This window comes from Vanellus vanellus (assembly GCF_965231255.1).
Source record: "Vanellus vanellus genome assembly, chromosome: 23".
Lineage (NCBI taxonomy): Eukaryota > Metazoa > Chordata > Aves > Charadriiformes > Charadriidae > Vanellus > Vanellus vanellus.
Genome location: NC_138928.1, coordinates 1,210,756 through 1,274,992, shown reverse-complemented (window position 1 = coordinate 1,274,992; position 64,237 = coordinate 1,210,756). Strand labels below are relative to the sequence as shown.

The 64,237-nt window shown below is 53.4% G+C and overlaps 3 protein-coding genes across 3 annotated transcripts; all 3 read right to left on the bottom strand.

The window, feature by feature from the left end:
• Positions 1–22,176: 22,176 nt before the first annotated feature.
• TNNT2 (troponin T2, cardiac type) lies at positions 22,177–29,544 on the bottom strand. The gene is made up of 12 exons (XM_082494427.1): positions 29,502–29,544; positions 28,892–28,924; positions 27,822–27,857; positions 27,510–27,531; positions 26,494–26,554; positions 26,239–26,355; positions 25,790–25,867; positions 25,527–25,637; positions 25,011–25,120; positions 24,447–24,537; positions 23,880–23,920; positions 22,177–22,506 (listed from the first exon to the last, which is right to left on the bottom strand). Exons 5-12 carry the CDS (start codon positions 26,545–26,547, stop codon positions 22,458–22,460), a joined length of 651 nt encoding a protein of 216 aa, XP_082350553.1. The 5' UTR covers positions 26,548–26,554; positions 27,510–27,531; positions 27,822–27,857; positions 28,892–28,924; positions 29,502–29,544; the 3' UTR covers positions 22,177–22,457.
• An 8,611-nt stretch (positions 29,545–38,155) lies between these two features.
• LAD1 (ladinin 1) lies at positions 38,156–47,891 on the bottom strand (the record flags this gene model as incomplete). The annotated part of the gene is made up of 9 exons (XM_082494582.1): positions 38,156–38,254; positions 39,423–39,512; positions 39,877–40,008; positions 40,380–40,452; positions 41,332–41,381; positions 42,104–42,247; positions 42,654–43,149; positions 44,519–44,659; positions 47,854–47,891. 9 exons carry the CDS (start codon positions 47,889–47,891, stop codon positions 38,156–38,158), a joined length of 1,263 nt encoding a protein of 420 aa, XP_082350708.1.
• A 9,207-nt stretch (positions 47,892–57,098) lies between these two features.
• Positions 57,099–59,914, bottom strand: TNNI1 (troponin I1, slow skeletal type). Its single transcript, XM_082494455.1, has 5 exons — positions 59,783–59,914; positions 59,606–59,695; positions 58,953–59,129; positions 57,447–57,557; positions 57,099–57,192 (listed from the first exon to the last, which is right to left on the bottom strand). The coding sequence occupies exons 1-4, from the start codon at positions 59,906–59,908 to the stop codon at positions 57,450–57,452; spliced, it is 501 nt and encodes a 166-aa protein (XP_082350581.1). The 5' UTR covers positions 59,909–59,914; the 3' UTR covers positions 57,099–57,192; positions 57,447–57,449.
• Positions 59,915–64,237: the final 4,323 nt, after the last annotated feature.

Genomic DNA, 64,237 nt, shown 5'->3' with positions numbered 1-64,237 from the left:
GCTAAAGAACTGTCCATGAAGTTCAGATCTGCTCTGACACAGCTCTAGAGCTAAGAAACGTGGTGGCACTCGTTCATCCCCCATTTAGACAGAGAGGGAGCACGTGTCCACAGAGGGAGACCACATTTTCTGGCTGGTTCTTCTCTTGGACTACAAAGGGTGGCTTAATCTTGTGCACTTTAATGAGCAGCAACTATTTGCTTGCCTTCACCCACGTTCAGAGCTTTCTGCGCGGAGCTCGCAGCCAAATGAGAGAGGAAAAAAAAGCACCTTTGAAGTGGAGAGCTAGAACCAGGAGAATCCGGTAGGACAGTTTCAGGATCATTTAAACAGCAGCAAAGGAGCCCCAGCCCGTGGGCATGCACTTGCCATACCTGCCAGCTCTTCCCTAGCTGGATGTATATTCTCAGGTGCACAAATGTTCTCGGCAGGACCTGAGACGATGGATGTCCAAAACGCCTGCAGTGTCCACAGGCAGGATTGTTACAATTTTGGTGTAAAAGTATGTTGCGTGCAATTTTGCATTCAGATTTGTTCCTGTAATTACATGTTTGACAGAAGTCCTGGGAGCTAATGTTTTTCTGTGTAAAATTAATTGGAGAAACCTAACTACAAAACGTAATGATGGAATATTGAGGAAATTCATTCTAATTGGCTGTTATTTAAGCTTTATTTTAAAACACTGCTGCTGCTTTCACCGGTAATGCAATTTTCTGAATCACTATACAAGGCACAAAGAACCGTAGCTGTATGATCGTCATCTCACAATTAAATTTACAAGTACTGGAGATTTCATTAGTAAGTATTAGACTCAAAGAGACAGATACATCATTCACATAAATTGTATTAAGTACAGCAAAGTTGTTTTTCCAGAGCTAATAAAATGATAAAAATAAAATCTGTCTCCATCCTCAGAGATCTTCAAAACATGACTGGGCACAGCCCTGAGCAATCTCATCTGGCTTTGACGTTATCCCTGCTTTGAGCTGGGCAGACCAGAGAGGTTCCTTCCAATTTGATTTTTTTTTTCTTTTTTTATGATGCTGTATGTTACTGCTTTCATACCTCAAAATATAGCTAACTCGAGAGAGCAGTGGGCTGTGTGAACTGTAACTGCTCTGCCATCCCAGGGCTATTCTGCAGCTATTTCTTGCCCAGGAAATTCTCTGATACTCAACTCTATTTTCCTCTCAGTCTCTCTTTTTAAAATCTGGACTCCAAACTCTACCCAAGTCGGTGAAGTGACACTAATGCTCAATTGTGAGAAGAGAAAGGAAAATCAGCCTTGTCGGAGTAACTGGTGTTGCTCACAACCAGCAGTTTCGGGAGCTTGGTGAGGTTCCCCCCATCATAAAGGGATGCTGTTTGAACCTCCAATACAAAATTTTTTCATTCTAGGGAGGCATTGCTTCTTAAAGGCATATTTTTACTGGTGACATCCTCTTCGATGAGCTGTTTTCCTGTTTCTTGCTTGTTTAAGAGCCGAGGTAGGGCGTACCACCAATGGCAGGGACAAGGGTAGGTCTACAGCACGTAGCACGTGCCCGGGGTGGTAGTGATGGAGAATTACTGAGGAGGGAAGGACCATAGCTGGCAGCATCGTTAGCTCTGCTGGCAGCAGAAATAAGAGCAGTTGGGGCCTGATTTGTGCACGGGACACACAACCATGTAAATAAATACCATACTTGTTTGTCCTGGGCTTAGCAGAGCTTTTTGGTCTATTTTCTCATAAATGCTTTGTTTGTTTTGTGTATGTACAATCCAACCCACCCCAGCATTTCAGAAGCCTCATGGACGAGTAGAAGGCAGTAGGCAGTTTTATTCCTCTCTGACCACACAGACCAGTTTGAGACCAACTTCGCCTACCAGTCCATAGCTATACAGTGTATTCTGTAAGATATAGGTATGTGAGAATAATGTATCAGAGTTTTGTTTTGGCTGTACTGTATGTATTTGCTTCATTGGAAAAGCTGAAATCAATAAAAATCGCTGGAATTTCTTCAAGCTTCCTGTTTCGGATGGTTTTATTTTGGTTGTCTTGCCACAGCGTTAGGAAAGAACAAAGCATCTGTTTGAAAGATTGGTAAACTCCTGTTACCCTGCAGCAGTGATCAGTCTGGGCTGCTCTGCCTTATGCCAATATGAGGAATAAAGCCGTAAATCACATTTCCTCCACCATTACATCCTCGGCAAGCCTCAGTGGGTTTCCGTCCCATGAGCTTTTACAGTCACCGCTTCAATCCATGAAAACTTTAATTATCAATAGCATCATTTGTGTCCCTGCTTTATGGATCCACAGCTTGTTGCGGGGAATAAACCCACACCTTTGTTTCTTCTGAACCTGGCTCTTATGAGCTGCGTTTGAAGCTCTGTAGGTCTTGTATTTAAAAAGTGTGATGATTCAATCCTCCCGCAGTTTCTCTTTGGTCCAGGCTGGAAAGTCCTAGCTCACACACCAGTTCCGCAGACAGAGCCATCAGCTCGTCACGTGCGGTGACCTTCTTTGAACTTTTCCCAACTAAACTATTTCCTTTCTGAGACAAGGAGACCAGAACGGCATAGAGTATGCAAAGGGTGAGTAAGCCATGGGTTTATGTAGGGACATCACAGCCACCTTTCTGTTCTCTTCACCTTCCCTAACGATTCCTAACGTACACCTTGGTTTCTGCAGCTCTGTTGTGCATTGATCTGTCACTGGGATGGGCTGTCCATCATGGAGTTCCCTCCAAGTGGTCATGGTCAAACCCAAGCCCATCATTTACACGTGAAGAAAAGATTATTTCACCCCAAGTGTACCACTTAATATTTCTCTATGCTGATGTTTGTCTGTCATTTATCACCCTTTCCTTATTGGTCTATAGTTCCCCAAAATTTTATATACAGACATGACCTTCAGTCCTCAGGTATGCAATGGTGTGGGTTTCCCTGTATCAGGTATAGGATGTTGCAGAATCCTCCCCATTTCCCACAGGCATCACAAATTAGAAAAAATAAATACATGGTCTTTCCTGCTCTTCTCCTGTCTGAGTACTCCTTTCACCCTTGGTATTTTTTGGCCCCCCAGTCTCTGTGGCAGGCCCTCATATATTTGAAGATGCTCTTACTATGTATGGATTATTCTTCTGACTTCAGCTAGTTGTTCCTTCAACTCCTTTTTGGCATATTTAGTAAGGTTTATGTTTAACCTGGCAGAGTTTATCAAGACTTCCCTATTTTTGTCTTCAGCTATTTGAAAGACAGTTTCTGATAACCTCCCTCTCCTGCTTCTTAACCAGGCCAGCTCCCTTCTGCCCATCCTCAAGGATTTCCTAACAGCTGGTGGGATGCACTGGGATTGTGCTTCACTATGATAAGCACATTCTGCTCTGCCTGTAAAGTTTAAGTCTCCATTTTCGCTTCCCCTTAACTAGGATCATCTTTTTAAGATCTCCTTCTGGAAGATGAACACACAATGGTGGATGTTTAGACTTTTGTTGGTCCAGATGTTGATGTTACGAGGCAGGTCTATAAATGTAAGATTTAAGGCCAGACGTCTCATGCAAATCAGGACGAAATTTAAGGCTGCCTCTGCTTGGGGACTTCCCAGACTGGTCCATGAAAATGCTGTCGACAGCATCTAAGAATTCGGTCTCCGCATCACAGTAACTTAAGCCCAGTCTACACGGGGGTAGCTGAAGTGCAGGATGCAGACAAGACTTTGTGCTGCCAGTACTGGGGAACACTGTAGCGTATAAACACCGGCGTCAGCCTTACAAAAGAAATAAGGAAGCAGTATCCTCTTGATCTCCTTCAGAAGATGGCTCTTCAAAGAAGAAACTTGGCAAAGGGGAATGTGATCTCAGCAACCAGGTGTGTTTTGTTCGTTTACTCAAGGCAAGGCTGAGGAATAATCCTTACCACTGACAAATGTCTTATGAAAAGAGGATTCACAGCCTATCGGACAGGCTTGGCACATCCTGTGAATCCGTGCATGGGAAAAGGGACAGGCGTCACCCCATGCCACGTTGCTCAGAGCTCCTTTCCAGGAGCACCCTCTGCTGCTCTGCTGAGATTTTTGAAGGGTGGGCAAGCATTAAAGGATTAAGCGCAAAGGCAAAGCACCCAAACCCAAACGTCTTAACAAGTTTTGGGTGGACCTTAACAGCAGCACTTCAAAACCTAAATTGCACTGGCAACTGTGATCGTTGCTTGCTTAAGCTGCTTTTAGTCCACAGTGCAGCAGGTATATTTGCAATTGGTTTTGAATGTAGTTCCTAATTGTCTTATAAAAGTTTCTTAAAGAACAGTGGATCCAGAAGTCCTTGATATCACATATTGTTATTGATATATGTCCAATATTGATATGGTGATGTCCATTCTGCACCTTCGTCAGGCACAAATCACATCTGAAGACACATCTAAGAAAGGTCATATAAATTATAAGCTAGAAGAGCAAGTTGTCTTCTACCGAGTCTAGCACGGATGCAGAGTGTCTAAAATTAATGCAGATGAGTCCTACCTCTATATTCTTCAGCAGGCTCTCTGGACACTGAGGGAGGGCAGGACATGTCATCGTAGCTCTCCGCACAATTCTCCAATTTAGAAATTAAGAGTTGCTCAGCAATGGAGCCAATACATGCTTGGGTGCTTGGATGTCTCTATATTCATTTGCAGCATTTAAAATGAACACCAAGACACTAGTATGTCTTTTTTTTTTTTTTTTGGAACCTGTATCCTTTGTAGGAAGCCATAATAAAAGCTATTTTTGGACAGGGCAGTCTGTAGACACACAAAGACCACAGGGCAACTTGCATGAAAAAGACAACTGAGGTGATCCTTGTGTGATTTAAATGCAATGAGACACACATCCCCTCTAGAGGCTGGGTCAGAGGCCAGAGATTTCAGGGGGGGCAGACAGTGATGGATGCACCGATTAGGCTCCAATGCATTGGTATTGCAGCAGGATTCAAGGGAAAGAAAATGGGTGCTACAGGGTACAGAGTACTCACAGAGCACTTCTCCAAAACAGAATGAGCACCAAGTCCTTGAAAAACTTACAGACCCTTCAGATCCATGGAATCTCAAATAGCATATGGGACTCCACCAGAAAAGCCTTATCCCACCAGCAAAGCAGCCCCCAGTATAGTCCCCTCTCCCATCCCACAGTGCAACTTTTGAGTCCTTTATCAGTCCCTCATGCCTTCAGAGCAGATCCCACCCTCTATTTTCAGGGCCATGAGATATCTTCCCCAAAGAGCCCAGGCATGCCCAGAAATACCTGACTCCCCCAAGCCACACACCAGAGCATCATCACTTCCCAGCCAAGAGCAGTTCCCGAGTTCATGGCACAGAGACCACATTGCACTGCGCAGGGCACCCCTAGGAAACACCAAGCCCCAGCCACACACCACAACAGCACCAGCGACCCCACAGTACCAACGTCTCCTGCTGGGACATACTCGCTCAACAAAGTTCCTCTATCTCGGTTTCCCACACGCTGGGTTAGATCAACCCAAGCAGAGCCACTGTCGTGGCATCCCGGCCCCACGGCCAGATGCCTTGGGAGTGCCACAGACCCACACGGCACACTGCTGGAGGACACGTGGCAGCACATACCAGAAAGCCCTGCCCCGTAAAAGCAAGGCGTATGCAGAAGAGCTTCAGCATATGCACGGCACCCGCAGCCCATAGCCCCCACAGCGCTCCTGCACCTGCACCCCAGGGCATCTCCACCACAGGAGCCGGGGGCCCGGGTCAGGAAAAAGCACGAGTCCCATGTGAGGCACAGTGACTCATTCCCAACTTGCCTTCCCCATAACATGCATGACTTTGTGTTCCTCTATCGTCTAACCCTCATTTGTATCTTTCCCACAGTTATGTGTCCTCGCAGATTTAATCTGGCTGAGCACGGAAGTTGTTACCTATCCAAGATAGTACGTGGCCCCTTTCTTGGTGTTTTCTAAGCTTGCCTTTGTCTCGGCATGAGGCACCCCGAACACAGGGATCCCTTTCTCTCATCTGACACCACGAGGTCTCTCCTTTGCGCTGCTGTGGTGCAGGAAAACCTTGCAGCTCTACCTAAGCCTGTACGCATCTTCTTCTCCATCAGGGCGGGTGGAGTAGTAACATCCAGAGCAACATTCCTCAAATATAGGAAACTCTTGTGTGCAGTTTTTTAGGATGTGGCAGCCACTCACGCTGAGCATCCTCCATCCGGCCGAGCCCCAGCGAGGCTTTTCCAGCTCCAGCTCCCGTTGCATCCCTCTGCAACTTGATAATCTCATGCAGGAAAGGCTTTGACAAGAGGGTAATTGCCTCCCTGCTACCACCCCCTGCACACTCGTTCTGTGCTGAATGGGACCCTTGGTGCTCCCAGGCTCCCCAGCCCAGCAGCTGGTGATGAGCAGGAGAGCGTTCCGGCACCAGGAAGAGCACTGCGGGAATCTTCGCAGGGCACTCCGGGGGAATGCATGGGGAAGGTGGAATCGCTTGCAGTAAGTTTATGTAGCACATCTGATCTCGATTTGGCCAATATTCCAGGTCTCAGATGAGATCTTTGATGTCCCAAAGCTGAGAGCTGGCCAGATCCGAGCACTGCTTCTGCAGCGACCCCAGAGCTTGGCACTGTCATACGCGCGCACAGAGCTTGCAGGAGACCTTCCTGAGCCCGGTTTCTCTCTTGACCCTCTGCCCGTGGAGTTGTCTGCATTTCTGCAAATGAGGAGCAAAGCAATTAAAACACCCCCAGCAAATCGCCCCTGTGTTGCACAGCTGAAATACCCTGAGATGTGCGGCAGCGAATAACCCCCTCCCTGCACAGGCGCTCCCGGCTTCCCAAGGAAAGACACTGGGGAAAAAAGCAGGTAGAAATTTTCAAAAGTGGCAACAGTATTGGAAGTTCCTGGCAGTACAAAACCCCAATACTTTCCCAGAGGACCGGAGTTCCTCCCTCCTTTCCTTGGCGCTCCTCTCCGCCAAAAGCCTTACAAGCGCGCTGCAGGATCTTACCTAACAGATTTGAGCTCAAGCAATAACTGTAACTACTCTTGGGTCTCAAGGCCAAGTTTCAGTTTGAGGGATGACCCAGACTGGGTGCTGCACAATGAAACATAGCAGAGATTTGCTTTGTGCATCTGATTGCTTTCTTCCTTATATTTTCTATTCTTTCCCCAGGAACCTTCTTTATCTCACAGTACAGGTAACTCCTGCTTCAATCAACACGGATCTCTCCTGGCAGAACAGGAAAATCAGTCTCTCATCAGCAGGGCTGAAAGAAACGCTCAAAAAATATAAAGGAAAAAAATTGGAGATTATCTGAGTGTCTTTGAGTTCCACCCTGAGCTTTTCTTTAGCTCGTTTTACCCATGATGGAAACCGATTCTTGTTCCCTTTCAGGGGAGGAGAAATAGCCAGGAGGGGAAAAGGCACTGCTTCAGTATCACAACGGGGCCGTTGGCAGCATCAGAGTGAGACTGCGGATTTCCCACGCAGCAGCACATCTCCCAAGTGGCTCCTGTCATTTTTGTCTGTGCAATGCGAAACTTGCTGTGCCTATCCCAAATACTTTTTTTTTTTTTTTTTTTTTCCAGGGGTAACTCAGAAGCAACGCAGAAATGATTCCCAGCAGGATGTGGAGAAGCAGAGGGTTAAAAAGCCAGGAGAAAGGGGAGAAGGAGGAGATGGCTGAGGCGAGTGTTTATGCTATTCGAAGCGATGACTCTTTGGTACATGGAGCAAAATCCACACCCATTGCCTTTCTGCCCCTGGAGCCTGCCCGCCGCAAGCTCCTGGGTGAAGCAGCAACATCACTGCAGGGCTCAGCCACCGTGGGAAAGTCAGCGGAGCCACGGCGAGCCCTGCCGCGCGGCGAGACCCAGATGCGGGTGAGTCAGAGCCCCACCTTGCTTTGAACAGGAGGAAGCAGAGCCAGCGGAGAGGCACCCAAAAAAAGGCAGAGCACGAGAGGGTGGTTCATATCCAGCGGGGGCCCCCGGGAACACATCCCCTCTCCCGGGCGCTGCAACCTGCAAAGCTGCAGTTACAAGAGGGATGAAACCGTGTGCCGAATTAGCCGGCGTGGCAGCCTGGTGGGATAACGAGAATGGATGGAGGAGTTTTTCCTCCAGCGATCGAAGCATAGCAGGGAGAGACTGACAGTGACTGGCAGGTCTCCAGCAGGCAAGAAGGGAATGGGATGAGCAGTCACCATTACTCATGGGCAGGTAGCTAATTGCTCAGCTTTGCCCTGGGAAGGGTCAAACTGTGCTGAAAGAACCGAGACCACAGTATGTGGGACTATCTTCTCAATGACTCTTCTCTAAGCTGTGTCCATGCCACCGCCCTCCTGCCATGGACCTCGTCCCCGCAGTGGGCAGTGCCGGCACGAATGGGCTGTGCAATCCCCAGAAACCAAGGCTGGGGCTTTGGTCCACACATCTCCTGGTGTTTGGCAGAGGGATGGACCGTTTTCACCTCCATCCTGAGGTGGGGAGACAGGAGTAAGCCATGGTGAGGGGACATCCACAGTGCCATGCAGCCCAATGGCTGTGCTGAGGACAGGGTTGTGAGCAGGATCCGGCAGCAGCAGAGCTGCAGGCAGCTTCCATAAACTATCCAAAGGGGAAGGCCGCCTTCCTGGGAGTGGTTCAAGGGCAGCATCTCCATGCCCTCCAGTGCAAAGTTGGACTGCTCACCACAGGAGCACCAGTGTGGCACAACCCAAGGCAGAACCCTGAGGAGGAGCCAGGCCAAAACAGTTGGTGTCTTCAGGTTTCATTTGGAAAGATGCTGCAGGGGCCATCACCATGTGAGAGCACTGTGGCTCTTCCTATCCATGCTTACGGATGTGCCACTGGGCTGCTCCTCCTTCCCCGAATGTCCAGGAACATGAGGATCCCCTACTCAGACTGCTGTCACCACCCTGTCATTCTCCTTTGGGACCACAGCAAGCAGAGGAGCTCGGTACAAGCAGAGACACCAGTGCTGGCACTGTGACAGTCTCTAAGGCTCCATCCTGGCTGGGATGTGTACTTCTTCACATTCTCCTTCAACATCTTAGGCTCAGCTAGGGGTGAGTTTATATCTCATTCACAGGTGCATATTTTGGCCCTTGGGTGTCTGTTCTTCTGTTTTCCAAGAGGGTCTGAGGCCGTTGACACGCGGTGCCTGCTTCGATGCTGAGCTGGCTTCACAAAACCCCGCAGGTGTGGCAGATCAAGAGCCCTGGGGAGCTCGCCGTGCCTCTTCATTCCCAGAAATCCTGGCTCAAAACTCCTCACGTAACCCCAGGCGCTTTGAGATACCCCCAGATACCCATTGGCTGCTCGAAGGACTCAGCACCCAGGATGCACATCACTGTTCAGGAATCTGCCTCCAGCACGGAGCTCGTGCTGTGTCCCTGGGAGAGAGCCCAAAATCTGAGCCTTCGTGTCTGAACCCAGACTCCTGCTTTCAGCATGCTGCGGAGCAACCAGGCTACTGGCTGCAGACAGACCTTGGCACCAACTAAAACCAGACTATACATTCAGGGCTTTAAATTTCACTCGCCCGGGAAGGGCTGTCCAAAGCCAGCGGTGATTTTGCATGGTCCTCTGTTCCAAGGTGCAAACCCGAAACGCTTTAACGGGAGTCTGGGATTTTCAAACGGGATGAGTGAATTCAGAGGGCTGAGATGCTTCCTTATTTCTAAAGTCCTGTTGGGGGGTCTCCCAAGCCTAATTTGTTCAGCTCAAATTTGTCAGCGGTGATATCAGTGATGGTGCTGCGAGGGGTACACTGAGCCGGACTGTCGGCAGTGTGGAGGGAGAGGATCTACCACCGCCTCCCCTCTCCTCCAGCTCTGGGCAGCTACCACTTGCCCACACCTACCCACCTTCTCAGAGACACGGCTTTGCAGGGCTTGCAGCGCAGATTGCTTGCATTTTTTTTTTTTTTTTAAGCTGCCAAACACCAGCTCTCCATAAACTGAGCTAAACAACCACATCTAAAAAACTTTCCCTACCACTCTGGCCTTTGTTGCTGATTCCCTGTTAGAAGAAATCTCTTAGGATCAATCCTCACCGGGGCAGCTTAAAATTAGATACTGAAGTGTGTGAGATAGTTGCTCTGGGTTCCCTTCAGAGCTAGTGGAGAGAAATAGTCTGCCCAGCATGTGGTTCACCCCATCATCAGACAGAGGTGGAAGGAGGGGCAAATTAATAATTTTCTATTTCCACTGCTGATTAAGGAAGCCCAGATTAAGATAAGCAATGCTTAGACATAGCGAGGTGGCCTGAACCTCACCCTTTACCCTTGTGGGTGCACATACACAAAAACACCCACTCTAATACTATATTGCAAAGTGACAATCTTCTTTCTAGGATGTCAGACTAGCTCTACCCTGGCAGGATGGGATGGTAAACAACACATTTCTTGAGTCTTTCTGACATGAGCATGAAACTAGTGTCAGACCAACGGGGTGAAACCAGGCAGAAGCGTTCCAATGCTGCTGCAACCTCATGGTGTGCCCATGGTGTGACAATTCTTGTCCTCCCATCACCATTTCTCTGAAAAACCCGCCTCCTGGAGTCATTAAGCTATCTAGGACGTTCACTTTCCTTTATTTCCAAGCAAAAGTCTGCAGAGAAAAGCTTGACATGCTCAGCACCGCCCTTGTGCTGGAGGGTAACGCATCTTTATGGTTAGGATTAAGAGGACTTCTCTGTAAATAGCTGAGCTCTGTGACTCATGTTCATAGCTTGGTTCATGTTGCTCATCCTTGGATGGAAACCCTTCTAACTGGATTTCCTTTGCGATTTGTGACTGCTTTCACCGTATCTGGTTTGCATAAAGCAACGCAAAGAAAGGCTGGGTGGCAAAGAAAGCTTCACCTGAGTGTCCAGCATGGCCTTTTCTGGTGGTGCTCCGACCCAACAGTGAAATGAGGGTTGGAAATTGTATAACTGGTGCCAGTAGCCTGCAAAGGCCATGAAAATGAGACGTCTTATTCCCCAAAGAGGGATATCATGAATTCATCATTTGTGTTCAGCAACACAAGGAAACAAGACGCGTATCACAGACTTTTGCAAAGGTGAGTGCTGGAAGTCTGGTTGCTCTGCAAGGGGAGATGCTATCAGGTGAAACCTGAAGTTAGGAAGTGAGCGCCCAGTGAAAGCAGTTAGGTATTTAATTTACATTTGTGTCATGGAAGATCTCTCCATGCGTGTGTGTGTGTGTGTGCGTGTGTGCAGGCACATGCATGTGCCCGAGGGATGAGGCTCATTGCTCAGCCTGGCCTTTTCCCACAGACTTGGAGATTGCGATATGGCTGGAGCACGTTCAGGTCAAGGGGGAGACTCAGGCTGGAGGTCTCCAGGGCGACCAGGGCAGCCCACGTGCGGTCTTTCCCTAAGAAACAGATGGATATTTATGCTCAGGGACGGTGTTGAATTCAGTAAGAGGCTCAGGTTTGCATGCGAAGCCATTGCAATGGGGCCACGGGGCCAAAAGAGTTCAAGCACCCAATTATGAAGGCACATTTCCTTGCAGCAGGCCACATCACTGCACACACCAGTTTCTGAAATGCCTCTGGCAAGATCCCCAAATTGCCAGATATGCAACTAGTGGCCAGCTATGAAGACGAAGCTGTTATATCCACTATACCCCACAGGGCACAGCAGCTGTCTGGCCAGCATGTCCTTCGCAGACACAAAAATAATACTTTTAATATTACTTCTCTTTGAACGTAACCAGACACATTTTGCGCAGACAGATGCTAAGTCATCTTATTCACAACCTTCTGGGCTATTTAATTTTGCAGCTCTCTATAAAGACTTCAGGTTCTCAGATGCTGAACTTTACCCTCAATACACCCATATCAGAGTATAAATTATAAAAAAATCCCTTTCACCTCTAAGTGGCAACTAGTAGGAAGAAGATTGAAATGAATGGTCCAACTTCCAAATGTTCGGGTATTCTGTCAGGGTAAGGCTAAACCTCAGAGTCACTGCCAATTACCTGTGTAGTGATGCTAAGCCACCCTGTTCTGCCCGGCTGGTGTTAAGGAACTTTAGTCTAAAGAGCCACTGAGCTTTGGCAAAGGGCTGTGCTGAAATAAGGACAGAACTGGGTGTGTGGACAATTCGGTTTTTAGTGCTGTTAAGCATCTTAGGCTGAGCCTGGACTTCATTGCTCTGTCACCAAAAAAAAAAAAAAAAAGAAAAAAGATTGCAGATAATGAGCTAATAACACTTCACTTTCCCAGCCTGCTTTGCATCTTCAAAGCGCTCCACAAGAACAAACTAATTAACTGTCCAGAGAAGAAGCTCATGACTAAGAGCTGAGAAACCATGTGAGTCAATCCGCTTGCAACAGCTCTTTGCAGATTTCAGTAAAAACTCATTTTGGAGGAAGGTCTGTTTACTGGCCCGACTGGTCACACCAATCCCCGGCCACATTCCAGGGGTGTGAGCGGCGCGGACGGACCCAGCCCGGGAGAAGCCCCACCGACTTCAAAAGAGCAACACCTCGACAGGAATGCCCCAAAACCAACCGTGTGGCTTCCTCCTTTTAATTTGCACGCGCGCTCGCCGCGAGTTGAAAGTGCTGAGCTAACAGTCCCTCTGCAAACCTCCACGAAATGAGGGCGCATCCCGCTCTGTTTGGGAAGACTTTATTTGCAAACAGCCTTTTTCCAAGACCATTAATTCAGAAAGAACACACCGTACCAGGGTCTGTTAGTTTTTCTTAATGTAACCTTGGGTGCTATCAACCTGGCCTTGGAACTGTCTCTCCAGCTTGAGGAGCTGCATTGAAGTCCCAGCTCTCTTATTCTTTGCTTTGGGCAAATTATTAAGGTGCCGCAAGAATGTGACTTCTCTTGCAGGTCCTTGGCTTTTGGGGAATGTGGGTCACATTTACTTGAGCAAAATAGAGATGAGAACATCAGTTTTTTATATGGGTAAATGAACGCGGAGACCCAGCCCTACAAAAGAATTTAGACATTTCAGGCCAAGAATCTTGTCTTGGAAACTTCTACCTAGCTGCATGTGTTTCCACCAGGAAACATCCGTGGTCTGCCTCTGAGGCAGAACCTCTAAATGATAGAACAAACTAAACCCAGTTTCCCCAGACCCTCAGCAAATTTCAGCCCAAAGGTAGTGGGGGACTGCTGGGGAGGAAATGTGGCTGTGGGGCTTGCTAAAGGAAGACACCAAATCCTAGGACATGCTTCGGGGATGCCATCCCCCATCTCACACCACCTCAGTCCCAGGGATGTTGGGATTTCAACGTATAACCTCCTTGTCATAGTTTAGACTTCCATCCCACCCAGTGTGCAGGCTGCTGAGGACCCCAGGGGTGGAGCACTCGCTACCCCTCTCTTTGGTCTATGGCATTGGAAAGCCCTATTTAAAACTTCAACTTCTACTAAAGCATTGAGGTGCCTTAAAGAAACCTTTCTGTAGCTGTAACCCTCATATCTGTGAGGAGGATGTTATGGGCCAAATGCTCTTCCATAGAGCACAGGGCCAGATTTCCAAAATCTCTGTCTCAGCACACTAGGGTCTGGAAAAAGATCCATGGAGGAGTTTTGTGCCCATGAGAGCCTGTGTCTTCATGATACATCCAGACTTGGATGCCATATGCCATATCGCATCCACATGGAGCCACTGTGGGACTTGTAGCAGACAGCAATTGCTCCCCCTCGGTTCCTCACCTGATTCACGAGCAGAGGCTTTGGGGACTTTTGCATCATCTTTCCTTCTTCCTGAAAGAAAAGTGCTTCCTTCTGAGTCGTTTATTGGTTTGCGTGCCGGTAGGTTGTCCTGCCCTTAGCCCAAGGGCCTGCAAGCTGCAATTGGGATTTTTCCGTAGCTGCCAAGAAATGCCAACAATTTCCAGAATCCTTTAGTTACTCTTCCTTCTCAATGACGATGTTTGGATGGCTGCAGTTAATCACAGGGCTCAGGAACTTATGGGATTAATTGCCCCATCGAGCAAATAACGAGGAGCTGGTTCCCATCCTGCCACAGTGTGCTCCTTCCAGCCAGGACCCTGTCCTCCTGGCTTTGCCCTGCCAGGTCACACAACATTGAATGATCCTCTGGAGATATTTGTCTCTGCCCACTGCCAGGAGAGATCTGGAATTGAATAAGTACATCTGCTAAGCGTTGCTGGGATGAATCTGGGTCTACAGTGCCTGATTTAATCTGTGCAGCTGGAGGAGCAGAAAGTTGACCCCTAGCTGGAGCTGATGGTCTCCAGGGATTCTACAGAGGGATCTGGAGCCCAGTGATGCTGAGATCTCCTCTACATTGTGGATGCTCCACCATGGAGCCCTTGGTATGGCCAACACAACTTGGCATCCATGGAGGATGTGCTCTGGGCAGCGAGGAGGGTGATGGGGAGATCCACGAGATGCTCAACCCAAGGGAGGAGACCTGTCCTCCTGATTGGGACCCTCTTCCAGCACCCAAAAATACTTCTTAGTCTTTGTCAGGATGATTCTGCTTGTAATTACTTCAAAGTGAAACACTGGCCTGGACAAAATCTTTGTTGTGCAAAGCCTCTCAAAGACAAATGTTCCCTTTCCCAAATGTGATGGTCCAAAAAATCAGCAGAATTTGAGAATTGCAGAACTCAGCTAAATTTCATATTCCGTCTAATTATTTTAAGGTGTGGCATGGTCACACAGCTGATACACTGACAGGTAATAGTATAGCGCTGCAACACCACCTTAAAAGTTACAATAATTGCTCTATTTTTACAGCTAATCAAAAGCATCTCGTACACAGTGAAAGATCAAAGAGTTTCCCCAGATCAAAGTGTTCTGTCTTTGTCTTGATATCAAAGTTAGATTTATTGCTCTGTGATGGTACAACTGTGTTTGTTTACAGGTGCAGATAAAAGGTATGAGCGGCTCACAACGCTTCCGAAACCAGGAGAGCACTGTCAATAGAGTAATTTCGGTATTGCACTGTGCCACAATCTAACACATCAGTTGTAGTGTGCGGCGCTGGGGTTATAAACCAGCGTCATATAAAGAGAGCACTGAATGCTGCAGCTCAGCTGGGGTTAAAAAATAGAGCTCAAAGCCATGCTCCGATCATAGAATCATAAAATCATAGAATGGTTTAGGTTGGAAAGGACCTTGAAGATCATCGAGTTCCAACCCCCCTACCCTGGGCAGGGACACCTCCCACCAGCCCAGGTTGCCCAAGGCCACGTCCACCCTGGCCTTGAACACTTCCAGGGAGGGGGCCTCAACAACCTCTCTGGGCAACCTGTTCCAGTGCCTCACCACCCTCAAGGTGAAAAACTTCTTCCTCATGTTTAATCTGAACCTGCCTTCTTCCAGTTTAAAGCCATTCCCCCTTGTCCTATCACTATGTGCCCGAGTAAAAAGTCACGGAGTTTCAGAATTGGAAGGGACCTCTCGAGATCATCTAGTCCAAGTCCTTCCCCAGCTCTCCTGTAGGCCCCCTTTAGGGACTGGAAGGCCGCAATAAGATCACCCTGGAGCCTTCTCTTCTCCAGGCTGAAAGATCAAACCAAGGGGAGGTAGGAACTTGAATCTTCCACCTCACCAGCAAGTGCAGTAACCTCTGAGCTGTTACATAAGGGATGCGTTGCCTTCCTCTGCTGCTCTTCGCTCTTCCTCTGTGTCTTTTGTTTAAGGCTCAGCCTCGGAGCCAAGCTGGGAAAAAATAACATCTTCTTTGTGCAGGTGCTGAGCTGCTCAGCAGCATCACGTTTCATCAGCACGAACCCCAGCAGCCACAACACGCGGGCTGGTAGCAAAGAGCAGGCAGGGATTAGGCAGGCGTGGTGGCATCTCAGGGTGGGTGTCAGGCACCCCCAGGCACTCCTGGGTCTGGCGGTGCGCTTGAATAATCTGCAGTGGACCAGCTTCTTGCATATTTATTTCACACAGGAAGACGTACAAAGAGAATTGCTGTGTAATGAGGATTTTCCCAAGCACGGGTCATGCCGGGTCTGAAGGCAAAGCCTGCGGGCCATGAAGATGATCCGAGGGCTGGAGCACCTTTCCTATGAGGACAGGCCGAGAGAGTTGGGGGTGTTCAGCCTGGAGGAGAAAAGGCTCTGGGGAGACCTTAGAGCCCCTTCCAGTATCTGAAAGGCGCCTACAAGAAAGCTGGGAGGGGACTTTTTACAAGGGCATGTAGTGACAGGACGAGGGGGAATGGCTTCAGACTGGAAGAGGGGAGATTTAGATGAGATAGTAGGAAGAAATTCTTTCCCGTGAGGGCAGTGAGCCCCTGGCGCAGGGTGCCCCGAGAAGCTGTGGCTGCCCCATCCCTGGAGGTGTTCAAGGCTGGGTTGGACGGGGCTTGGAGCAACCTGGGCTGGTGGGAGGTGTCCCTGCCCAGGACAGGGGGGTGGGAACTGGATGGTCTTTAAGGTCCCTTTCAACTCTAAAAGTTCGGTGATGCTGTGATTTTATAAATTCACATCCAGCAGACATTTCCAGCTCATTTGATTTCCAACAGGCCCAATTGGACCTTAGCTGGAACAGGGCACATACCCTGTGCTGGGTTCATGCGGTGAGTACAGGGTGCAGGACCTTGCTCTTGGCCACGGTGAAAGCGCTTGATGAACAAAATCACATCTCATTAAACGTTTTCATGACTGGGTCTTTGACCATCAGCAGACTTAGGACCTGAGTGCTGCCATCTGAGAGAATAAAACTAAAATTCAGCACTGTATACACATTGCCTTCGGGCCACCCCACCTGCTTCTCTGATGGGGCTCGACCAGTGCACTCAGGTTCCTCTGGTCCAGCTCCCCACTGCCAGCACCGCTGCCGAGACCTCTGCTTCCTCTGCCAGAGCACGGGCTGAGCCCGCTATAAATGGATGATACCCTAAAATGCATCCCCTGCTGTTGGGTGCCCGTGTCCTGGGACAGCCCATCCACCAGGACTGCCCCAGGGATGCCATGGGCACAGTTCCCCTCTGCCCATCACTGCTCTTTCACCTCCTGCTGGAGGTGCGTTGCAGGACCCGGCACAGCCAGCTCTGAGTGTGCACGTGCATGCGAGCGCCTGTGACGGTGTTTGCGCGTGTGTGCATGCGCACACGTGTCTGGGACTCTGCATGTGCATATGTGTGTGCGTTTGTATGCGAGGGAGCACGCAAACCCCTTCGCCTGGGGGAGGAAGATGGTGTCAGCAGGAGAGTGGCAGAGACAGAAACATTCTGAAGATATCTGACCTCAAAGCCGCAAACGTGGGCCTCTGAGACCCTCCTCCTAGGGGTTTACTCAGACATGGTACCATGGGAGACACTGTTAAAGGCTTTGGCTTTTGTCTCACAGCTCGCTCTTTGCTCCAGAGCTCCCTGCACCAGCTAAGCATGGGTGAGTTTGGTCTCCACGGGCTCTTTTGGAGGGGAGATGGGTCAGGATCTGCGCAGCTGAGGCCGATGGTGGGGTGCATGAGTGGACCAACTCCCTGCAGTTCTCCGCTCCTCCCTGAGACCTGTGCTGTCCCCTGACCTGGGCACTGCCTGTGACCGCCAGAGCCACCACTGCAGGGATTGTCGCTCCTGCAAACCCTCACAGCAGCACCACTCCAGGTCAGGGCATATGGTGCAGCACCACCTTTACCAGTCATGAACCTTATGGATCCACTGCTGGTCAAAGGGGCTGATCCCAGCTCTTGTTAGGACTCACCGTCTCAGTGCTCCTGCCACTGGTTGCTGCCCTGCACCGAAGAAGAGCACAGTTTACACCCAGGACTTCAGCTGAAACCTGGGCATGAGAGCACATGCAAAAACAGTGATTCAGACATCACCAGGAAACTTATTTTCCTTCCACTAAGTGCCAATAAAATGCTGCTTCCAGACAACAGCTAAAGCCTCTTCCTTTCCGTCCCAGAGCATCGCTGCCTGCTTTGTCAGCGAGACTTGTCTCATGGACGTGGGTCATTGCGTAGATGCTAAACTGTGCTTGCGGTGCATTAAAGACTTCATTGATGATTTAAGACATCTGTGGAATCAGCATAAACCACGGGTGACTTTAACCAATTAAAAACGATTAATTGATACCTACGAATTAGCTACTCTAAGCAGTGATTTACAGGGCTGAGATATTAAATGAAACTTAAAGTTTTATAAGGCATTTAAAAAGAATCATAAAAAAACTTGCAAACGCCAGGTGCTTGCATGAACAAGTGGACTTGCCCTGCAGGGGATTGCGCTGAGGAGGACCATCTCACAGCAACTTATGGCTTGGGACTCTGGAGATGAGAGCTCCAGGTCTGGAACCTGTTTCAAAATTCAACATTTACATCCTTTTTCTCTCTCTCAAAATATAGCCCGTTGTTAGACCTGACCTGCAAAAAATCAGAGGTTGTACTGCTTCATTTTCGGCAGTTTTACGTTGACATTTGGTCTTGGCTTGAACTCAAGGTTGGGCACCCCAGTACTTTACTAGGGGACAATGGCACTGTGGATCAGTGCATCGTGGCCACCCTGTATCTGAGTCTAAGGTTCATGGATGGTGAACCCCAAACCATGCTCTGAAGGAGGGGCAATGCCCATTTCCCCAACCATGGCATCCAATATCATCTGCTCCAAGACCTACAGAGCTGCGCCACCCTTGAACACCCGGGACATCACTGGAAAAATATACCCCATGCTGGGCCATGCCTGGGCAGTGGGGACTCTGTGTGCCAGCCAGGATCCACCATCAGCACGGGAGTTGGTGTGTGTGTTACCCTGCTGGTGCTGGCATCATCCATCCAGCCTCAGAAGACTCAAGTCCCCTGTCCTGCACTGGGGAGTGTGGGCACTGGCTCACCCAGGGCGCAAAGCAGGAGGTGCAGAGCAGCCCACACTCATCATGCTTGTCCAGCACCTTCAACACACTCTGTCCTCCTGACACACACCCCAACACCCCTTCTGATGGCCCCGCCTGTCTCTCCTCCACACGTTGCTCTTGCTTGCACTCCGTAGACCATGGGGCCACCTCAAACTTAGTGTTTGTGCCTGTTGGGGGGGAAGCAATGCTCCAACATCTCCAAGGTGGGGATGAGGGGATCCTTCACCATGTGCTCCTCATCCCCATCTGGTAAGACACACTGGGTCCTGGCAGCATTTCAGCTTCAAGAGCTGCTGCCCCATTGTCCCACAGGTCCTTGTGGACCACTGCTGCTACATCATGGACCATGCTGGTAGTGTGGGTACATGCATGACCCTGGCTCCTTGGGATGCGCATTGGCCAGGTGGCCCCCGGAGTGCAATCCCAGAATCTCCTGTGCTGTCCAGAGCATGCCTGGCTAATGTGACCTGATCAAAGACATGAGCAGGCTGTTTCTGTCTGTAGCTGTAGTGTCAAGACCAGGCTCTGCAATATCTGTATTTGAGCACAGCTGTAATTCTGGGAGTGGTCCTGGGTCTTGAGTTGGCAGAGAAGAGCATGAGGGTGCCTCAGCCACAGCTCTGGTTTAGCACAACCACAGCCCAAAACATCAGCTCAACGTTTTACCAGCACCTTCTGGGTAACTAATGCATCTTCTTTTGCGTCCGTTCCACCACGTGGGGACACTGATCCCCTGGGGAGCACCGTGCCGTGGGTTTGCATTGACAGACCGCGAGATGCACATGCTTGTGAGACCTGTGCACAGGTCTACTGTGGTCTGAGCTCAGGCGGTAGTGTTGGGACACTCGTGCTGGACACTGGAGCAGGAAGCTTTGTACCCCAGGATGGTAGCAGTCTCTGGTGCTTCAAGCTCTGGCCAAGACATTGTGGAGGGCAGAGGCCTTCTGTGCCACACCATGCTGTAGGACGTTGCACCCACCAGCACACACACCTCACCACAGCACCTGCCAGCGTCGCTGTAGAGCAGCCAAAAGGACCCTGACATCCTGGACTGCAGCGACTGCGTGGGACACAGCCTGATCCCTGCCCGGTGCTTTGGCTGAGACACCAGAACTGCACTTGAGCAGACACTGGTTTCACGTGCTGTGCTCCAGAGTGGTGCTGCACCAGGGACTGCTCCTCAAAGGACCACAGCATGGACGATGTTTGCATGCTATGGCAGAAGATGCTGCTCCTCCGCAACATGCTAGAGAATGTTTCTCACCTCTTAGCTCCTGCGGGAAGAGAAGTGACGCCCTGCTAGGGAAGGGCAGAGCTCCCTACCCCTCGTGCCATACTTCAGAGCGTGCTGGTGCTTTGGTCTGGCATCCAGAGGTTCTGCTGCCCATGGGGACATTGAGACCACACAGCAGTGCTGCAAGTCTCCACAACGACGTGGCACTGCGAGGTTGTTAGTGCCCTGCAGGACCCTCCAAGCGCTGCAGCCGGGACGTCCCTCACCCTGCAGCGCAGAGCAGCGTGGCTGCGCCCTGGTCGGCCGCACCAACTTAAGACTCATCCACTTGCAAAACTGTGCACGGTGGGATGGGGACAGCACGCCCTCACATCACAGCTGCTCTCCTGCACCACGCTCCAGCAGACCTTGGCACAACCTACTGCGCCACTGCAATCGTCACTCGGCCCGTGCAACGCTTGGGGTGATGCCAGCACCCTGCAAGACCCCGGAGAAGACCTCAGAGCTCTCTGCTGTGTCCCAGAGGATTTCCGCATCCTGCACCACGCTCTGCCATGCCCGAGCACAGCTCACCCCGCGGAAAGCCGCCGGTGGGAGAGGGAGCAGGGGAGGGTCGGTGGCAGGGCTGGGTGCTGACTCAGCGGTTCTGGCACGGCTGTGCCACCGAGCGCCGGGCGCTGGGAGGGAGGTGCTGGGCGGGGAGGGAGCGCGCAGGTTTCGGCCCCGGCGCGCAGGGAAGCAGGCTGGCGGGGGGCCAGCGCGCTGCCGAGACAGGCAGCGCTGTGGGAAGCAGGGAGTGCCTCTGTACCCCCACCCTGGGCGCTGCCAGCCCCGCGGGGACGGGCAGAGCGGCTGCAGTGCCTCTGTGCGGCACCGGGCAGTGGCACCGGCAGGGCCCTGCCTTTGCCTGCCAGAAAGGTTTTGAGGCTGGACCTTCAGAGCCTGGGAAAAGGGGATATTTTTTCCCAAGCCACCTGTACTTTTCTGCCCTGAGTGCTTCTCTCTCCCGGGGCCGTGCATCAGACAGGGTGGAAATATCACTTGCCAGACCTTCACTCAGCCACCCTCTGGATATTCCACGTCCCAGCACTGCCATCCTCCCCATCGCTCCCTTTTCGCCCCAGTATGGGATCACGCTCATCCCTCCACACCTCCTTTTTGAGCAGGCGGGTGATAGGAGGCTGGTTGCCCTCCACTTGCTGCCTCACTGAAGCTGAAGCTTCCCAGAGCCTCGTTCCCCAAAACCTTGTGGCATATGTTGAAGTAGGAAAAATGAGTCGTCATCCAACAGGCAGCACAAGGGAGAAACCTGCAGGATGCCCCCACATCACTGAGGCTGGGATGGAGATGACAGGCAGCCACAGCAAGAAGGGAGTCAAAATGTCTTGGCAAGGGACGAGAAGGCTTTGAAGATCCACCATCCTGTGCATCCACCCCTTCCCACTGCGCTGCGAATTGCCTCATGGATGCTATTTAACAACAGCAAGGGACAGTTTGCCCCAGGAAATGGTCACGCAAGCCTGGTGTCTTCTGCTGGCTGACAGTCCAGACCCGTGCACCAGGAACGCTTGGGATTATGCAGCTGATGTGCCCTCATGGGCATTGCACGTGGGAGGGTGCTAAAGAGATGCCTACAGCTAGATGAAAGATCTGCACCCCTGAAAGGACAGATAAATGGTCTCTCCACACTGACTCATCTCAAGTCTTCGTTGCACACTGTTGGAAACACGCAGAGGAGACAAACACGGTTGGTCTGGGCCCTTTAGGAAGAGGTGCAAATAGGAATGAAAATGGCCTGGAAGGAGGGTTTGTGAATGATCTGTGGAGCAAGAAGCTTGGGAGCAGTTCCCTGACCCATGCTGTCCCACAGGGCCAACCCTGACACAGAGAGGAGCGAGGGGGGCTCTGGTGCAGCAAAAGTGGGAACTAAAGTGGCCATAAATAGGATTGCCCCAAACTGCAGCAGGAAAAGCAGGTCAGACCACTGAGGTCTGTTAGAAAACCTCCCAAGGACTGCAGGTGTGAGATGCTGTGAGGCAAGGGGACATATTCAGGAGGTCCTGGATGGTTGCTGCATCCTCTTGCACCCCGGGGAGCGGGTGTGCAACTGCGCTTGCTGAGACTGTCCTGAGCCTGTCTCCTCTGGGCTGAGGGTTGCAGGAGGGAGACAACACCCGCACCCCCTCACTGTTCTCTTTATTTACAGACACAACAACAACTGGGGGTGTGGAGATGAGAAATGGCACCTCGCGAAGCACCTGCCCGCCCAGACAGCGCTGTGCCTGCAGCGAGGTCTTTGCAAGCTCTGTGCAGTGGGAGGGCGGGTGGGCGCGCGGTGCGGGCTCCACAACGTGGGGAAGCCAGATGGCCGACCAAAAGGCAATACACCTCTCCGTGGCTGAGCCTCCTTTGCCTTCTGAGTCATCTATTTCCACCGGCCGCCCACCATGGTCTTCCCACGGGCAGCCTTTGACCTGGAAGGGAAGCAGAAAAGCACGTGCAAAAAGGCATTAGTGACCATGAAAGGAGGGACAAGGTGGGTGCCATCAGTGGTCCTGCAAAGAGGACTGAGCTATCTCCGATTGATGCTCACTGCCCTGTGGGGAAGAAGGTCTTCAGTAGCTCCAAGTAAAACCTTGGGACCAGAGTCAGTCTATGGGAACAAGCTCGTGCATTTTGCCAGGTGTTTCTAAGGAGCCCCGATTCCCTTCCCATGTTTCTCCCTCCCACGGATCCTTCAGAGAAGAATCAACAAGCTGGATCTCCAGTTGTGGTGGGGTAACAATGGCTGCGGGATCTTTCTCCCAAGAACCAGAAGCTGTGAAGCTGTTGTTAGGCAGGACCCACCACATCACTCTTCTTAACCAGCATCAGGGGAACAGGCACTGCTCTGGGCATGAGTCAGCAGACAGGAGGAGGAGGAGGCTGGGGTGGATAGTGAAGGGCATTTCTGGCATGTCATCCTGACAGTCACCAGCACAGCTTTGGCTGCCGTTCCTTGGCAATGCCTCCTCCATCAGCCCTACTGGTAGCCTGATGGCAGCCCTGGCTTCCATGCAGCGCACATGCAGTGGGAGACACACAGCACTCAGGAAACACCTGTACTCACCCTTTGCTGCAGTAACGGGCCGTGTTGGGGCAGAAGAGAAGAGAGATTTGGTGTAAGCGGGTGGGAGATGCTGCTACCTGACACGTGGGGCAGGCTGAGCACCTCTCACGTGAGACAGCAGGGTGGGGATGCAAGAGCAGCATGGTGCTCCCAAGGGTGGGGGTTAAACACCCGCTTCCACCCTCCTATGAAGGGTCCCCCAGTCCTGTGCAGGGAACGTGGGTACAGGGACAGGGTCCCCTTGTCCTTGCGGGGCTGCGCAGCTCCCACAGCCTGTGGGATTTCCCTTCCTACACAAGCTGGGATGTCCAGCACCTTCCCTGAGGTGCTGAGCAGAGCCACTGCAGGGGTGGGGGCAGCTGGAGGCTGGCAGGACCCCGCAGGACACAAGGCTCCACGTGCAGAGGTGGAGTCTCCCTATGGTCCATCCCCAGACAGGGTCTCTGGGGCAGGGGGAAGCTGGTGGAGGTGGGAGGCAATGGGGGTCTCTCAACGGGAGAAGAGCAGCATGGACCGAGGTCCCTGGGCCAGATCTGCATGTCCATGAACACCGGGCAGTGTGGGGCTAGCACCTAGCACCAGTGGGGCTAGGGGCGGGAGTGCGAAGGACAGGAGGTGGCTCTGCAAGGGTGCAAGAGAGCCAGGAGATACACAGGGAGGGAACTGGGGCCAGGGAAGCAGGGAGCTGGAAGGGCAGGAGTTGTCAAGGATGGATGCTCAGCCTGCCCGGGGACTTACACTTTCTGGTGGTCACTAACGCGGTTTCGGAGGACGTTGATCTGCAAGAGAAACGCAGGCAGATGGCGAGGCCTGTCAAGATGCCCCATGGCTGGCTGGGGATGAGGGTTGGGGAGAAGGTGCATCACTGCTCTTTCTTCCCTAGCGGTTCTTGCGTGGGGTTTAGCATGGGGCTGCGATGCACAGCGCAGCAAGAAGTGCACATCCCCAGGAGCTGGGAGGTCACAGGACCACCACACAGGCCCCTTCGCCAACTGCCACATCCTCCAGCATTTCATAGCTGCGTGCTCAGCCTCGCCGGGGTGGCCAACAACCGCTGGGAGGGTTGGTTTGATGCTGGCTCCTCTCCAAAAGGGAGGCAGATGTGGCTTTGCTTTCAGTGGTGTAGAGCCTCTTGGGTGTTTGTCACCCCAGGCACAAGGGGGGCACAGTCCTTTCCTGAAGCCCCCAGCTTTCCTGAGGCAGCACCGTCAGTGAGACAACCCGCATGGTCTCCCAGGTGGGGAGCAGAAGGAGCAGCCAGGCACACGGAGTGCGAGCAAGCTCACAGAGGACCTTGCGGCTCACCTCGTATTTCTGCCGCTTGAACTTCTCCTGCAGGTCAAATTTCTCAGCCTCTAGGTCACGGATGGTTTGCCATAGCTCCTTGGCCTTGTCCCTGCGGGAAGAGCCGGCTGGTGTCAGTGCAGAAAAGGGATGTGGCTCACAGGGAGCTCACTGCAGGGGACAGGGCAGTGATGCCACCATCTAGCCTGCTCCCCCAGGACAGGTCTCTGCAGGCTCCATGCCCAGCCGGGGCTGTGCTGGCCAGGAGGTGATGACAGTTCCACACGTGGACCAGAGCCATGGGTGAGGCTGGGACATACAGGGACATGCATGTCCCACCCGTGTGAGCGTGGCTCCCTCTGATGGCCGGCGCTGTCAGCAGCAGCCGTGTCGTGGTGGCCCAGCAGAGCCACGGAGCCCATGCCCCCGGTGGGGTGTCACAGACCACCTCCCAGCTGTGCCATCACCCTCTCATCTGGGTTGCCAACCCCAGGCAGCCCGTCCCAGCCCAGGGTTCTGCCCCAGGAGGTGGGACCCAAAAGCAGAGCCCCTCTCCTGGAGGTCCCTCCTACAGCCCGTGCTCACCTCAGCTTCTCTTCGTTGAGGTGGTCGATGTTCAGGGGCTTCCGCCGTTCACTGAGGATCTTCTTCTTCTTTTCCCGCTCTGTTTGCTTCTTCCCACCCTTTTTCTCTGACTGAGGAAACCATCAGTCCATTGGAGGGAAGGAAATCTGCCCAGCTTTTGCTCTACCCCTAACCCCAGTTCCGTCCCCAACACCCTCAGCTTTTGGGACTCCAGAAGCACACGAGGTCCTCAAGGAAATTTTGGCAATAGTGGACAAGACACCCCGCTACCACCCCACCCCCATACCTGAGGCAAGGCTGGACCCTCCCTGGCCAGCATGTACAAAACAGACCTCTCAGCTCACTTTGGCCATCTAACCACTGCTGTGACCCAACTGTGGTGGCCTGTCTTCTGCTTGCAGAAACCACAGTCTACCAGAACTGAGAACGTTCAAGGTCCTGTGGGGCCAACCCAGGGTTGAGCCCTTCCCAGCAGCACCAGTGGCTTCATTGCAACTGCCCAGGGTAGGATCACACCTTCTGCATGTAGCCTCCGAAATGCAGCATGTTGGAGAAAGCTTTCTTCTTCCGCGCTTCCTCCTCAGCCTTCTTCCGTGCCTCCTCTTCCTCTTTGCGAGCTCTTTCTTCCTGCCAGGGTGAGAAGTGGTCAGGAGTGGATGGATGGAGACCTCACGGACTGGCTTGCATGCAACACACAGCTCGTGCTCCCAGGTGCTCTGTGGCCAGGTTTGTGCTACCCAAGACCAGCCCGACCCCCTGGTTCCCAGAGGGAGACTCACGGCCATGCGGGCTTGGCGCTCCTTCTCCCTCTCGCTGCGAATCCTCTGCTGCTCTGCCCTCTCCGCTCGCCGCTGTTCCTGCAGAAGGAGAGGACATTGGTTTGGACACCTTGGAGAATATGCATCCTTTCTGTCCCTAGGGACGCATCCCTGACCCCAAAATCCCTGAGATCTGCCGCTCTCACGTCTCCCAAGGGATCGTGTGGACCAGTGTCCATGGGGGAAGGTGCATCTCCATTAAGCACTGCAGCATCGCAGCACCGTAGCAGCCAGGCCAGGGGCTTCCTGGGCACTGGGGTACAAAATCTGGCTCAAATCCCAAGCTCTGTCTTGCAGGGACATGGGATGTCTCAGGTCTTGCTGTCGGGACTGTGGGGAAAGGACCGCGGCTGTTTGCCCACAGGAGAGAGGGTGGCAATAGCGATAGAGGGGGAGGGCTGCAGACATACAATCCTGTCCTTGAGAGAGATGAGCTCCTCTTCCTCCTTCTTCCTGCTCTCAAAGTGGGCTTCAATGAGGGCCTGCAGTTCGTTAAGGTCCTTCTCCATGCGCTTGCGGTGGATGTCCTGCACCAGATAGGAACAGCGGTGATGGCTACGGTCCCATGAGTGAAGACCTCCAGGAGCTGCAGAGCTGCTGGGCTGTGCAGAGGAGCGATGCAAGAGGAGCACCTCATAGGGGTTGACTTTGGGTTCACTACTCACGTCAAAATCCAGTCTCTCGCCATCTGGGATTTTGGGAGGCACCAGATTTGGCATGAAGACCCTGCAATCAAAGGTGAGCAGGAGGACGGTGAGCCTGCAGCAGATACCTGGGACAGGATGGTGTCTTTCATCCATGCGCTTATCTACCCATCCCTCCTCTCTGAGCCTCGCCGTCCCCGGGGATGCAGAGTGAGCACATTCTGCTGCTTGCTGGAGGTTGCCAGCTGGACAGCCTCAGAGGAAGACCTCTGGCATTCCCGGGAAGCACTCCAAGACACCCACATGGCTGGAATAACTCTGCAAGCTGCAGGCAACTTGGCCAAGACCCTTTGCCAGGCACCCTGTGGCTGGAAGCCACCCCTGTGCTCACCCAGAAGAGCACAGAGGAACTGTGTGCTCCTGTGTGACCTGGCACAGGGAGCTGGAAACCATCCTCTCATCCTCTGTGAGCTTGAGAGGGAGCAGGAGATGCTCAGTAGGGGCACATAAAGACACAAAGGGATGAGGTTATTGTAGCTGAGGACAGATCTGCCTCCGAGACCAGACCCTCTCAGTGCTCCACGAGGAACCACAGGTTCCTGGCAACGGTTGATAGCCCCGCTCCTGTCCTGGGGATGCTGGCACTCATGCAAATGCTTGCCTCATGCCAGCCATGGCTAGGAGCATACTGGAGGAACAAGACCCTGGTTGTGCCATGGACCATGTACCCCAGGCTGGGGTGCGTGCGGATTTTTACCAGCTGTAGGGCCACAGGGCAGCTGGGCTTTCCCCAAGGAGCACACAAAATGCTTCAAAACTGCCAAAAGTCCTCATTCTCGGGATTTCCTCCATATTCTATGTTTATCTGCCTGTTTCTCTCCCTTTTTCTCTCCATGTCCCAGTCCTCACTCTGCTTTTGAGGCCTTGCTGTCTCCTGTCCTTTGTGGATCACGGTGCTAATCCCATCACATGGAGCCTCTGCCCTGGCACAGCTCCTAGATCAGACCTTGCACCAGAAAAAATGCACCGACACTTACTTGGGCTTCGGCTTCGATTCACCTGCAGGTCCCCAGGAGCGGGAGAAAAAGACAATGTTAGTGTCAGAGATGCGTTTGCTTTCAGACCTTGACCCAAAGCCCACAACACTGAGCTGAGCTACCCCTCTCCCCCAGGCTGCACGGTGGATCATGCTCCAGCAAAGAGGCGTGCAGTGAGGTGTCCTTCTGTGTGCCAAAACCTGAGACACGTGTGGATGCTCCTGGCTGAGCAGATAAGCACTTGGCACCTCCTCACACAGGCAAAGTGACAGTGCCTCCCTCCCCAGAGAGGAACGAGGATGGATACTTCACCTTCTCCAGGCTCCTGCTCTCGGTCCCCCTCTCCACCTGTGGAAAACACGATGTTTTGGCTCCCGGAGGCCAGCATTATTTTGGAGTGCTGGACACAAACTCTTTGATGAGCAACCAGCAGAAAACACTGGTACTCTCATGCTGGCAGGGCCAAGGCACTCAGCAGATCAGGAAAGGGCAGCTCAGTTTTGACACCTCCTTACGGGAAACCACAGATACTGGAGAGAGCTGCCCCTCTGTGCTGCTGGCCGGCTGTCACAAGCCATGCTGGGACATCCCAGACCCTGCTGTGCACCATGTCCATGGGCACAGCGGGGTGGTTCAGCCGGGCTACTCCCCTCTGCCCCGTGCTTATCCCCACTGCAAAACCCAGTTCCATCCCTCCAGGATGAACAGGGAGAGAGCGGGTCCGTCATGGACTTCCCTCACTCACAGACGGACCAGGAGAGCCCCAGGTCCTCTCCAGGAGGAACCCAGACAAGTTTTGCAAGAGCTCAGGCTGGGAAAGCAGTAGTACTACCCTCTCCTCCTGTATTTTTTCATAGAATCACAGAATGGTTTGGGTTGGAAGGGACCTTAAAGACCATCCAGTTTCAACCCTCCTGCCCTGGGCAGGGACACCTCCCACCAGCCCAGGTTGCTCCAAGCCCTGTCCAACCTGGCCTTGAACACCTCCAGGGATGGGGCAGCCACAGCATCTCTGGGCAATCTGGGTCACTGTCTCATCACCCTCAGAGTGAAAAATTTCTTCCTAATATCTCACCTAAATCTCCCCTCTTCCAGTCTGAAGCCATTCCTTCTCATCCTATCACTACATGTCCTTGTAAAAAGTCCCTCCCCAGCTTTCTTGTAGGCCCCCTTCCTTACCAAAGCCATCCCTCCTGCAGACCTCCTGCTGCCCCAGCCCTGGTGGAGGACAGGACCAGGGCAGCTCTGTCCGTTTACCACAGATTGTCTCTGTTCAGCAGCAAATAAATTCAACACCAAAAACCCCAGTGGGGCCAGTGTCTTCGGGGACTGGGATCGGGACTGAAATGGCCCAAATTGCCCCTCCTCCGTTCCTGCTTTACCTTCTCCCGGTGCTTTCGTTTCATCTTCTTGTTCTGTTTCAAAAGCAACAGGGAGAATATGAGCATGCGTGGGTGAGGACAGCCACATCCCCCCAGCAGAGGGGTGTCCCGGCACCCTAACGCCAGGCTGGGATCTGAGTCTGCCCCACCAGCTGTGACAGCATGGGGACACACATCAGGCAACCCGACCTGCTCCAAAGAGTTCTCATGAAGTCCGGTGCTCTTTGGATGGTGAGACACATCAGAGAATGACCCCAGCTCTGGAAATCCCCACTCTTAAGGCTACAGGGACCTCTTGGTGGAACAGGCTTAACTCATTTCTGGCATTATTTTGGAGTGCTGGACACAAACTCTTTGATGAGCAACCAGCAGAAAACACCGGTACCCTCATGCTTGCAGGGCCAAGGCACTCGGCAGATCAGGAAAGGGCAGCTCAGTTTTGACACCTCCTTACGGGAAACCACAGATACTGGAGAGAGCTGCCCCTCTGTGCTGCTGGCCGGCTGTCACAAGCCATGCTGGGACATCCCAGACCCTGCTTGGCACCCCACCGAGGCAGAGCATGGCTCTAGCCAAACCACAGGAGCTCGCTGGTGAAGCCATCACATACCTTCTGCCTTGGTTTCTTCGGTCTCCTCCACCGCCTCCTCTACCTGTTCTTCTTGACCTGTGGAATAATGGGCGGTGTGAGTCCGACAGCCGTTGCTCCAGCTGGCTTCCTACAGACCCCAGTGACAGGACAACTGTGGCACGGAGCCGGATGAGAGATTGACCTGGGGGAGATGTAGCCGTAGAAGAAAGAAGCAGCGGCTCAGAAAGTAAAGGGCTTCCCTCTAACCTTTACCTAAGGGCTGGTCTCTGTACTTGGGCAGGGAAAAAAAAAACAAAAAAATTAAAGGATTTATAGCCACCTCCTGGTTTGTCCCTCATTCCCTCCCATGCTATCATGATACCCCAGGATGGGGGGGAGTGGTTTCTATTGCTCTTCTCTAGCCAGTGAAGAACAAGACTGGCTGGCATTAGGGAAAGTGCCTTCAGCACCTTCACGATCTTATTTATGACACTGTTGGAGCATTTTTCCACTGGAGGGAGCAGTATCCCCACAAGAGTCCTCCACTGGAGTCAGAGTGGTGCTGGGGGCCACAGGTCCTGGGAAGACTTGTGGTCCCACAGCAAGAGGGAATCACAGAATCACAGAATGGTCAGGGTTGGAAGGGACCTCTTGAGATCATCTAGTCCAACCCCTGCGCCAGAGCAGAAGGAAAGAAAAAGAAGACAGTAAACCACGAGTGCATTCGGTTGATAGACGTAAGAAAGAAGCCACAGGCACGGGAGCAGATATGCACAGCGGAGCAGGGCAGGAAAGGGGGAGTGCAAGAAGCAAGAGAGAGAAGTGGAAGAATGAAAGAAAACCATTTCCCAACCAGGGAGAGGCAAAAGACACACCAGCCCATGACATATTCACAGCAGCAGTGGAGAGATGAAATAAAGAAAGGTGTAATAACTACCGTCTTCTTCCTCTATCCATTCTTCCTCTTCTGAGCCAGGGAGGAGGGAAAGGAACAAGTGCAGAGATTAGTCAGACGCCATAAAGCTGTGGAGTATAGCTATGACGTGCATGAGATGAGGACTCAAGCACTGCAGTGGTATCCCCCTTGTGCCCCTCTTTGCTTTTAACGTTCAGGACGTTTTGCCATGCAGCAGCTCGGGCTCCCTGGCAGCGCCCTGAAGCAGCAAGAGGCTCAGCAAAGCCCAGCTCCCAAATCCAGCCCCAAATGCACAGCCCAGCTGTGTCGCAGAGCAGCTGCATCGTGGGGTTTGCTTCTTCACAGAATCATAGAATCACAGAATCATAGCATCGTCTAGGTGGGAAGGCACCTTTAAGATCATCAGGTCCCACCATCAACCTTACACTGCCAAACCTACCACTAAACCATGTCCTTCAGCACCACATCTATGTCTTTTAAATACCTACAGGGGTAGTGAAATTGCCAGGATGGGCAGCTTGTTCCAGTGAAGAACCCTTTCTGTGAAGAAATTTTTCCTAATATCCATCCTAAACATCCCTTGGTGCAACTTGAGACCATTTCCTGTTGTCCTATCGCTTGTTACTTGAGAGAAGAGACTGACACCCCCCTCGCTACACCCTCTTCTCAGGGAGCTGTTGAGAGTGATGAGGTGTCCCCTCAGCCTCCTTTTTCCAGGCTAAACAACCCCCATTCCCTCAGCTACTCCTCATAAAACTTGTGTTCCAGACCCCTCACCAGCTTCGTTGCCCTTCTATGAACATGCTCCAGAATCTCAATGTCTTTCTTCATCGGACTGAGGCAGCTGAAGGTTTGTACTTGAGTATCATTAATATACATTCAGCTGAGGCTCCAGGTCCCATTGCGTTATTGGGCTCACATCTCCACCACTGCCCAAGTCCAGCATTTCCACCCCTGCTTTGAGTCAAGGAATCTCTCTGACAAAAGAGATCCCGAACAAATTCAGACTGGTTTTGATCCTACCGGTGTTCCAGATGGAATAACCTGGAACGTGGTCTCATCTGCCCTTTCTGGTCATGATTTACCCATTGCAGTCGAGGAGCTTACCACCACAAACCCACCCAAGCAAAACACTGAACCAACAGCACTTGTCTCTTGGTCCTTGCAACCGCTGGGGAAACACCTACCTTCTTCCACATACTCCTCTTCACAGAGCACACGTGCGCACAGGAGAGAGGGAAGGGAAGGGAAAGAAGATGCAGGTTATTGAAGTTGCTCTGATCGTTTCTTAGATTCAGCCTCGGAGCAGCTGCAGATGCTCCACGTCCTCTTACCTTCCTGCTCCCTGCAAAACACAACACACATTTGCGGAGTTACAGTGATCGGCTACAACGGGGAACGTGTGTCCATCAGTGAGGCAAAAGGGGAATTTGAAATTTCCTGGAGGCTGGCTCCCCTTTTTCGTAGTAGTAGGCAATAACTTCTGGGCAGGTTGCTGTGTGGCGTGCCGTAAGGTGGCAGTGGGGACGGGACAAGACCCAGGTCACCCTGCAGGCTGGGGATGGCAGGAGATGAAGTGCTCGACTGACACTTCAACAGTGGTCAGAGCACAATAGTGTTCTGCAGCTTGAGATGATCGAGAGAGCATGGCCTGTAATCCTCGAAATGGGCATCTCATGTCCCACCTTTGCCCCAAAGTCCTTTCCTGACCTTGAGGGAGATGCACAGTCTGTCCTCAGGGGTGCCCAGGGGACGCCGGGTAAAGGGGTCTGACTGATTGCTGAGACACGAGAGTCTGTTGTGGCATTTAAACATAAGAAAAGGATTCAGATCTACATTTTCTGCTGTTGGAGGAGAAGTAGGAGCCGTGTTTGGACTGATCCCTATACACACATAGCGTGGGTATTGAGCCCCTTCTCTCCCGGGTACGCCTCGTGATCCAGCAGCCCTCACCGGCAAAAGTTGCCCTCAAATTTGGGCCTTGGGGAGTGATGCTCTGGATGTGGTGGTAGGACCCCAGCAGCACCAGACTGATGACAGCAGCTTTTCCCAGCTCTGCCTCACTGATTTGGACTGGGGATGATGGTCCCTTGCCGTGTATGTGCTGACACAGCTCCTAGCGCAGAACTCCCCACTGTGGGGGGTCGCGGCACCATCACAGCAGCGGTGCAGATGGGCACAGGGTGGAGGAACCTCAAGGCCCTTTCATGCTGGGCGCTGGGGTAATGACCAGAGCCGGTGCCCCCCCAGACAGCCCCCCTAAGCGGTGCTGTGACCCTGCGGGAAGGCGGGAATAAGGAGAAAGAAAGGGTATTTAAAACCACACCACTTACTGCTCATATTCTTCAACGACCTCTTCAGTGTCCGACATGCCTGGTTATCTAGCAGAATTCAAGGCAGATTGGAAAAAACAAGGGTTAGGAGCTGAGATAAGGACAAGCACAGCTTGTTCTCCGGTGCTCCAGACACGGGTACAGAGATGCTGCGTCTCTCCAAAGCGCTGGGAGCTTGGAGCTGGCCCCAGCCAGGCTGTGACAGCGTTATCTGGGCAGAGATAAGGCTCCCCCCACCCCTCCCATCCCAGGATCACAGCTCGCCCCAAATGGGAGACAGGAGATTAGACAGAGCCTCATGCAACACTGATAACTGCTGTCAGGAGCCGTGTCCGGGACACGCAGCTCCCCTCGCCGCAGCCGTCTCAGGGTGCTGTGTTTGCTCAGGGCAGGGGAAAATAACCCAATTAACATTCAGTTTGTTTTGCTTCCTGACTATTCTTAGCTCAGTTGGGATAGAGAAACCTGCAGGGACGTTCCGTTATCTCAAATTTACAGCCCTGCACAAGCCGCAGCACGAGATTTCGGTGAGACCTCCCAGCCCTCCAAGCGCAGAGCGTGCTCCGGAAAAGGGCGATCTGGGTTCCTCAGGAGCATTTCTCTCCTGGTCCTGGCCCTGGGACAGAGGGTAGCTAAAAGGAATATTTCACAGGCAGATTTGGCAATAGGGCTAATGACTCTGCAGAAACAGCTCATCTTCCCAGCACACCCCTCTCCCTCCCAGCCGTGGCCAGGAGGACTTTACTCGTCGTCCCACCTCATCTAGCTTCCACCCAACGCTCCACCGCAAGGTCTGCACAGACCAGCCCCAACCCCGGGCATCCCAGAGCAGCCCTGAGCATCAGCCCAAGCCCCTGCACACCCTGTCCACCACTCACGTTCGTGCCAGACCTCAGCAAAGCTGAGATGTAGCAGGAGAACTCAAGGCAGCTCTAGAAATAACTTCCATGTGCTAAACCACCTGTTCCCAGAGCAACGCCGCTTCACTTCTCCTCCTGCCGGGCGTCTGGGAACAACTGGTCCTGGCTACATCTGTTGGGCATTTATTACCCAGGATGGGTAGGACAGGTTTCAGGATCGCTTTTTCGAGATGCTGAGTCCAGGACTGGAATCCACAGGCATGGGAAAGACGCGCTACAGGATGGGTGCTGCTGCATACCCATGGCTCCTGGGGGGTTGTCAAATCTCACTTCTGAGCAATGACTCAGATGGTGCTTTTTGGAGACAATGAAGTCAGAACTCAGCCCCGTCTGCCCCGGGTTCACCACCCACTTCTGCCATCGTCACCCCCTTCCCTCTGATGCGTCTGGGGCTTGGCCCTAAGGACACCCCTCCAGCACCATCCCCTCAGTCTCTGCTCCCGGTTGAATAACAGTTCCTGGCCTTACTTTCCCCCCAGGCTCAGCATGGTCTACTACCCCCAGAGTTTGGCCAAAACATTTATTTGGCCTCTGAGCACCCAAGACTTCATGTGGTCCTCTCATGACACAAAAGCCGAGACTCTCTCCTGGCCATGATGGTGCAAACATGCATTTTTGAAAGCTTATTTCTACATTTCCTTTCACCTCCTCTCTCATACATTGCTAGATCCCACAGAGCATTTGCTGAGGAGCAGCAAAAAGCCAGGACTGTTAAAAGAGTACACAAGAAAAGCTAATGTTACACCAGAAAGCAGCTCTAGGAAATATTTATCCGTCTTCTGCACAGGAACAAATAAACCTCTCCATTAAAGCTTTGAGATCTTGTTTTAAAAGAATTAGGAGAACCCAGGAGTTGTATTACAGAGTTAGAGGAAACATAGCACATATTACTGACGGAAAAAAAAAAATCTCCCATCATTTGCTGTGGATTAAATACTCCAGATATCCCTCCCGTTCCTTAAAATTTTCCTCTCCATTAGCTCAGGGATGGCTGCTCGCACCACTGGGGCTGAGTTGATCCTCCACGGTTCGCAGTCCCTGCTTTCCTCCAGGCTACCCAGACATGGAGCTCTCATTTCCCAGCGTTTGCTCCAGCGTGGGTCACATCCCGCTTGGCTGGGTCAGACGATGCACAGGAGCATCCCACCTCTAAGTCACCCCACGGGCAGCCAGCAAGCCAGGGCCAGGCTGGCCTGGGCCCCCCACAGGCATCGCATCCCTCCTGTGCCCTCCAGAGACACAGGGAATAGGGATCTCTGAGATCCCCCCGGCACCAGGGCAGCCAAAATGCTTCTCAGCTGCCTTGGCACACATCAGGGTTGGTCGATAGGTGTTGGACAAGTTGAAGTCATGAACTCCCTGGAGAGGGTCCTGGTGCTTTATCCATGGGAATGCCTTCATGGCAAAAAGGCATCCCCGTGCAAGCAGCTGGGGAGGACCATCAACCCCGAGCCAAACCCCTTTTGGGTCTTTAACAACTGCCCTTCCACTGAACATCCTATGCCGCGAGTGGGCACCCCCTGCCCCAGCCTTACCTCTGCCGCGGGCACCGGTGAGGTCCCGGGGAGCCGAGGAGAAGCCGGCGGGCGTCTGGGAAATGCTCTTTGGGGACAGGAGGCTTTAAGGGGGCTCCAGCGCCCACCCCGGGGCGGGCAGCGCCGGCAGGAATGTGCCCGGCGCCCAGCGAGGAATGCAACACTTGTGAGCTGCTATTTTGGCAGCCGCGGCCCTGGCCCCCTCCACCGCTCCCCTTTCCCCCCAGGAGCCCATATAAGCCCAAGCTATTGTGTGGCCTCAGAGATTTGCTATTTTAAACTCTCCGGACTGAGATACGAGAGTGCCCAAGGGGCTGACACAAGCCAGCCAGCTGTCACTTTCTAGGGCTGGGGACGCTGATAAGGCAGCACTGCCATGAGCAGAGGAGGGGACCCTCCATCGCAGCCCCTGAGCCCCGCTCGCTCGGCCGCTGCACCGAAGCCAAGGTGCTGTAACGAGAAGGGGAGAGAGAAAGAAGCTGAGAGCCCCCGGGGCTGTGCAGCCTGGAGAGGAGAAGGCTGAGAGGGGATCCCATCAATGCTGATCAATATCTAAAGGGTGGGTGGGAAGAGGATGGGGACAGACTCTTTCCAGTGGTGCCCAGCAACAGGACAAGGGGCAACGGGCACATACTGGAACACGGGAAATTCCATCTCAACATGAGAAAAGACTTCTTTGAGTGTGGCAGAGCACTGGCACAGCTGCCCAGAGAGGGGGGGGGAGTCTCCCCCTCTGGAGCCATTCCAAACCCGCCTGGACGTGTCCTGTGCCACTGCTGAAGGTGCCCCTGCTCCAGCAGGGGGTGGGACTGGGGGAGCTCCAGAGGTCCTTTCCAACCCCCACCATTCTGTGATTCTGTGAGGAGTCTCAGGCTGCGTTTATCCCCCCAGGACATATTTATCTCAGTTTTTTGCCTTTTTTCCCCTTGCCACAAAAAGAGAAGCGAACTGTTCCTGGTCCCAGCCCAGGAGCAGGTGACCAGGAGCATCTTAGAAAGAGCAGCTTTTATTAGGAAACAAACAAACAAACAAAAGGCACAGAGAAAACCAAGTCCTTTCCAAAGCCCAACAAGCAAGATCAGATCCAGGGGCAGCAGTAGCGTCCCACACCGAATTTGGACCCCACAGTGGTTGCTCAAGGCACAGCCCTAGCCCATTGGATGGCCTCAGCACAAGGATTTGGGCATCATTTTATGGGCTGCCCATGGCACCCTTAAGCCGGCCTCGAGAGAGCACCCCACTTCCCTGCTGGGTGGGCTCAGCAGCTCGGGGGGTGCAGGACCAGGGGTCTGCACAGCCACGGGCAAAGGGCTCAGGAGGAAAGGCGAGAGGGAAACGGGGTTTGCAGCAGGGGCGCAGCACAGGGCTCTCAGCTCCATGTGACCCCAAAACTAAGGCCATGGCCAGCCCCCCTTTCTCATACTGCTAAGTGAAAGGGGTCACTGCTTGTAGGTGGCAGGGAATGGTAAGGGCAGGATGGAGAAGCCCAAGTCTCTGGCTCTGGCTCAGCTGCATGCTGGAGGGAAGCACCAGGGCCATCAGGTCCACCCTTCTTCCATGAGACATCCCCAAGCTACACCGGCACACGTGTGACTTTGCAAACATCGTTTGCCTTTGGCTGGATCCCCCCAGCAGTGACAGCCTGGGAGGGGGGTGGCATCTGCCTGCCCCACCTCACCCCTGATGAGCCAGGCAGCAGGGATGGACGTGGTCCATGGACGTGCAGCTGAAAGTCCCTTGGCCAGACAGCTTCGTGCCCCACTGACATCGTCCAGCTGCAAGACAGGCGTATAGGTTGATCCCATTTGCAAGCGCAGTTATGGGGCACAGGCAGAGATTAGGAGCAAAACACCAAAATGTTGCAGGGAAACGAAGCAAGAGTCTGCCTTCAGCATTTGCAAGGAGCCTCCAGGTCTGGGCACTCCCAGACAGGCAGCAAGTGAGGACTGGGGGCGCAGGGATAATCTTCCAGCCTTCTTCCTTCCCATCCCACAAGCAGAGGACCCCAGCAACCCGGGGGACACCCACATGTGGCACGGGGGACTCTCGTGGCAGTGGGCTGCTGGACGGTTGGGTAGGGCTGGGCTTTGATCTTCAGAGCAAAACAGTTTTTTCCCAGATCATCTGACATTATTACAACTGAGATTATTACAACTGGAAAAGAAAGTGAGAAACCGTGAGGCCAGGACTGAGGCTGCAACCCCCCCAAAAGGCAGCTGCTTTAACCAGGACCATACTTGTCCTGAACAGGGAATGGGGCAGGCAGGAACCCCCTAAATCCCACCACATGCCACTTCCCTTCTTAGAATCATAGAATCATAGAATCATAGAATCAGTGAGGTTGGAAGGGACCTTTAAGATCATCAAGTCCAACCATTAACCTACCCTGATAAAAACACCACCACTCCTAAACCATGTCCCTAAGCACCTCATCTACCCTTTTCTTAAACACCTCCAGGGATGGTGAATCCACCACCTCTCTGGGCAGCTTATTCCAATGTTTAATAACCCTTTCAGTGAAAAAATGCTTCCTAACATCTAATCTAAACCTGCCCTGACATAACTTGAACCCATTTCCTCTTGTCCTATCACTTGTCGCCAGGGAGAAGAGGTCAGCTCCCATCTCTCTAAAACCTCCTTTCAGGTAGTTGTAGAGGGTGATAAGGTCTCCCCTCAGCCTCCTCTTCTCCAGGCTAAACAACCCCAGATCCCTCAGTCGTTCCTCATAAGGTTTGTCCTCCAGACCCTTCACCAGCTTTGTAGCCCTTCTCTGGACAGAAGCCCTTCTTCTCCCAGACCAAACCCCTTCTCATCCTTACAGCTGCCTCCAGTTGTCCCCTCCTGCTGACTCCCCCAAGTCATGGGGTCCTGGATGTCCCACACGACCCCTCTCTGCCCCCATAGCCTGGTTCTCCCCCGCCTGCCCTGTGGGTGATGCACCAGCAGGCAGGTCCCAGCTCTGCCCCCAGCTCAGAGGATGCACCAGTTTTCAGAGCAGCTCCATATCTACCTTCGTGTCTCCAGGGGTGTCTCCAGGCTGCTTTACCCAGACATCACGGTTTGGCAGACTGTTTATTTTCCTGATGTCCTGCAAACAAGAGAGTCGTAAGTGGCACAAGAAGGTTTTCCCCATGCATCATGTGCCTTGGTCTGACATTAACCAAACCTTGAAGCATACATGCTCTGGGTAAAAACAGCCAGCTTTGAGATCCTGCACCTGGTAGACCCTCAAAACCAAGTGCAGCTCCAGCCCACAGAAATGGAGGGCAGCAGGCGTTATTATAGGAAAAACGTAAAGGAGCTGCAAGCTTTACCCAAGAGTGACCCCAGGAGCAAACCCTTTCCTGGAGACGCCGAGCCAGCACAACCTCCCGGTACAGACACGTTTGGGCAGTGCTAATCTCTGTAGCTCCGCGCTGGGGGCGCCCGGGCTTGTCTGCCCCGGCTGCCGGGCTGGGCTGGAGCTGCCCTTCCTGGTCCTGTACACGGGCGGCTGCAGGAGACTCTGCTACGGGCAGTGGCAAAACACCTTATTGCGGCAGCGATACCTTCCCAGGACTTGCTGAACCTCTCCTTTCCAAGTACAGTCAACCAGCCTGAGGCAAAAGGGTCTCCTGTCCGTCTCCCTCCCATCCATGTCCCTGGAGCAGCCATGGTGGCAAAGTGCTGACCTCTGAGTCCCCTTAGCTGGGAACTTTGCCCCACAGCTACAAGGCACCCTACTTTTGGGGTGTGGGATACACACAGCGATGCAGATGACTCCAGACCCCACACGCAGCAGGACCTCTCAGTTCCCCACACCCTGCAGAGAACTGAGCACTGAGCATGTAGCTCATCTCCCAGTGGCCTGCAGGTCAAAGCTAGTCCTCCAGACACTGGTAGAGATGGGACCAGGCTGGGGTGATCTCTCTCACTGGTGACAGCATGAGGTCCCCCTGCACGTCCCCTGGGACACACACCCAGCCGGTGCCTGCTCCTTCCTCACCCCACCAAGGGCTGGGAGCAGCTGGGCAGCTGCCTCGGGCACTTTTGGCTCAGGATCAGGAGACAGCAACAAGTAGAGCCCCAACGTCTCGCCGTGGTGGCCCTGCAGCACCCAAATCTCCAACCCTGGCTAAGCTCCTCGCAAACCCTTTAATGGATTCAGCCAAGGGTTCATCAGCCCTTCAAGCCCCACCACCCCAGATGCAGGGACGTGTCCCACCAGGCTGCCTGGTCCCAGGGCTCTAGCACGAGGTGTCGGCACAAGGCGGTACCTTGCTCTTTTCCTCCTTGGCAGGCTCCTGAGCTCGGCTGATCCACAGGTTAATGCGGGATGTCACTGATCCCGGGATCTTCATGTTGTCCTGTGGCACAGAGAGGGACACCAGGGTTACAGCACCAGCTCTCCACTGCACAAACATAACCTGGGACAGCAGTCAGCGCACAGGGAGACTGAGCAAACCTGCAACAGGCAGAGACCAGCCTACACCTTGGCTCCATCCCAGCTCCTCAAATACCAGCTCATCGGCATGAACCCACACTCTGGTAGAGTTTCGGTGGCAGCCTGAGCCCAGCCCTGCCTGGTACCACTCGACAACCACCAAACTACATCCAGGCAGCATCATGCTGGGCTATGCATTGGTATCCAAAGAGGGGAAGATTTGTCCAAAAAGCTGGTGCCTGCCCCGGCACAGGAAGGTCCTTGCTCAGGCCAGCTCCTGCCCTTACCTTCCTGACAGCCAGAGGCTCAGCCTTGCTGGGAGCGCTTGCCTCGAAGAAATTGCGCTTGCTGGCCACCCCCTCCGAGGACAGCAAGAGGCTCTTCTGAATAGTCAGGGATGATTTCACCGCCTCTGAGCGCTGGGAGGAGAGAAGGGCGTCAGCAGGGGCTGTGCTGCACCTCAAGTGGTAAAAAGCAGATTCCTGCTTCTGGCTCCCTCCCATCCCATCACCAGCTCATGGGCTTGCCCCATGTCCCAGTCCCCGTCCCCCAGCAAGACTGTGCAGCATCTCCATGATGGATATCTCAATGGATATCCCCTCCCTGCTCCTAAAATCCTGAGGCCGATACCTTTTTCAGCCTAGGACCGTCTTCTGCAACCCCATTAGCACTGGTTGTTCGGTGCAGCTTAGTCTCTCTCTCCCTTCCGCGTTGAGTTACAGGCCACCCCTCTCCCTCTCCCCACACATCCCTCCTACACCAGCCCAGCTATACCAAGGGGTTTCGATACCTGCACAGCTGAGTTGTACTTTTCCAGCTTCTCCCCAATGGTGGTGTTGCTCCCTGGGATCCTCAGGCTTGCACTGGTGAAGAAGAAGGGAGACGGTTGAACACAGTCCCCTCAGGATCTCCTGCGACTCAGCCCATGGTTCTTGGGGACTCCACTTGGCAGGAGAAGACCCTGTCCCACCCAGGCATTCCTCCTGCATCCATCTGCCAAGTGAACCAAGGCAGCTCATTCCTTCCTGGTTACCGAGATCTCTGGGTCTCACCATCTTACGAGGGACACACTACAATGAAAAATAGCTCTGAGCTCCTCACTTTACCCTATCTTCACCACTGCCAGGTCTGAACAGCATCTTCACCGGTATCAGTATGAGCTTCCCTATAGTATGCATAGGTGCAAGCCCAGGTGCCTGTAAAGCCGCACTCCTCTGCCCTGCATGCAGAGGTGGGAGAGGACATCCTATTGACTCCCTGCATTCAGACCTGAGCCGTTGGTTCCTCGAGAGTTTTTAAGTCACCTGTCCAAACCTTGCCATGCAGATGTGGAGGATCACTTAATCTGGCCACAAAAGCCAGATCAGGTTGCTCATAGACCTGTATAGTGGGTTTTGATATCTCCAAGGATGGGACCCGGTTGTGATGCTGCACCGCTCAACACTTAACCGCTCCTGTGCAGATACAAGCACCGATGAGACACCACATCAACCGAAAGACAGCAGGGGCTAGCTGGGGGGGGCCTTGCACAGGTTCAAGCTGTACATTGGACATTGTCCTGTCCTCTGCTAAGCATCGCTGCCCGGTCAGCCAGGCAGCCCAGGGACCAATGTTCAGCAGACCTGTGCCAGGGCACTCACTAACTGGTACCAGGTCCCATCACCTCCTCCTCCTCCCTTGGAAAACAAAGGATGACAATTCCTGCCCAGCAAGACCAAAGTAACATGAAGAGAGGTGCTGACCTCCTTGTGAGAGGGCTTTGGGTTTCTTCCTTCTGTTTTCTTGAGATCACCTGGAAGACACAAGATGAGGAGATACTGGAGTCATCTTTGGTTATCAACGTGGGAGAACCTGCCTCAGACTGTTCTCCCCTATTTTCATGCAAGCTCCATTTTCACGCACACCAGAGCTTATCTCATATCTCAAAGCTCTCCAGTCTAAAGACACTTTGTAGTGCTATACAGTTTTATTCCCAATAAAGCACCATGAAAGTCAGTTAAGCCTAGCCAGCCATCCCTGATTCACAGCAGGGAGGATCTCAACAGCTCTTGGTTTTCCCAGCCTCTCCTTTATTCCAGAGATCTTTTTTGGGGGCGGGGCTAGAATTGAAGATATTCTCAGGGATGTAACAAGGGACAAGAAGGAGGATGGATTTTATTTTTATCCTGTGCTCTCAGAGAAGATCAGAAATGCCGGAGGATGGATGGTGATTCCTGTGACTCTGGAAAATCCAAGGACAATGAGCTCCCTGCTTTCTCATCACTTCCCACAAGTTTCCATGCCAGCACAAAGTGTATGGGCATGTTCATCATCACAGGCCTTTGGTCAGACACAGAGAAGGAAAATGGAGGAAAGACTGAAGCAGAACTGCAATGCCCAGGTCAAGGGTGGATTCTGAATGCACCTTTGGGAACAGGCTCTGCCAACATAACCTGGAGAACAAAGCAACCCTTCCTTCCCCCCATCCTCCACTGCCTAAATGGGGGTCTTTCTCCCACTTGCTTTAGCTCTTACCCGAAAGGAGACAGTTCTCGGGCTGGTTCGTCTGATGGAGCTGCTGTAGGTGACATGAGTTGCAGAAGTATCTGACTTTTCTGGAGGTTCATCTTGGGTGGGAGACAGCTGTATTACCTCCTTTGAGGGATTCCTGGATGGTTGCTGAGGAAAAAGCAGACATCTGATGCATCCCTGCAGAGTTTGCAGAGAAGGTTGAGGTGCAGGGTGCAGAGCAGCCAGGATGGGAATTGGTTTTGGAAGCAGTAGTTTGAGATTGACATCCTCCAAACATTGGCTGTCTCACTTGGAAACACAAAGCCCCAAACACCTCTTCAGTGAAACTGTGATAGCAATCAGCAGGGGCTTGCTGGAGATCAGAATAGTACATGCAAGGGAGGGAAAGGAGGTGATGGGACCCTGGCCACCACCTTGTGGTTTGCAGCTCTCAGAAAAACCTTCCCCAAAAGCCCACAGGTCTCCTTTCCCTCCTGGTACTCCCTCTCTCTGTTGTCCTCCCAGCACCCAAGACCTCCACCCCAAGGATTGGTGCCTTGTCCATTTTGCTCACCTGCTGGTCCAGAGATGAGGTCACCACTGAAGCTGTCTTCTCCTCCATGCTGCGGCTTCCTTGCCTGGTCAGGATCTTCACTTCGCGGAGCCGGCAGCCCCCCACCTCAGGCGATGCCCGCTGCTGCAGCTCGCCCACCTCCTTCTGCTCCCCCCGAGGCATCCCCACACCTTGTCCCTCTTTGTCCTGAAGCCGTCCCCTCACCACCACCTTTCTCTCCAAGGCCGGCTCCGGGTGCTGGTCTCCTGGTGGGTCCCCTCTGCCTTTGGCCGCATCCTGACCAGCCTGGATGATCTCCCGCCCCATGCGTGGCTGCGTCCCTTCCTCCGTGCGGCTCACTCCCACGCCTGGCTCCTGCTGCTCCTTCTTCTGCCTCAGCTTTTCAGAGACAGATATCGAGGACCTTGTCCATCTCCCTTCTTGTGTATTCAGCACCTCTGAGAGCTTACGCTCTTCCCCATCCTCCGGAGACACCGGTTTCACCAGGGATTGAGGTCTAGAGACAGAGACAAAATGGGGGGCAAACCTCAGCACCCCGGGGCCAGAGGGCTGGATTTTATGCTGCAGGTGAGGTTAACTCAGGTGAAAGGCGCTGTGTGGGGTGTAAAAATCCCACCAACATCCTGGAGTCATCCCTGCAGACCAAGGCTCACAGCCCCACTTATCCCTGTCACACCAGCTAGGCTCTCCAAGGACAAGTTTGGATTAAAAGTCTTTTTTTTTTTTTTTCCTTTTTGTGGCAGAGATGAAGCATTTCTGCAGCCTCATCCCAGGATATCAGCATGCACCGAGTCCTGTGCCAAGGAGCTGTGGGCTCCGAGCAGCGTGCTGGGTCTGCTGCTGGATGAGACGTGTCTGTGGCTCTTCACTGCATTAGGAAAAAATACCATTATCTTTAAGTCTAAAGTGTTGGTTGAAAGTCAGTTTGCTATGGCAGGGTCCAACCACAGGCCCAACACATTCCACGAAACAGTCCTTTCCCCTCCTTCCCATAGCCACCAGATTTGGGAAGGGCCAGATAGGACTTTTGTCCAGGGCCATGCAGACTGTATCTACACAGTCTCCAGGGCTTAGGAAGGAGACGAGATAATATTAGCAATTCCTCCTGAATTGCAATCACCACATGGCCAGCCTGTGCTAGCACCAGGGAAAGGGGACTTGTCCTACCTAGCTTGTTCATATTGGTCATGTCCAGCCCCTGTTCAACCCATACCCAACCCAAGCATCCTAACTCCATCCTGTCTGAAACAGAAACACCTCTAGAGCACGAGTCTCACTGTGGATAAAACCCATCTAAATGTTGAGCATTTCCAGGATCAACTTAGAGAGAGGGTCAGGTTGTGTAAGGGCACCTCCAAATCCCAGTTCCCTGCAGCAAGGGACTTTGGGAGCACCACTGGAAAGCCCTTGGGTCACCTCCCCACTTCAGGACAGGTCATACAATGTCACCGCAAGGTTCAGAGGAGGAGGAGGACAGCCAGCCAGGCTCTGCATGCTTGGCTCACCTCCCCTGCAGAGATGGGTGCCTGTCTGCTCTTACCTGCTCAAGATCCCACTAGCACCCACCTGAGCTCAACCTCGGCACCAACCCTCACCCTGGCACACCGGCTCCCTGTGCCATGGGACATGTTGAGGCCCATGGTTGAGCCCACCAGACATATACCCCTCTTCTTGTACTCCTCCTGTGAAGCCCATCCTTCTGCCCTGAGGCCCATTGGACTCCTTCCCACAGCTCAGCCCAGTCTCATCCAGAAGAGACTGCCACCAACTGCGGCAGCTTTGGTTCAGGGTTGAGAAAAATAAGGCATCAAGCTGTGAACCGTCAGCATCAGGAGTGAGACTGATGCTAGCAGGACCCCACACACCTGCTAGAAGCTGGACTGGTGTCTTTCACAGGGCTAGGAAGTTCTTCATCCGTCGATGTGGAGGACAGAAGGCTCCGGTGCCTTCGCCGGCGCTCTCTTTGCTGCTCTTCTTCATCCTCAAGGGTCCTCTGCCTGGCCAAGCTGTTAGGGATCAAACACCAGGACATGGTGAGGCTGTGTCCTGCATGGAGATCTTGCAGCCCTGATGCCAGACAAGGACACTAAGACACCCTCGGATAAGGGCTGAGGGACTGATGGAGGTTGCCCTCCCTGGCTGCTGCACGGGGCTAGAGGAGAGGGACGCCAACGCGAGCCAGGTGTCGCAAAGTGCTCTCGCTCCACCCAGCTGATGCAGCATTTCCCAACACAAGCACTTGACTTTACAACTCCTAATTTCTTCTGTTGGAGGGAGCACTCATTTAAAAGGAATCCCTACATTAAGCAAACCTTTCCGGGCAAGGATATTTAACCTGTAACTCACCAGGACCCTAGAGCCACCACATAGATCTCAACCACATAAACTGGAAGGGTAACCACTAGCGGCAGAAGATTTTAGCCCCAACGCGAGCTGTGGCGATGGCTTTTTAATTTTCATTGAGCAAAAAGCCTCAGATGCAAAAGCATCGGAGGCTGAAGGCAACTGCTGACAAACTCAGCCTGGAAACAGGGATGGCAGGAGCTCCTCTTACTCCCTGTGTGTGTCTGGGACTGGGAAATATGTGTAAACACAGATTGTATCAAAAAGAATAAAAAGAAAAAGATGAAAAAAAGAGATGTATTCAAAGATTTTATTTTGCACCAGCCAAATGTATAAATTTGGGGGGATAAAATGCCACCCAGAATAGAAAGTTGTTTGGAAAACACCAGCTTTCCCTTCCTTTCTCCGCGCAAAACCTGCCCACCCTCTCTGCCGGTGCATGACCTGGGTTGGAAAATATTTTTATTGGCTGGACTGAGCTTTTCACAAGAGTGTTCGTTTACCTACAGCACTCGTCCTCAGTCAGCTGCAAACCCACACAGGGGTCCCAGCGGAGCCCCCAACAGCCTGACGGGGCAGAGCCCCCCTGCACGGGACCCGTCCCATTGCAGCATCCCAGCTCTGTAGCCGACACTCCGGTTTCCTCCAGGCTCGGGGTTCACTTTGAATTTGACTTTTAAGAACGTGAAAGTCAGAGCAGGTCCGGGCCTGCGGTATCGCTAACGCGGTTGCGGACACGGTGACTCGCAGCGTGGTTTACGAGTTACTGTGTAATGAAAGCTGGGTCATAAATTAAACCACATTACCCCCTGCAAACTATTTGCGGCTTCTGTTCTTCCTGGTCGAGGGAGGAGGGGGGAGCGCGAACGGGTCAGCAGAGCAGAACGGAGAGCGAAGGGGGGGACAGGTCCTGGTGGGGAGCCCTGGGGACAGGGCAATGCGGGGGGGTGGGGGGGCTGCCCTTCCCCCCCGCTGCCTCCATCCCCATCGCCCCTTGCACCCCCCGAGCAGCCTTCACGCCCCAACAGCAATCCCACCCGCTGCTGGGGAGCTCTGGATGGTCCCCGGTGCCATGCTTGTCATCGGGAGAGACAGGGATGGAGAAGGCTGGGACCTGTCCCAGGGAGCCCGTGACCATCCCCAACCAGCTCTCGCCCCACCGGGAGACACGTCCCCGTTCAGCTCCTTGTGGCTGCGCTCGCCCCCATGGGCCTGACCCTGTAAATATGTGTACACAGCTTAGCCGCGCCGGGCAGGCAGCACGGCTTTGTTTGCACGGCACGGTGTGATTTCCCGGTGCAGCAATCACTGCACACACACATTCCCACCCGGCAAGGTTAGCACGTGCGTGGGGACATATGCACGCAGGTGCCTCTGCTAATCGCTCCTGTCCCTCCAGCAGTGACAGCGCAGAACGCTAATGCCGGTTGAAACCCACGTGAGAGCCAGTCACTGCTTTGTTTTTGCACGCACAGGCTCCTTCGAAACGAAAATGAGGATTCCCTGCCTTGAATTTGCTTGGCTCCTGCAGAGGCAGCGTGTAACCTGGCATTATCAACATGCAACTTCTCGTTATTTGTAATTAAGTAATCCACCCATTAGGCTATGGATTTGCTTTGTCAATCTTTCCCTCCTTTTTTCAAAGAGGGATTTATTTTTCACCGTCTTGCCTTTTTTAAACTCAAAGAGATGAATAAAAAAAGATCGGTGAGTCTCCCCCCCGCCTTGTCCTCTCCTGCCCTGTTAATCATTAGTGCTGAGATATCTGACATTTTTGCTGTTTCAGTGAATGCTGTCTCATCTAATGAGAGAGGAGAAACTGCCTTCCCGGGTTGTGAAACAACCTGGGAGCAGGACCCCGCTGGGCTGGCGTCCGGGCAGGTCCGTGGCTCGGAGGAGGTGGGTCTGGTTGGGGCTGGGATGCCCGCTGGATCCGTCCCATCCATGACAGAGGCAGGGCGTGAGCCGGCAGCCTCCGCGCAACGGGGTGTCTCCTCATTCCCATTTCTGGGCTGGCCATGGTGGGTGTCCTTCCCTAAGTACTGGGATTTGTAATTAAGTCCCGGAGCCATCGCATCCACTCAAACTGGGATTTCTGCTCTGTTTTGTGGGAGAGCGCGGCTGCGTTTGAGTCGCCGTCCCCTCGCCTGCGCAGCGAGGTCGGCGGAGCTTGCCCCGGGGTCTGCAGGAGGTCGGGAGCGATCCCCACGTCACCCAGGCTTTGTGTGAGCCCCTGACTCACCCCGCGACGCCCAGGAGCCTCACCTACCCCAGCTCCCACTGGAGCCAAAATCACTTTTTAGGAAAAACTGAGTGGAGTGGCCGATGCCGCGGGGCTGCGGGGATCGCTCGGCAGCTGCCGATGAATCAGGGTTTGCTCAGCGCCGGATGGGCAGAGGCTGCACCCTCCGCACGGCAGAGCCGGGACGCGCACCCAGGGGCTGTACGGGTACGGGGTGAGTCAAAAAATCCCCACAGACGGCTCCGGAGCAAGTCTGGAGGCACAGCCCAGCCAGCTAGATCCTACCCCAAAGAAAGGCAAACCAGACCAAAAATATACCCAACACAAGGCAAGGATGTGTCTCCAGAGCCATTTTCCTGTGCAGTGCTCAGTTTCCCCAGGCAGCAGAAACAAATCTGCCTCTGATCTTCCCCACCCACGAGATACTCCAGCAGTGCCAAGCGCTCACCAGGGTTGGCACCATCTCCGCAAAGCGACAACCCCCACGGTGTCTGCCCCCTCTTGCCGTCCTCCCCGGTGCCCCTCGGCTGAAGCTCGCCGTGCCGGCAGCCCACCCTCACCCCCTCCCTCCCTCCCGCCGGTGGAAAGGGTTGAGCATTAAACCACAGCACCTACCTGGAGAGATCAGACCAGTTCCTTCTGCTGGAAGACATTCCTGATTTCTGGGAGTTTCAGGGAGCCCCCAAAACTTGCGCAGGCATCAAGGCCAAGGCGCTGCCGGACCCGCGGGAATCTGCGCTGCCCGGAGACTCTGCTTCCCAAGGAGGGAGGAACTCCCTGCAAGGTTATTTCCCTGTGCACCTTTACCCTGCCTGCAACCCGTTTGCCACCACACTGCATCACATGGTTTCTTATCTACCTTGACAGAGGCAAGGCTGTAATTTGTCTACTAGCGGCGCCGAGCAAAAGACGCCCTGCCCAGGAGTGCCACGCAAAAGCAAATCACTCCTCGCTGCCTGCTGTGCCAGGGTTCGAGCGGAGACCCGCGCTCGGGGCTCGATCCATCCAGGTCTCCCAGGGTTTCGGAGACAACTCCCTGCGGAGAACCTGTTTTACCAGCCGCTCTCCACCAGTCAACAACTCCTCCAGCACCGGTGGAGGAGGTGAATTACTTTGGGCTGAGTGGGAGGAGGCTGGCTCCCAGGGATCCAAAACAGTCATTAAAACACCTCCGTCTGGGTGCAGTCCATCCCTTTCCAAAGAGCAAGGGAGGGTGCCCTGCTCCTTTCAGCCTTTTCTGGATATCTTGGATTGAGCTGTCACGGCCACCCCATCGTTATGAGCTTTGCTGCAGTAGAGAGCACCCACGCAGTCTCAGAGGAAGTGGCTGAAGCATGGGGGGGTGTCCAATTTTTGGGTGCTGAACCCCTGTGCTGGAGGAAGACTGTGTGCCCAGGCTCATCCTGTGCCTGGACCCAGTCCATCAAACCTATTTTTCCCCCCATGGGCTGGTCCCGAGACCCCGTCCCCCCACTCTCACACGGGGCAACACTCTCCTTCAAAGGGCGAGTGCGAAGGCAATGGGGGGGCTGTCTCATCGGGGTGACGGGGGCACCCAGACACACCAGAGCTAGGTCCAAGCCTGGTTTTCACCTGGGGCTAGCCCTGGTGCACAGTGTGGCCGGGACCAGCTGGAGCGTGTCCAGAGGAGAGCCACGACGATGATCCGAGGGCTGGAGCACCTCTCCTATGAGGAGAGGCTGAAAGAGTTGGGGCTGTTCAGCCTGGAGAAGAGAAGGCTTTGGGGGGACCTTATTGCGGCCTTCCGGTACCTAAAGGGGACCTACAGGAGATCTGGGGAAGGACTTTTTACTCAGGCATGTAGCAACAGGATGAGGGAGAGTGGTTTTAAACTGGAAGAGGGCAGGTTCAGATTGAACATTAGGAAGAAGATTTTCCCTGTGAGGGTGGTGCGGCACTGGGACAGGTTGCCCAGAGAGGTTGTTGAGGCCCCATCCCTGGAGGTGTTCAAGGCCAGGCTGGACGTGGCCTTGGGCAACCTGGTCTAGTGGGAGGTGTCCCTGCCTATGGCAGGGGGGTTGGAACTCAATGATCTTCAAGGTCCTTTCCAACCTAAACCATTCTATGATTCTATGATTCTATGCCCCCAGCCAATATCGTGGCTGATACCTGTGGAAGAAATCATCCAGGACCCCTTGAGTACAGATTCATTCTGTGATCTTGGTGAGATCCGTCTCTCCGCCAGCCCGAGAGACTCGTTATAGGGCTGGGCTTGCCATGCATACCTCCAGCCCACAAGGGTGTGCCCGGGACCTGAGCAACCAAAGGAACTATTTTAATCAAAGGTTCCTGATTAAAATCCCATTTCTAAAAGATAGCCCCGTCAAATGAGCCACCCGCTCCGAGCAGGGCTCGTTCTCTGTTTTCCTTTCTTCTTGCAGTAACTGTTTGCCTTTCAAGTGTTTTCACACAAACAGAAAATTCAGCAAGTTGTGGCATAAGGAAAAAAAAGATTACTTAAATAACCTTGCAAGCGTCCTGCTAATTGCTGACAAACTATATATAGCAGTTCAGCATCAGCACGCTACTATAAAGCAATAAACCTTTCTGACTAATGCACAGCGAGCACTTTACTTGCAAAACTCATTGCCAAAGGATATCACTGAAGCATAGGACTTAGCAGGATTTTAAAAAGGATTAGACTGAACGTAGTGAAAGAACACCCCCAGCTAGGATCTACACGGCAAAGGAATATAAAACCTCACAGTTTCTGATTCCTCTTATTATTACGACAAAGAAATTCTAGACAGGCATTTAAGGGCTGGGGATCAGGTCGAGGACGAGCCTTGATGACAGTCACCCCTCACACTCCCCCAGTCTTTATTTTCAGCTCAGAGACCTTTTGATCTGAACGTTGTTTCCTCTTTATTTAAGACGCCCCTCAGTGGGTTTCTCCACTATGGATTTGCCCAGTTTTCCTCAAACCCAGGCAAGATGTTAGTATGAAAAACATCCTTCAGCAAGGAGTTCCCCAGGTCTATTTCCCACTGCTGGAAAAGCTCCCTCCTCTCCTTTAATTTGGATGAGGTGCTGCTGAGCTGTTTGGCAGCACAAAGCAGTGATCTCTCATGGTTTGAGATTTTTGCTGCCATGGAGCATTTAGCTCACGTTTTCCCTGATGTTCCTCGTGTTGTTTCACGTTCACCATAATCTCAAATTATCACTCCCAAGTAGGTAGTGGCCAACCCAGAGCCCGTCATCTTATATATGAAGTCGCGATGGCTTTTTTCCTCTGTGTCACTTTATACTCCCCCAAACATCCCTCGCTATTTTATCCCCAAACCCCAAAGTCCTGTAAGACCCTTCTGAATGTCTGCGTCATCAGCCTTCATCTCTGCCGTGCCAAATACGCAAGAATTATCAGTAGTTTGTTATCTCACCATCATTTCCTATCTGCTAATTGATTATTTACCTCTGCTTGGACTTTCCCTCTTAGCTGTGGCTGACCTAAAGGTCTTTGCTTCTGCAAATCCAGGAAAACTCTTATCTACCAGGTTGCTCTTATCCACAAGCTCGTTGATGCCTTCAGTGAATGCCAGCCACTTTGTGAGACTGGACTTCTCTTTACATTAGCTATTTTGGCCACCTCGAGGTCATCACCGAAGCCCAGACCAAACTGCAGGTCCACAAAGCTGAAGGTGATGAAATTAGGCAGGGGCATGAGTCCATGCAGAGACGGGATGCTTAGGGGAACCAGTCTGACATTTATCCAGATCTGCTCTACACACCAGGCTGTCTTATCTGCTGTCCCAGATCTGCAACCAGGAGAGGAAAGCTATGTGCTCTTGGCCAAGGGAATTGTGCCACAGGACTCTGCTGCGTGCAGGCAAGGCTCTAATGTAAAACAGCACTTCTCCTCGAGTATCCGCTTTGCCCGGGGTGGCTTTCCAGCCGCTTCACAGGAGGGCTCTGCCAGCAGACCTGCATCCGCCTGAGGAGCTCAGGGAGGCCAGATCTTCATCTGATGCAGATCAGCAGAAGACACCCATTTATACCCACTAAGGAGCCAGACCAGTATCAGCAGGGTTTGGTGGTTTTTTTTTTTTTCCCTTGGGAACAGTGTCCTGCGTCTCATCCCTATGCTGAGCCTGTTTCTTTGGCTACAGGGCAGTGGAGAGCTTCCAGTTTCCACAACTGTGCTGTAATTAGGGCATTCCTCAACCTTGCTCCAGGGCCCAGTGCTGAACCCTCCACCTCCACCCTTTTTGCCCATGCCGGTCCTCCAGCATCGGCCATGGCTCAGCTCCTCCCTTGGCTCCACCGGCTCATCCCTGCTGCGCTGCCGGTGGTGGAGCAGAGTCAGCAGCATCATCTGCCCAGGCTTCCCCACTGGGATGGGGCATGGGGCTTGATGGCCAGGAGAAGGGGATTTTCATCTTTGCTCAGCTGCCACCCCATCATTGCAGCGGTGCAACAGCTCCTGAAGGTCCCACCAGCAAATGTTTTAAAAAGCTCCGCTCCCCCCCTACATGTCTCCCCGCATCCCCACACTGGTGCTCTGCAGGCGCTGGGGTGGTCCAGGGCTGTCCTTCCCCAGCTACTGTTCCTTCAGTTTTGGGGGAAGATGTGTGTGATGCGCTAGAAACTGATAGTACAGAGACACCTCTGCTGTGCGAAGGACAGAAAGTGTCTGATTGGTGTGTGTTCGCTCAGAAACCGAACAAAACCCGAGCACAGACTTTTCTGTTTCCTCTAGGAAAGGAATAACCATTGTCCAAACTGCCTTGCACCTAGCTAGCAGAGGGCTTTTTTTTCATTTAAAATTTAAATTTTAAAAGAAAAAAGAAATAGTTTAGACAAATCCTGGTTCAGAAATGCCATCGTGATGCACCACGGATACTATAGAATCCTTCGGGTTCCCACTCTCCTCTGCAGGTTGGCCTTCTCAGTAGGTGCTATCTCCTGCGATGCCCCAGGTCTAACAGTGAAGAACCATGGCCATCCCCCAAAAGTGGTGTCAGTGTCAGTGGAATCTTTTCAGGTTATGGATAGAAAAAGTGTGACTCATTGGCAGAAGCTTTGTGGCAGACTGCATCCGTCATAGCACATGAAATTAGGAGCAATCAATGAGAAATCCCCTCTAATATGAGCAGTGAGTGAGAGGGCACAGGCCGCAGCAAGGGAAGATGGACAAGATGGACATATCCCTCTCACAGCAAGAGCCATACCCCAACCCATCCCCGTTCCTCCCCGGGGCTGCAGGACACGAGCCTGGAGGGATGCAGGAGGGGAAAATGTGGGGTGAAGAAACCCATTTCTCCCCATTTTATACTGCTGGGGACACACAGGACCCACAGTGATGACTCCCGGGGTGACGGGTGGTTATGCTGTAACCCTGGGTCGCCTCCAGTATAGTTGCTCCTAGTAGCACCAGTATAGGTTAGGGGCGGCCCTGCTGGGCTCTGAGGAGAAGGATCTGGGGGTCCTAGTAGACAGTAAATTATCCATGAGCCAGAAATGTGCCCTTGTTGCCAAAAAGGCCAATGGAATCCTGGGCTGCACAGGGAAGAGTGTGGCCAGTAGGTGAAGGAGGTCATTCTCCCCCTCTACTCTGCACTGGTGAGGCCACAACTGGAATACTGTGTCCAGTTCTGGGCTCCCCAGTTCAAGAGGGACAGGGAACTGCTGGAGCGAGTCCAGCGAAGGGCAACTAAGATGATGAAGGGCTTGGAGCACCTCCCTTATGAGGAAAGGCTGAGAGCGCTGGGACTCTTTAGCCTGGAGAAGAGAAGGCTGAAGGGAGACCTTGTTAATGCTTACCAGTATCTAAAGGGTGGGTTGAAGGAGGATGGAGCCAGGCTCTTCTCAATGGTTCCCAGTGACAGGACGAGGGGCAACGGGCACAAGTTGGAACATAGGAAGTTCCGTTCAAATACACGGAAGAACTTCTTTACGGTTCGGGTGACAGAGCACTGGCACAGGCTGCCCAGGGAGGGGGTGGAGTGCCCTTCTCTGGAGGTTTTCAAGACCCGCCTGGATGCAGTCCTGAGCGATGTGCTCCGGGCAATCCTGCTTTGGCAGGGGAGTGGGGCTGGATGATCTCTAGAGGTCCCTTCCAACTCTGAAACTCCGTGATTCCGTGATTCTGTGATTCCTGCGCAGCTGCAGCCGCGGGGTTTGGTACTGCACCGGCAGCACCACGGGGGCCATGGGGACTGCAGGGGGCGAATGTTTAACCTTTAACCCAGGGACCGCAGCCGCGCACTAACCCCCGTGTGGGGCAGGGTGCTGCAGGGGTCTTCAGAGGCCGTGGGATAAACTTTACCCTTCCCACCCCAGGGCTGCCCATCGCTACTCATCCTCCTCCCCTTCCTCCCTCCACAGCTCCAGCCGCCAGCTGAGCTGCAAATACGCTCAGGGAAATATTTGGGCACAGTTCAGGTGTCTCTGGGCATCACCCATCAGCAGAGCATCCTAGGAAAGGAAGGGACCGCTTTACAACCAGCTGGGAGGGATGTTTTTGAAAGGCCATGTCAGGCCAAACCCTTTGCATCTCCCTCACTGCATTTTTGCCAGCAAAAGCTTTCCAGTAGAAAATCATTGGGTTGATTAATATTTTTTTCTACTGTACCATTTAACTTGCAATTTCTGCAATTTCAAGCTTCCAATGTTTTGCTTGGCTTTGCGTTGCTTTGCTTTGCTCTGGGGGCTCTTGGCTGCAATGGAGCAACCTGGAGGAGGGCAGGGACAGGGCTTTGTCCGGTTCAAGGAGACAGCACTGGAGTTCTGGAAATAAATACAATTTCATCAGCGAGTGCCCCAGCATCAGCTTCTCTCCCTAAGAAGAGCCCTGCAGGTCCCCATTTGGGCTGAATTTTCAGTAAAAATGGATGACCATAGGTTTCCAGCTCGCCCACAGCCCCAGGAACAGCTCCAGTGCAGAGGTGGAGGAGAAGACTTGGATCTCAGTCCCCCAACCCAACCAGGAGAGCCACATGCTCAGAGCAGACAGCTGCATTTTACCCCAGAAATTCAATCCCTGTAAAGAGGTGGAGGGTTTCCATGTTTCTAATAAAGCTGAAATCCATAAAACTTTTTTTCCCATGACCAATCAAGGTGTTTTTCCACTGGAGAAGGGTGAAAGCAAGATATGGTGACTTGGGGAGCATCATACTTTGAAAAACTAGGGGACCTTGCCGAGCAAAGAGTTTTGGGATTGGGTTTTTCTTCCCCCCACTAATCCCAAACACAAGGCAGCCATGCAAAGTCAGCTGTAGCCTACGATGAGCACATGTGGGCTCTGCTGGCTCTCTGCGTGGCTGCAGCGACGTGCTGGCGAGCCCTGAGGTTTTGGTCTGCAGCAGTTTCGGGTGTCTTGGTGCTCAGGATCTGACAATGAGCTGGGCACGGGCACGGGCTGGCTGCCAAGCACCAGCCGGAGCCTGGTCCCACAGCACCCATCACCCATATTGCCTTTCATCTCACTACCATCCCTCCCCGCCCCACAAACACCAGCCCCCCCCCCCCCTTTTTTTTTTTAAATTACCTAATTAGCATAATTACACTAGGCTCAGAGCAACTGTTCTCGACTCGGACTTGGCTTGCCATTTTCTGCTTCTGTTCCAGGTCTGAAGAAGGCTTTGTTTCCGTGAAACCTCTCTTGCATTTTCCAGCTTTACCAGTTGGTCAGGTAACAGTTATTACCTCTCCCTACACACCTTTCTTCCTCTGCCAGGATCGCTGCCGAGTGTGTGAGTTCCCTCTGGGGATAGCGTGCGCGGCGAGATCCCAGGATGCTGCCTCGGCACGGCTCCCGCTCGGGCAGCGAGCTCGGACAGACGAGATCGTAGCCGAAACCTTTTGCCTTCAGTGGTGGCATCTCCCCACGCACCATCCCTGATAGCCTCCGAGAGCAGAGTCGCTCGGGTTGGCCAAGACCGAGACTCTCTTCCCAGGGCTGCGCCTGCCGGGAGCCCGTCCCAAGGTGCGCAGGGTGAGGACACGCGGTCAGCGAGTGCTGGCGCTGTGCTAGGCCAAATTAAGCTTGGAAAGGAAAAAATGGGTGGAAAAGGCTCTGTGTGCTGTGCAACTGCTCCGGTCAGGCAGGGGGTGGTCCTGGCCCCAGTTAGTGGGATGCTGATGGGGATGGAGGGTCAGGTGGAAAGACGAAGACTGAGCATCTGTGCTTGCTAAGGGGGCAAATGTGTATTTTCCAGCTGACAGCCACCTCTGCTCTAACCCTCATTTTGCGAAGAGTTTTCATATTGAGTCTTAAATTCTCTGCGAAGGGTGTTGTGGGTGTTGTGGCAACCTGGGTTCTAATGACCATGCTAGAAATAAGTGTTCCCATCAGTCACCATCTGCCCTAACCCTCTTTGCCCAGGGACCAAAATGAGCAGTTCGGCTCAGTGTCCCTGAAGTGGCCAAAGGAGGGGATGTGACGCCTGGAGCAATCCAGCTGTCCTCCCGGTTTGGAGCCCAAACCCAAACTCACCTCCCAACAATGGCTCTCCTTCGCTTGCACTGCTGGCCGCTGAGCTACCACTGCTGCAGAAAGTTCTGCAAAAGCCAGCTGCGTGGGGACACCTTTTTCTGTCCCGTCCCTAAAGAAATGCAATGTTTTTCTGGAAAGACTGAGCTCTGTTGGAGACTGTGCGCTTTCTGGTGCTGCTTCCTTCCAGCTCTGCTGCCTGTCTGGCGACCTGCACTTTGCTCCGTGTTTAAAGCATTTTCTGTACTTCATAAGCCCACTTTACAGGGACTGGAGTGTTCTGCAGACCACCCACGGTGTGGCACAGGTTTGAAAGCATGGATGCTGCGGTTCCTCTGGGTACCTTGGGGACGTGGCCAAGGCACTGCTACAGCCACCAAAAGCACCTCATGGGGGGCTGAGCCTCAGCATCTCCTGCAGTGCAACCAGGCAGAAGACCCAATTTGGTGCTAATTCTCACCGGTTCTCCCCTCCAGCCCCGCTCTGGGGATGAGCTGGCACATTCCCAGCTGCTGGCACTCAACCAGCTGCAGTCTGGGGGGCTGCGATGTAGAAAATGATAGGGCTAGTGGGGAAGCGTAAGCTGTTTGGCCTGAAAGATGGATTCATCTCACGTTCTACTGAAACATTGCTGAAATTAAGCCTTGAAATGGGGCTGCCCCAATTCCCACAGCTGCGGTGCCTGTGATGGGGCAGCCGGTGGGAGAGTTGGTGCCTGGGTGGGCGAGCTCTGAAGGCTTTTCCAAAACCAGAGGAGAAGGAGGAGGGGTGGGGGGAGCTGGCAGGCATCCATCTCCCCACTGAGCCCCAAGCCTTGCTGCTTGGGAGGCTGGTGCATCGCTGGAGCCCAGCGAGGGCTGCGGTGCATGGTAGGAGAGAGGGGTGGCCCCTGCATGGAGCTGGGGGGTCTCAGCAGAGCTGGCGGAGCAGCAGGAAACAGCCTGGGGGGCTGGAAGAGATCAACCCAGAGCAAGTCTGATCCCAGGCCATGCTGCTGGCCTCACCACTGGCATGGGGACATTGCAGGGTGGCAGGAAAGGACCAGGGTATCTTCCCCACCGGGCTGTGGACCAGCACCTCCCCCTGGCCAGTGGTCCCACAGTGATGAGCCCATGCGGCGCTCTGCCCAGGAGACTGTCCTTTAATACACGAGCAGCCATGAGAGTACATCTCAGGCTGCACCCGCTGGAGGATGGGGCAGTGGGGGACCGGCAGCCATCTCCGGGGCCTCTCTGCAGTGGTGGGAGGGGAGGGATGGCCAGTGCCCTCTTGGAGACAGCACGGCCCGTACGGGTGATACCAGGACCCGCTGTGCCGGGGCTGTGTGGGAGCAGGGCTGACGGCAGCGCTGAAAGAAGGAAGCTCATATCTCCTTCCCACACAGTTGTCCACGTGTTTCAGCTCAGTGGTGAATTCAGGGTAAGGGTGTACAGAGCACGGAGGGGCAGCAAGGGACAGGGAGGCAGGCAGCAGGGTTGGGGAGGCTCTTCTTCCCGGTGCTCCTGTGGGAAAGAAACAGAGCAGAGCAGTGGGGCAGAAGAGGAGTTTTTGGGCTGCTGGTGGTGCCAGTGGTGCCCATAGTGTGCAGGATGAGTGTGGCATGAGCAGCAGACCCCGGGGAACTGGGGAGGACAAGCTGGGAGAGGAGCATAGCTGCTGGCAGGGGCTCCATGGTGGGAACGTGCAGGACAGGCACCCGTCCAAAGCGTGGGGTGGGAGACGGGGCATCACAGGGGAAGGAGGAGCGGTCCCCTACCTCTCACTGGCCGGTGGGGGACTTGGCAGCATCGAACATCTTCTTTCGCCCCTCCATCCCCGACATGGCCTCCACGTTCTTGCGCCAGTCGCCCACTTCCACAGGACGCTCCTGCCAGGAGGGACAGGGACGAGGGTCACAATGGCCGTGTGACAGGGTGGCCAGCAGCACCATGCTGTCCCACACCCTTGGACAGAGCCCTCGCCCCCAGCATGAAAGCAGCACGGGGAAGGCAGCTGCCCTGTAGCAAATGCCCTCTCCCCTGGATCCAACTCTGCCATGTGTCCCTGCCCGTGGAGCTGGCTGGGAAGATGGCAAACAGCGGTCTGATCCGCACAGGGAGGTCTGGATTCATGTGGATACCCCCCTAAATCCTGGCTAAGTTGCATTAAAACACTAAAAGGCACAACATTCCCAGAAAAATGTTTTTAGGAGGAAGAAACCAGCACGTAGGACTTACTCCAGATTTGCACCAGTGCACTGGGGCAAACGCAAGCAAAGCAACTTTCTGTGTAGACCTCCCAGCCCACATAAAACCCATCTCCACCTTCACTGAGGTTTTGGAGGGGACTGGGATTGCTGGTGTGACAGTGAGAGCCTGGCAGCCGCTTCCAGAACAGAACGGGGAGATGACGGCAGCTCTGGGAGCATGCCCAGGTGTCTGCTCTGCCAACCCACAAGCATCCATAGATTACAAACCATGCCCCAAAGTCATCTCACGACATCTAAAATAAACTCAGATCTGTTCACCACCTGGCGTTGAGGACTGTAAACACAGTTTTCTATCCAAAGGACTGAAAACATGCCGTAGTATCGATGGGGGGGTGGGGGTGGGGGGGGTGGGGTGGTAAAAATGATTGAAAATTGAGGTTCTTATCTAATCTGCTGAGCTGGGACCCAAGGGCAAAACCCCTTTGGGGAGAGGCCCTAGGGAAGTGGCACAACTCTTGCCATTGCGGTGCCTGCACACCCCAGGCAGGTTTGGGCATCACTCTCCATCTCTGGTGTTGAAACTTTCCCCTCTCGCATCTCTGCAAAGCCAGTGTGAGCTGGGCCGTTTGTCTCAGGCCAAGTGTGCTTGCTGGGCTTGCTCTGTCTTATCTAGTCTGGGTCTGGGAGTCTCCCGGGTGTTTTCTGGGCATGACTGTATCGACCAGGAGCTCTCCTGGTTCCCTGAAAGACCAAAGACCAAACTGTCTGCAAGTGCAGCTCAACAGACGTGCCAAGGGGGCCCCAGCTGAAAGACCCCCACTTGCTCTGGGAGGGAAGAGCATCACAGATGCAGCCCTACATTTCACTTGTTATTGTCCACCTGGCCCAGTCAAATGGCTCCCACAGGGTCCCACATCCCACAATGGGCAGTCCCTCAAAATGTCTACCCCGTGCTATTTCTGAGGCTTACAAGGGATGAGCACAACCCATGCAGCTTTCACAGGGGACCTTGGAGAAGGGCAAGGGCATCCCTAGAAGGTGTCTCCATCTCTGGCCTCTAGGATAGTCACCCACCTTCTCCGTGTCTTCCTTCTTGACAGACTTCAGGTTGGCTCTCAAATCCATGGACACCTTGTGCTTGGAGCCCAGCAGAGCCCTCAGCATGGCATCAGCAGAGACACGGACTCGCCGCAAGGGAGGCCGCTTGAACTTTCCTCGGAGATCAAGCACTTTGATTTTCAGATCTTTAATCTGCAGGTTGAGGAAAGGAGGAAGAGTGGGAGCTCATCACATAGCTGCCTTGCACAAAAAGCTCCTGTGTGAAGCAGGAGCCTCTGCCGACACCAAGCCCTAGAGGGGTCTGCACCTCTCCTGCAGCCATGAGGATCACCAAGGGATTGTCCACCTGAGCACAGAGCTGTTGTCAGTGCCTTGTCCCAGCCAGCTCAGATGGCAGCCGTACCATGAGAAGGAGCTCTCAGGCCCACAAGGAGTGGCCAGGGGAGCAAGGAGGTTGCCTGGGACCCAGTGGACGGTTTGAGTTCCCTGAGGCAGAGATGAACCTTGTGCTGAGTGATGCATTGAAGAGCAAATAACAACCCTTAGATAACCCTGGCGCACATCACACATCCAATTTCAGCCCAGTCCATAAGAGACCCCGCTCAAGGCCCAAGCTACCATCTGGGAGGGAGTTAATGTCAAAACAAACAGCCCATCCTGCTTCCTACCTCCCGAGTGTTATGGTTGCATTTCGCTTCGATGTCATATCTCTCTTCATCCACAATTTCAACCTTCTCGTGCAGCTCCCTGCACAGGTCCTGGGGGCCAAGCACAACAGGAGAGCAGTAAGCGATGCCCCTCCATGCTCCCAAGGATCCCACTCCACCCTCGGACCTGAGAAATACCTGGAGCTGGCTCAGGGAAAGCCCACTGGTGTGCAGTGGTGTGATCCGTTCAGACAGGTATCTTTCCTTCTCTGACTGCTTGTCCACGATCTCCTGATCCCACTCCTCCTTCGCTTTTGCCAGCATCAAACTCTACGAGCACAAGTAAAGGGCTGAGGTGTGAACAGGCAGGCTCCTCTGTTCCCCCTGAGCCTCCTCGTGCAACATCTGCAGGATGGGACCATCCTATCTGCCTCCCAAACCTCCTCCCTGCTGTAGCTGTCCTCCCAAAATCACCATGCTGCTGCAACACACATCAAAAAACCCCTCCACCTTTTGTGTGGTGACCCTGAAGGCAGGGGCAACAGCATGGCCAGAGGTACCATGGGGCTGCGGTGGCAGTGGTCCCGATGGATGCTGATGCTGGCACTTTCTTTGCATCGGTTTGCTCTGCCGTGGCAGCAAATGATTTTCCCAAGCCACAACCCGGGGAGGTCCCAAGCTTGCGCTGCAGTTGCTGGTGCGCAAACACCAGGTCTGTGGCTTTAGAGCTGAAGGCATCAGAGTCTCTCCCCACCTTAGTAAAGTGGAGGTGAGGGGAGGTTTGTTTGGTGCATGGACCACAAAGCCCACATGAGTGAGGATTTTTGAGAAGACAAGAGGTGGGAACGGGAGCTGCTCCCCAAGGCCCATACTTCTGCTGTTCCTCATCGCTGTTCCACCGACCACGCACTTCAACCCCGGCTCCTTTTCCCCAGCAAGACAAACCCCAGGGAGTTTCCAACCCTCGGGACTCACCTTCAACAAGAGTTTGCGTGAGGCTGTGATCTTGGATTTTCTCTAGGGGAAAGGGAAGGGGAAAAAAATTTTTGAAAACAAACTCACAGCAAATGCAGAGTAGCATCGAGATCTCTCCCAAAATGAAAGGCTCTTACCTCCCTGCGGGCAGGCGTGTGTTCAGGAAAGAGCAGTAAGGAAGAAGAGAAGGGAACGGGACATCAGTGAATAAGAATCAAAAAGAGGTGACAGGCAAGAAAAGCATCTCATGTGATTGCAGTTGGTTTCCTTATTTCGCTATCTAATAGTTGCCACCTGCAAATCAGCCAGGTCTGAGAGGACCGTGCTCTCTGGAAATGCAGTGGGTGCTTGGGGCCACAGCTCAGAAAGTCAAAATGCCACTCAAACATGACACGCAAGCTGTCACGGTGCCCGTAGTGCCAGCCCCACCTCAGTCCCTGTGGTTTGGGCCGCAACACCCTCATTCACACGTTCCCCGTGCAGCCGGGGGCTGGCACGCAGGAGGGCTGGATCCTGCTCAGGTTTGCAGGGCTGGAGCATCTCCGTGCCATTGCTTGATGAAACCTTGCAGGGAAGTTTCTCCCTCCTGTTCTCGCTGGGGAGCGTGTTATATTTGTATGATGTGCTACAAAGAGCCTCACGGCACAGCGAGTGGTGCTGCCCGCCTCTGATCCCTATTTCGGGATCTGGGAAAGCTCCAAGGTTTGAATCGGGACGTTGATATCGCTAACAATTTGTATTGAAAGATAATTTTTGCAAGGGGAATGGCACACAGGTCTCAAGCGCAGGTGGATCTCCCACCTAAATCCCCCCAAAATGGACAAGCTCAGCTGGCACGAGCAGCGCAGCAGCCAGGTGAGGATTTTGTGAAATCCGAGGGAAACTCATGCTACTTACGGCTCTGGCATTGCGGCGTCGTGCTGTTCGCCTGCAAATAAAAAAGGGAAAGAAGCTGAAACAAAGGAGCGAATCCCAAATCCACCCGAACCCAGAAAGCGGTGGCAGCGGTGGGATGCTCCCGAGGTCCGGTGCTGCCCCGCGCTGTCGGCGGAGGGAAGCGACTCCGCAGCTTCGCCATCCCGCTGTGAAACACCAAGACGAACAGCCTGGCTCCGAGGAAACCTTATTTCGGGCAAGCTCCAACCTGCCTCCAGCCGACCCTGCAGGACTCGGTCTCCTGCTCCTCGGGGTTTTTCCCAAGCATCGAGCTGCTCCCCTGCCAGCGGCAGCACCCACCCCAGCTCGGGGCGAGGGGACGGAGGCGAGCATGGCTGGAAAGCGCAGGAGAAATGGGGTCCCCCACATCGTGTTGGCTGGGGGTGTCCCGTCCCACTGCTCCCCATGGGCGACCATGGAGCCAAAATCCGTCTCAGGAGTGACAGAGCAAAGGGCAACAAGTCGTGGCCAAGCAGCTGAGCAGATTCCTTTAGCATCCGCGTCCCTGGTGAAATACTCACGGTTTCATATTATAAATTTGCTCGGTAACCCCATGCCCTGGCAGCTGCTTCAAAATGCACTGCCTCGCTTGCTTCCCCAGCGCTGCACCTAACACTTCCCGCTCTTGACAAGAAGCCAGGGCACTGCGTAAGCCCGAGTAATAGAAAAATATGTGGGAAAATGCCAATCAATCTATTTGGGTTTCTCTTGCCAACCAGGAGTAAGAAGCTGATGCCATATTTCAGAAAGAAACAGCATTTTCCCGTGGTGGGTTTAGTCCTTTCCCTTAGAACTGGAATGGCAAAGCTGGGATTTTTTTGCCTTGATCTCTTTGCATTCCCCTAAATTTGGAAACTGTTTTAAACCCCGAAGATTCCTGCGGGGGGTAAGAAAAAGGAACAATTCTGGTCTCAAACAGCTGCTCCCAGGGATACGTGGAGCCCGTGCCGAGCAAATCTCAGTGCACCTCCCGGCTCCATCTGCTTGTCCCTGTCCCATCCCCGTGCCCCTGCTGCCTGGCCAGAGCCGTGGCCTGAAGGAATGGAGTTTGGGGGGAGAAATGCCATAAAATCCCTGGATTTACAAGCAAAAATCCCAAGAACAGATTTTTCTTTCTCTCAAAAGCTGCATCAGTCAGATGCAGTCAGAGCCACCGGTTTCATGCCTTTTTGGAGGTTTTTGGGGTACAACAAATGTCCCAGAGGACATGCGAGGAAGGTGGCTCCTCTTGCCTGACACTGGTGCAGTGAGCGGGTCAGGTCCCAGCTGCTCCCCCCCCAGTTTATTTTGGGGGAGACAGAAAAGCCTTCAGCTCTCTGGAGGTGAGCAAGAGCTGGGTGAAGCCTCTTGGCGTCCCCCATCGGAGCTAAGCCCGTCGTCCCTAGAAGGTGGGACACACACCGCACCTCCGGCTGACGACCTCTACCAAGGTCAATCAATTTTTAGGGCCAGATATTTCTAAATTTGCTTCCCAGAGGACAGCCGGGACTCAGCTGTGCCGATGAGACCTCCCCAGCCATCTCTTGAAGGGACTTTTGGGCTCCAGCCTGATCTGGAGCATCCCCAAAAGACATTGGTTGCTGATGGGGATGAGAGGATCTGGACAAGCTAATTGTGCACTATCTGCATTCCACCAGCTGTGAAAAGCTTTAAAAAAACTTATTAAACCATTAAATCACGGAAATCCTTAAAAGAAATAACCCCCAGTCAATCCTGACATCCTCCTCCATCCCAGGGGACCGGACACATACCATGAACAAGCGCCCAGCCAAGGCAATGCCCCCCCCTGCAACGAACCTCAACCTCCCTGGTCACACAAGTGACCGTGAGCAGTCAGGCTAGGACACAGGGGCAAATTCTCCCCCCAAAATGGTCCCATTTGCCAGTTTTCAGGAAAATCAAGCAAACCTCAGCTCCAAAGCCCGGCTGGGTATTTTAGCGGTAACTCTCCCCATCGTGGTTTCACCAGTCCTCTCTCCAAGAACAGAGAAAATGTCTGAGCACCCTCAGGGAGGGGGAGAAATTCAGCCAAATTCACGTGCTGGGGGCTCCTCTCTGCCACACCGCCCCGTGCAAGTACCGGCGGTCTCACGCTCGTACCCGCCTCACCGCTAGCGCACCCGGGGAGTCGCGGGTGGGGGGACCCCCGGGCAGCACCTTACCTCAGGGCCGTGCAGGAGGGAGGTGATGCCTGGCCTCCGGAGAGCCGCACACTGCTGGGGGCCGGCGGCGGAGGGGGAGTATGAAATCTCAGCCTGCCTGCAAGTGGTCAGTAAAAATAGCACAAATCCCCTCTTGTGTGCACACGTTTGCTGCGAGCCCCGGCGCCCCGTGACGTGCTGCACACACCTGGGGCACCGTCTCGGACACGGGGTGACACATACCCATCGCCCGCGCACGTCAGCGCACCCGTGTTTTAGTGCACCCATGTTTTAGTGCACCCGCGACCCTCCGCCCCGATTCGGTGAATTCCTGTGCTGTTCACACGTGAATCACCCCAGCACTTGCTGCCCGACACCGCACTCACACGCGTGTTGTGTGTGAGCACGCAGACATGCCGGGTCAGGATGACCATGGTGCAATGGCGATGCTGGTGCAGACGGGGTGTATTCGTGGCACATCTGCCTTTGCTCCTCTCCAATGCAAATAGCACCAGAGATGCTGGAAAAGCCCTGAGGCTGCATGAGCCGAAACACTGCAGTGCTTTTTCTTTGCAGAAAATCTCATGATTTTTTTTCTTTC

Coding starts and splice junctions, on each gene's coding strand:
- TNNT2 (XM_082494427.1), bottom strand. CDS start 26,547: ATGCCAAATCTGGTGCCTCCCAAAATCCCAGATGGCGAGAGACTGGAT. Junction 23,921..24,446: donor TCAAGCGGCAGAAATACGAG/GTGAGCCGCAAG, acceptor TTTCTCTTGCAG/ATCAACGTCCTCCGAAACCG. Junction 22,507..23,879: donor GTTAGTGACCACCAGAAAGT/GTAAGTCCCCGG, acceptor CTTCCCTTCCAG/GTCAAAGGCTGCCCGTGGGA.
- TNNI1 (XM_082494455.1), bottom strand. CDS start 59,908: ATGCTGGCAAAAGCGAAGGAGGAGTGGGATCAGGAGATCGTGGACAAG. Junction 59,696..59,782: donor TTTCCCTGAGCCAGCTCCAG/GTATTTCTCAGG, acceptor CTTGGCCCCCAG/GACCTGTGCAGGGAGCTGCA. Junction 57,558..58,952: donor AGAAGGAAGACACGGAGAAG/GTGGGTGACTAT, acceptor CCCTCCTGGCAG/GAGCGTCCTGTGGAAGTGGG.